The 72,089-nt window shown below is 36.0% G+C and overlaps 1 protein-coding gene across 1 annotated transcript; it reads left to right on the forward strand.

Annotated features, from left to right (window-relative positions):
- The first annotated feature begins 9,147 nt into the window (after positions 1-9,147).
- Positions 9,148-53,486, forward strand: LOC149570776 (RAN GTPase-activating protein 2-like). Its single transcript, XM_089812339.1, has 2 exons — positions 9,148-10,674; positions 52,922-53,486. The coding sequence occupies exon 1, from the start codon at positions 9,217-9,219 to the stop codon at positions 10,615-10,617; it is 1,401 nt and encodes a 466-aa protein (XP_089668465.1). The 5' UTR covers positions 9,148-9,216; the 3' UTR covers positions 10,618-10,674; positions 52,922-53,486.
- The last annotated feature ends 18,603 nt before the right edge of the window (positions 53,487-72,089 follow it).

A 72,089-nucleotide genomic window follows, 5' to 3' on the forward strand; every position in this document is an offset into this window, starting at 1 on the left:
TGGTTGAGATTTCTGAGCCACAGAAGGAGGGAAGATTTCATTACCTATCAAAGGATGATTTCTAGATTAGCATAGTTAATCTTTGCATCCTAATCCACAACTCCATGATAAATATATGGAAGTCAACTATTGAGAAAATAAAGGATAAGCTAGAAGATCTTAGAGTAGAGAAAGAAATATTAAAAGCACCAAACAAGGAGTCAATGGAATACATAATGTTTTCACTTAGAAGCACATCTTCAAGTCAATTCGACATGAATGTAGAGGAGAACAAGAACTTTCTTCTAAAGCTACAATGGGAAAGGCATTTTGGGAAGGTGGGAAGAGCATGGATAGATCAGATGATGGCTCAAGGCCCCCTATTAGTTGAAAACTTGGGAAGCCTAGTAGTGGATGCTCACAAGCTCAGAGAGGTAGCCTCAAATCATCAAACAACCATACAAAAGATAGCTGATGGACTAATAGAGCAATTGACCCTTCTACAAGAAGTAATCGACACGAAGAGAAATCTGTCCATTTCTCATGGGATCCTCAAGATGAGTACAAAGCCACTATTTCATGGGAGATAATCCTTAGAATTTGTCATATAAATTTCTGTGAGGTTTGCAAATGAGCTCAGGGATGTATATGACTTGGTGCAAAAGGTTATTGATAAGTTGTTTTAAAATTTAAATACATTGCACAGAGAGTCTTTTGTATCCACCAATGGCAAGCTTGTGGATATTGAGAGAATAAAATAAGATTTCTTGGCATTTTTTGATGAGGTTGGTGACTCTCTCAATTCCCAAATGTCCAAAATCCAGGAACTCTTAGCAGTAAATGCAATTATCAACAAAGAATCGAAGAAGTACAAATCAATGGTAAGCAAAATGTATGAATTAATAGACATGCATAATCGTTGGATGGTCTGAGCCAACAACATAATTATTCCAAATGTCAAAGAGCTGAACAAAGTAACCAACACTATGAAATCCTATAGAGCCAAATCAGTTACTCCTAAGAAGACATGATGTTCTGACACTTTTTCAAACATTTATCATTCTCCCCCCTTCTCTTTCTTTTTGTAGCCATTCTTGGCATCTTGTCAATCCCTATAATGAATAATGCTTCAAGCTTTTCCTCTTTTTAGTTTTTCTATCAAGACATGCTCTGCAAAGCAATCATCCAATGTAATTGGCCATTTTGAGAAGGCATGTAAATGTAATTGTTGTCACAAAAGTTTGCACCCTTGTCCAAAGTTTTTACATAAGGACAACCTTGTGAAACTTGGAAACAACCTCCAAGTTGTGGGACTTGAACTGTGAGGTTGAGTCTCTGGAGAAGGTTGGCTTCCTTTGCTATCAGGATGCACCTAACTACTCTTGGAGAGGAAAAGGGAGAAGGAATGCGTAAAAGAAAATCTACCTATTCTAACCTAAGGAGGTGATGCACCAAAAATAGAGTGTTCAAACCAATCTCTACCCATATATGCACTTTTGAACCATTGTGACACCAAAAGATATACACATCTAGACTTATTTTAATCAAACAGTTGCATGCAAATCAGAAAACCCAAATAAATGACACAAGGAAGAAGAGTATTCACTTATATATCATTCATAGGCTAAAAAAAAAGATACAGTCATGCAAGATTGTTAGTAGCCTTGTTTGGTTAGAAGGTTGAGATTACTATGATACACTATGACAATTAGAGTTGCATCAAGTTGTCTGAGAATCGAGTGTTTCATGATAGGTCTAAACATATAGAAACCAGATATCACTTCATCAGAGATTATGTACAACTGGGGGTTGTTCAGCTATAGTTCATACCTACGAAGGAGTAGGTATTAGACATTCTGACAAAGGTATTGGGGAAGGTGAAATTCATCTTCTTCAGAGATAAGTTGGGTGTCATGTAGAATAGCTTCCTCACTAAGAGGGAGTGTTAGTTTTAGGTAACTTTGATAGTTGTTTGTCCACATGTGATTAATTAGCAAATAATTATTTGTTAATTAATTAGCTCCTTCTAGAAGCCACTAGTAACCTATTGGTTAGGTTTCTTTAATTGAGAAGCAACTAGAAACTTCTTGGTTAGGAAGCAACTAGAAACTTCTTGGTTGAGTTGTCTTGATCAAGAAGCAACTAGAAACCTTTTGGTTTCGTAGTATAAAAGGGGGTCAAGGGAGGCATTTGGAGAAAAAAATAGTATAGAGAACAACAAGAGTTGTAGAATCATTTGCAGTGTTAGCAAATGAGTTGCAGTGTTAGAAAATGAGTTTGCAATGATAGCAAATAGTCTTGCAGTGTTAGCAATGAGTTTTCAGTGATAGAAAACAATCTTGTAGTGTTAGCAATGAGTTTACAGTGATAGCAAACAATCTTGCAATATTAGCAAGGGTACAATGATAGCGTTGGGGAAAAAAGTGGGAAATATCAGCAGCAAAAATTAGGAAGCTATTTAAATTCTGCCAGTGAGAGGCAATGAATTTTGTATCTCTTGATTTGCTGAAGTTAATACATTTTCCATATGCAGAACTGGTTTTCCCTTAGGGGTTTTTCTAGGGACAATTTGTCCAAACATATTGTGTTCTCTGTGTTCTGAATTTCTTTTCGTATTTTATTGGTGAAGTTGCAGTTGTGTTATTTTTTGATATTAGCTAGAATTTATTTTCAACACTTTAATAATCCTTTACAATAAGAGATTAATAGTCAATGACTGCAATAGTGCTAATTTTCACATAGAAATCTCTTGGGGTACCTTTGTTGGTCATACATAGATATATGAGACCTGAGCAAATTCCTCTAGAATAGAAAAATCCTCATAGGTTGCATCATAGGAAAATTTGTAGGTATGTATCTATCTCCTAGCAATTACTCGTTTATGTTCAATGTCAGAAAATGTCCACACCCTTAAGCTTTTGTGGATGCTCTTAGATATTCCAAAACAACTAAAATATGACTTCACGGTCCATTATCTAAATTTTAATTTTAATATTGTAAAACCATATGCTTAATTTTTGAGCCGATAGGCTATATGTGGGAATTCTTACACAAACATGATCATTCCATACGAATCTATAAACTCAGGGGACCTACACATGTCATCTTAGTCTTCACTGCATTCATCACACCTTAGTCTCCTCAATTTATCTGAATGTTGTTCTACCTCTATTTGTTACATTATAGAGCCACTTCCCTACCCTCCTCCTTCTCTTCCACGAAGGCTATAAGTAGTTGTGTTTATTTCTTACAACTCAACTTCTTCTTTTGCATTTTCTTTTACCCTTCATCTATCTACCTATCCTCTTTCATTCTTGAGCATTTATTGTTTAGTGTTAGTAACACCTTCAAGATGTCGATTTGAATAAATGTTCAAGACTCCAATTTATATTTGTCAAATGTATTCATTTGGGGTTTATAATGCCTTATCAACAATTTGATCTTGTTTTCATCTTGCAGTCATTTTGATCCACATATTTTCTATGCTTTGATGGAAATCATTACCTTATTCCAAAGTCAAGTGTTCTTTTCATTGCTTTGGATAACAACTTTAAGGAATTTTTTAGGAATGACAAATTTGTAGGAATGCGCCTATCTCCTCCTAGCAATTACCCATTTTTGTTCAATGTTAGAAGATGTCTAGGCCCCTAAACTTTTGTGGATGCTCTTAGATATTTCATCATTCTATCATTGTGCTGTCATTTTCTCATTTTGATTTTATTTCCCGAGCCAAAAATTTGTGTGTTGCTTCAGCAATATATGCGTTCTACAAGAGTTTAGCATACTCCATCAACGAAGGGTCCTAAAAGAGTTTAGGATTAGAATAGTAATTTGTGGGCAGATCATAGATATTTTCTTTGTAAATGCATATATATCAAGCTATTGCATTACAATGTATCAAGTTCTACAATCTGTGAAAATGCACACTACTTCTTTTTGTTTCTCAGCTTTTGCTAGGAGGGCAATAAGGTCCAAAGTGCAATATCATCTTCTTAGATTCTCAGAAGTTTTGAGTCTATTAAGAGAAAATGATTTACATTATTGTTTAGGTGGTCTTGTTTTATTTGCAAGATATCTGAGTATTCTATATTTAAACTTGATCAGCATTTGGGGATATTAACTTACATTCAAGTATCTATTGAATGCCATCTACCTTCTGGAGTGATTTTGATGTAACTCAATGAAGGAATATATCCTTTCAATTAGAGAGGCAACCTATGAAGAATATATGCAGTAGGTTAAGCAGAATGTGTCAAAATTTGGTTTGAAGGCTGAGAAATGTCCATCATTATTTTAATGAAATTAAATTCATTATTTCAATGTAATATTCTTGCTTCAAAATTTGTAGTTAATTGAACGATTAAAGAGAAATTTCTTGGAAGATTGATGGTAATATGTTTGAATCATGAAATGGGATATATGAAATTGCACAAGGATAAGTATTGAATTGATTTTAAATATTTGGTCTGGTTGATTCTACTTTTTGAGTTTGGGAGCCTTATGATTATCCATGCAAGGAAGTTGGAATTTTGGTACAATCGTATTTCAATGTGCTCTATGTAGAAAACAAACATAAAAATGTTAACTGAGGTTTGCAGTTCTAAAGGTTCTATGTTGATTTGACATGCTCATTAAATATTTTTAAATATTTTTTGTATATGAATAGCAATGAAGTGAATCATTGTCTTATTGGAATGGATTCAATTTGAAATTAATTAATGTGCCAAAATCTAGTGTTTCAAATATGTTTTGAATAACTGGCATTTAAATGAGATTGGAATTAACTAGTGAGAAGGTGAAGGGGATATCTTTTTAGCTTTTCAAACTATTTTTCTTTCAATTGGTTGCAACGTAATACCCTTGAAAAAATATTCTTGATCCTGGCCTTCTCCACTCTAACTTAAAAATATGTTATACATCATATTGACAATAACTGAATATATAGAGTTTACCAATGCTATAAAAAGGAATTCACAAAGTTGTCTAAATAAAGATGTCTAAAAATAGAATAGATTAAGATAACTAAAAATAAAGTGTAAATGACCATTAATCAAGGTTCTATGACAACTTGCTAAATATAAAAAGAACCTAGGATGCGATATTTTAATAACCCATATCTTTGGAGGCATATTTCATCGTACCAAAAAAAGACTGAAATGATGAGAATATAGTTGGAGATGTCAGTGTTGTCATTATGAGAATAAGAGTATGAGTGCAAATACATGTTAGTAACTATTACTTTTGATTTTTTGCCTGTGGCTTTGTTTTAGAAGTATTACCGGAGATAATATTTATTGTATTGATGTTGAAATATTTTGTTCAAAGAACTACTACTGGAAAATAAGGAAAAGGAAAAAATAGTGTCCTTGTGATTGACGATATAGGAACACCATATAAACAATTTGTTAAATGATGCGAGGTATCAGTCTTACTTTGAGTTAAACAATGCCCAAATAGATCCCTCTTTTGAGAGTAGGGCAATGATGAAAAGAAAATTACATTTTTGACAAGTTGCATGTCCTCATGCAGATTCTTAGAGCAGTGATGAAAAGAAAATAACTTCTTTGATAGGTTGCATGTCCTTGTTCAGATTCTATCACAAGAGACATGCATTGACCCCTCAAGACTGACATCTTAGCTAAAGTATTTATGGTTGCGAGTACCATGAGAAAAGTTTGTGGGCCTGTTTTCCACTTCCGACCGAAAATAAGCAAGTATGAATAAAACCTGTTTATCTTACAATAGTTTTTTGAAGATAAGAATTCAGTGAAATGTGAATGAAAAATGCAACATTGCTTGTGGTGTGTAAGAATTGTACATAGAAGGTATCACTATTATTTAAAATTTGTCATGTATATCTACATTTGTTTCATCGTGTGGTCACAATGGTATACTTCCAGTTAGAGATGGCCAATTTTGTGAATGGTATGCATAAATATTAGTACAAAGAAATGGACTGTATTTAACTACCCAAACATTGTTTCTATACTGTAATTACAAAAAGTTTGCAATTGTAATGATGGCGACACATTATATTTGTGATATCAGGTATCCAAGACAACATCAGTCACCCAAGTTGATTTTGATGCCATCAAAGTTTTGGATTGTGGCATTAATGTTGATATCAACTATTTTGGTGTTGAGAACCTCAGGATTAAAGCCTAGACAACAATTTAAACACACAAAAAAATAGCTTGATCTCAATTTAGCAACATTTTCTCTTAAATTTAGAGTTTTGTATTTTGCTAATGAAAATCAAGTTTGTGTCTATAGTAATGTATGAGTATGTATTTTTCTATGATGCAAAATATTTTTTAAAGAATAATAATTGATTTGCACTTGTTGATCTCCACTGTACAAGTGACTTGGTCAAGCATAATGTACTCACTAGATTCTCAACAAGAGGAACATAACAACACATCACTAGAGTACCAACAGAGAATAAATGTCACTGTGGTGTGTTCAACTTCAACTATTTGCCCTCACTCCCATTATTCACCTAAAGCAAATAAAATACTAATTATTATTTTCAAATTTATAATGTTAACGCCAATAATAGCTACTCTTCACTATTTTATGTTCCAATTTTTTGTTTATTGTATTTGAACAAATCTATTTAATGAATTAAAAATTGTTCTTATAACTTTGTATCTGTGGATATGTGTATTTTGGAGTGATTTCATCTTACCATTACCATATCCATATGAATCACAGTGTAACTAATAGGGTTGGCATACATTATTGTATGATAATTTTTATAGGATGATATGTCAAAGGAAATGACCTCTACATCTACCGCCCAAGGAGTGAGTACACATAATGTAAGTTATAGTTCATCCTTGTTTCAAAATTGTGCTTATAGCTCTATATTTAGGCCTCTGTGTATATAGCTCTATTTTTGAGATATTTTCTTATCCTACAAAAACACACTACTTGACCTCTTGTGAAGTAATTAGTCGGCTGAAATATTAACATGTGAATCCATAGAAACACATTAGTTACCATTGCCATTATTCTTAAAACAACTGAAATATGACTTCTTATGCACGATCCATAATTTGAATTTGATGTTGTGTATCGTAAAACTATATGCTTTATTTTTTATGCTCATCATATGGCAATTCCAACTCCAAGTCCGTAGCATTAGTTATATGCCCAACTAAATATAAACATCCCCACAGTTGGACACTCAAAGCTATTCATTCATTATCTTGCCATATCAACAAATCAATCACAAAAACCTTATGCCCACTATCATATACTTATCACTAGTGTCATGCAATCACAAGATTTCAAATCTAGATATATTACTTCTCTTTGGCACATAGCAATCCCAATTGTTTGTAGGCTAAAAGCCTAAAACCATAAACTAAGGATTTTGGCTTCCCAACCATCAAAATATGACTAGTAACACCCTCTTTGTTAGGGATGTTTCTGGGATGCTTCAGAAGTATGAATAAATGATTGGAGTTTGTTGTCTTTCGAATGTTAGGGGATGTCATTCTAACTCCAAGATGGATTTTTGCATGGAACACTGTTCTCAATAAATTTGTCCATATTAATGCTGCATTATACTTGGAAGGTATTTATTTTGATTGATATGATACTAGAAACAAAAATATTTTCTCCCTATACTAATCCAGACATAACCAATAAGATTTACACAACTAAATAAAGATTAATCTAGATTAAATATTGAGTATATCTGAGGGTATTGTTTTATGAAGTTAAGCTCTAAAAGCATAAATATATGAAAAACAAATGTTGCAAGAACTAGATTTATACAATCAATGCAACATGAAGGTGCCAACATCTGTGGGATTAGAAAAAAATCAACTCAATTCATAGTTTACCTTGGGTTGAGTTTGTTGATTTAGATCAGACGTGAGCTTGAGGACATGCCCTTCACATGTGAAAATTATCTGGCAATCAACAAAGCTCTACCTTATGGTTTGCCTCTACTTTCTCTGCCTCTTCTGATATCTGGTACTTGCCATATTAAAGAATGCCAAATACTTATGGATGATTGCCATTAATGTTGACTCTTGGAAAAATTGAAAATACCATCAAAGACTGTCAGCAAGGGCCCTATAACGATGTATGGAGATTTAGTACAGTTATAAAGGCAAAAGGCATAAGATTACAGGCCACCTGTCTATCTAAAGCAATAGCCACAACATTAGTATTGTTCACCAAATTGCATATGCCTAAACAAGTTTACAAAACTCCTTAAATCTATATGACCATTAGGGCATTTGAGCATAACAAACCCTCATGATGCTCTGCTTTGAAAATCAGTGCACTTAATACATATGCCCCACCACCATTTTATAAATAGTCCTCAAACTACTATTGTTGTTTTCCAACCTTACTCAACCCAAAACAAACAACTAACAGTTATAGTGGAAGGACACACCTTGTTGATTGATAACAATGCCTAGGAAAATACAATTATATATTATTATGTATTATTAGTTCATAAACTATAGCATTCAATGCACTTTTACTTTTTAATTTGTTTGTCTAATTAGAACACTTTATTATTCAATTACTTTTTGAGCTATAAAGTTCTCATATTTAATGTATTTAAAATAATTCAACATAATAAATTTATTGAAAATTTGAGTTGTTGTTTTGTGCTTACACTAGGGAGTGCAATTTTTTCCTTTATTTGTTTGTCCAATTAGAACAATTTATTATTCAATTACTTTTTGCAACTATAAAGTTTTATTATTATTATAATAGGTAATCGGCCAAAGTTTAGATTATTTATCATTCATTTTTATTATTATTGCTGAATTAATTATTATTATGTGTTGAGTAGATTTAAACCAAGACCTCCTCAATGAGAGGCTCCCAATTTACCAATGTGTTTTAGGCTCTTGCCTATTTTGCAACTATAAAGTTTTCATCTATATTAAATTTGAAATAATTTATAAAATGTATTTATTGGTTGTTGTTTTGTAGAGTTTTGATTATTTATATAAAAAATGTAACAAATTATTTTAGAGACTTTGTACATTTTATATTATCTTCTAGGCACTAGACTTGTTCGAATAAAAATATTCACTTGTGATCTTGCTCAATATAGAAAAAATAAAATAAAAGAAAAGAAAACTCTCGTTTTCCTCCGTCCCTTTAATTTCTTATATAAAGAGTTCCTGAGTCTGATTGTAGGGTTATTGAATTTTACGCTCCGGATCCCAGAAACAGAGCACTCTTGTTTTGACGAAGGGCATGGGCACTATGGAGAAGCTTACAAGCGGAGAAACTGTTTTTGAAATACCATCTGGATATGGGCATTACGAAATTCGTGACAAGAGCTGGGCCATACAGGCCTTCAGGCCATTGGAAGAAGAGCTCAGGAATTATTGTACCACAATACAGATTCCCCACCATCTTTTCCGAGTGGAGGCAGCTCTTGTTGCGAAAAGAGCTCTGATGGGTGTTCGGAAAACTTTAAGAGATGTGCGACTTTATCATTATCTCTCTGCAAAACCCTTGGATGAGGCCGTCGAGGTTATGTCAATATTTTCATCTGCTTTAGAAGGGTGCACGCTGAGATCCTTGAGTCTTGGAGTAGGGAAATTGGGAGAGAAGGGTTTTGAAGCTTTTGCACCACTCTTGAAATCTCAGAAAACGCTGGAACATTTGGAATTCGTTCAGAGCCACATTTCCGGAGAAGCTGCTAGAGCCATTTGTGAGCTGCTTCCATCTTTTGAAACGATTAAGAGTTTGCGTTTCTTGGGGAATAAGACAGGCGATGGTGCAGCACGGGCCATTTCAGAGCTTGTTAAGAAATGCATTGCTCTAGAGGATTTCGGTTTCACAGACACCCGCATAGGCATCGATGGTGCTATGGCTTTAGTGGAAGCTTTCGGGAGAGCCAGCAGGTTGAAAAGGCTCTGTTTAGAAGACAGCACGTTTGGGAAAGCAGGCGGGGTTGCTCTGAGCAAAGTCATCTCTGGGCATCTAGCTCTCACAGAAGTTTTTTTAGGCTATATGGATCTTCATGATAAAGGGGTGATTGCTATCGCCCGAAGCCTCAAGGATACAGCTCCATCTTTAAGCGTTTTCATCGTGTCAGGCAATCATATCACTTCAAAAGCAGCTCCAGCGCTAGCAGAATGCCTCGCTGTAAAGAATATGCTGACCGAGTTTTGTGCAAGGCACAATAAACTCAAGGATGTTGGGTCAATTGCAATATGCAAAGCCATTTCGGAAGGTCATGAGCAGCTCAAAGAACTTGATTTGATCTCAAATAAAATGACTAAGATTGGGGCTAAGGCTGCTGCGGAAGCTGTTGCAAACAAGCCTGATTTCATTCGGCTTTGTATTTTTGACAATTCCATTACTAAAAAAGGAATGGAGGCCGTCAAAGATGTGCTGAGAAAAGGTACCAAGGGCGAGCATGTACTTCACCCAAAGCAGGATTTAGACAACATGGATTTAATCGACGAGGATTCAGATATCATCATGGATGTGTTGTGTGAGGATGGAAAAAGGAGTCTCACGGACAGTGACACCGACTCAGAGAGTCTCGTTGACAGTGACACCCACGCAGAGAGTCTCGCTGACAGTGACATCAACTCAGATGAACTATCGGATGAAGGTCCTTATTACATGCACATACACTAGGACCATTTTGGACAATCTTAATCCCATGATGGGGTTGTTTAGTTTTAGAAACCGCAGGTAATTCCTCCATAGCTTTCCAGAGTTACACGTTCAACTTTAATCTGAATATGACTAGTTTTCTCTTATTTAGATTGTTTCACTCATGTTAGTAAAGATATATTTTATTTTGCTATCTTCTGTAATGATGATGGGTTTCTGAAAAAACAATCAAGAAGATTAATTTGGTTTCTGTGGTCTATCAAACTGTCAAGAGTTCTATGTGATTGTGACATATATGTTAATTTTAGAGGATTCGATGGTTTTTAAATTTAGTTTATGAGAGATCAGAAGTAACATTTTAAGGCATTTTAATGGTTATAGCTTTTAGAACTTCTTTGTCTTTAAAAGACAGTTTTTATGTAATAAAATGAGAGGCCCATTCACAAGCTTCTTCAGAATCAATTTTTATAAATTTAGTTTTGATGCAAACAGCAATCACCTCTCTGCCCAGCAACCTCAAATCTTAGAAATAAAATAAACAGAGTCTGTTCATTCTTAGATTGCAACAAGAAACAAAATTTAATTCATAACAATCTGCAGATAGACCATTTACATTCATAGCCTCTCAGGTCTTTCTTGCTACATAACATTTTATTATATTACTATACAAAATCTTCTCAAAATTCTCCCTCTATCTGAAAATGCAATTTTCCATGTCTTCACCTCCGTGCACAACGTCACACCAATTTTTTCACACTTATGTGTCCTCTTGCCTCGATTGGGGTGCTTCCCTTCTCCAAGCACAACCACACTGATATCTTCCCCTTCTATGTGCTGCCCCTTTTAAATATCTATGCAGCCCCATGCCTTCACTTGTCCCCTCATAAATGCTCCGTATTTCTCTCATGTGTGGCAACCTTTATTGTGATGTTCCCTTCGGAACTTTTACCTGGTTTACCCTAAAACTCCTATGTAGGGTTTGGACTGCACTTGGAAATTCAATTCACTTAAGTCTCTGTAATGGGCCACTTGTGCAATCTCTTAGGGTTTTGAGTTTTTGACTAGTTTCAATTGCAGAGACTCTTTCTAACTATATCTTAATAGGATTATCTTTCTAACTATATCCTAAGTTGCACGGGTACCTCCCCCCCCCTCCAGACCACGTACTGGTTCGAACCGGTTCGTGGTTCTGGTCCGGTTCGACCTGGGTTCGTTTTTGGAGGCCTGGTTCGATCTGGTTCGAACCCAAGAGAACCACATATAAAATTTCAGACCAGGGTTCGAACTCAGGAGAACCACATATAAATTTTCCACATTACAGCATATTTTAATTTAATTTATGTTGATACATCTTGGGTCTCGGTTGGTAGGCATTACAATGCCACTTTTTAGTGTTGAGTAATCCCTAGCTGTAAAACACTTTCTATTTGAATCAAAATGCTACTAAATTTGAGACACCCACAAGAGAAGATGCTCAACATGTGGCGACCACCATGACCAATTTCGAGGAATTTCAGAGCCTATTTGAGTAGCAATATGAATTTTTCAAACACTAAACAATAAACAACGTTTTATTGGGAAATGTTGCCCTGCAGAAGAAAGTTACGGTCACATGAATATGGTCAGGTAGGGCAGCTACTTACCACATTGTCTATCACTGTTTGGCTGATTATTTCTCCTCTAGGTATATTAAAAATTGTATTAAAGAATATTGAATCTGGGACGTTAGACTGTGTTATCCAAAGGCCTCCATGAATGGTCTTTTTCCAATTTACTGTTGTTGATCAGTGCTTGGGAGAATGTGCCCAAAGAGATTGAAGAATATTCAGCTGGTCAAAGGGATTTACCTTCTGCAAGCTAGATCTAATTAGTTTTTAATCACGTTCAATCGATTATGTTAATCATAATAAGAGTTTGGTAAATAAATTTATGAAAAGAAGAAATTTTTATTAAAACTTACTGTTGATCTGCATAAACTAATCAGATACAATTATGAATTTTTTAAATGAAAGGGAAGAGATCTAGTCGCTAGGGGTTCCAATGATCGCTGTGGTTTGCTACTATATTGTTTATGCTGTTTTAAAGTTTTTTGTTGTTCAAATGTGTTTATGCTACTATGCTACATTCTAATTCTAACTCATGCTTCGTATATATATATATATATATATATATATATATATATATATATATATATATATATATATATATATATATATATATATATATATATATATATAAAATAAAATTTTTTTTACATGTTTTTGTACTAACGAACCCAAACGAACCCAAACCCCTTTTCAAAATTTTGTCGAACCAGCGAACCGGTTCTCGAACCCGAACCCGGAACCAAACCGCGAACCGGCAACTTAGACTATATCTTAATAGGATTATACTCCATGCTTTAGTTTTAGTTTGTCATAAATGTCTGTCTGACACATGTTTTGCAAATGTATATGAGCAATATCTTTATTTTATGAATTTGCATTGAAAATGATAAATCATTGTAAATATCTGCTATCCTGATGCTAATCTGCAATGGTTATATTGTTGAACAATAATTTTTATGTGAATCTCCAGTTGATGATAGAGAACTCCCTATATGGTGGTGATGGTCCTTAATCAACAAGTATCATTTATATAAACATACATTCTAACTGCCTTCTGCAATACGATCCATGATATCATAGATATTAATGTGCATCCATTACTGAGACCTGCAAACAACTTAAGAGTCACTATCAAATGTATTTTAACTATGATGGCTATTATATCGATCTAAAAATTTATGTTAAATGCCAGACTTTGACTTAGTTGAGGACTGGATATGAACCTGATCTGTAAGCTGTAATGCTGCCTCTAATGTCTGTGATGATCCAATTTCTTGTCTCAAGGAAGGCTTGACAGCCAATCTGGAAATCTTATCACTTTCTGTGATTAGTACTTTATGACCATGCATTGGACGTATGGGAGGGTATACCTCAATTGGGTTGCTATTCCTACTATGATTTTTATGATAGTGAATTCTTATGGATCTGTTTCTGTTTTATATTGCTGAATGTATGCATTTGAGTCTTATGTGGCTGCTGCTCCATCTTGATCGATACAAATATGGGTATGAAGTAAAATAAGAAATGTTCGATGGTCATGATCGGAATGACATTGATCCCCTCAAATAGATTATGAATTGAATGGTTGCATCTTTCTTGGGAATGGATACATCATTGTCTGTTGCAAATAAAAGAGGAGTAATTGAGAGGGGAGGGGTGAATTAGTTACTACAAAAATAATTCCAAATCCCTTAGATGTCAATACGAACTTCTCATTTAGCAAAAACCTTGCTTTTCTTGGTTAGAACTAGATATGCACTGTAACTTGGTTAACAAAGCAAATATAATATATTAATATGTTTTAACCTTTAGTAACTTAGTTGCAGAAATATAAAGCATTCAGCAAATAACATGAACACATGAGAAACCAAGATTTTTGGGAAAACTGCCAATGCAACTAGTTACAACTTTTCACTCTTATGAGGTGAGCCCTATTAAGAACCAACCCTGTTAAAGGTTACAAAACACATGGTTAAGTGTGACCCTGACAAAGGATTTGAATCACCCTGTTAGGAGTGGCCTTGTTAGAGGTCTTTAGACACTTCAATCTAGAAATGCCAACTTGTTAGAGGATTTACAAAATGACTGTGAAGCCAACTCTATTAAGAGATTTCTTCACCGCTACAATTGTTAGAGAGTAGAAGCAATTGACTTTGCAGATTCAGATCACTGTTTTGGTTTATCCTCTTGATCCTCCTTGATCAGAATATTTTTGCAGCTCCTTGGATGTTCTGTCTTTAATCAGATATCCTTCTTATTTCGCATTTTTTTCATTCTTCTTATTCCACATCTTTGATCCACAGCTTGACCTTTCATATATATGAAACCCAATGTCAAGTCGGCTTGAATGCCCTTTCAAACAAATATTTAACATCCACTAGGTTGGCTTTTATTAATCATTAAATTAACAAGAGTAACCTACTGGCAGTCGTATAACAATGAAAATGAGTCACTCGGTTAACACTGAATTCCTTTGGTAACCGACTTGACTCGGTTAATACTAGCATCCTTCATTGACCGACCTAACTCGGTTTACACTGGTTGTCTTTGATGGCCAACTGAACTTGGTTCCTTCTGAATTCAGCTCGGCTGATACTGGAGTCTTTTATAGTGCTTGACTGAGCTCATTTAACACTAATTGTGCTCGGTTAGAGTGTGACATTTGTGTAACATCAATGACAATATACAATTGAATAATTGATTTCAACAATTTTTGTCTCCTAATCATACCTTCCATATGATAACTTGTTATCTATATAATTATTAATCGATGTTTGTATATTACTGATTATAATCACTGTGCTAACCATACATCGAAAAATTAATTGAATGGCTGGTTAGTTCGCTGATTACATTCATTTCTTTGGCAGCAGAAATAGATATCTGCTGGGTTGACTGGATACTTAGTCTTCCATTAATGAATTTTAGTGAATATAATTGTAGCCGAAATTGTATTGCTGAAGGAATTTAGTTCTGAAGTAATGTATTTATTTGCTATTTGACTATATCTCTTGTTTCAATAGAACAATGTGATGGAGCCCAAATTTGGGCAAATCAGAGCTTCCATTCAAGTGTTTTCTCCCATTATTTTCCTAAAATTTGCCTAAGGTTCTGCAACGTAGTGATACACTTATTCAGCTATATCACAATTTTATTCGGAACTTGAAACAAAGATATTGATCCTACTGGCCTTTATTTGTGAAGTAATGTTGAAGATATACTAGTCTATTGGATATGAGGCATTCAAAAAGATGAAGATTTATTGTCATTAAATCTAAATAAGAAGTGAATCATTACCATTAATATTAAAGTTAAGATATGAATTTTGAAGAACCAGTGAGACATAAGTTCAGCATGGAATAACATTGACATGGAATAAACAATACAATTTGAAGAAGTATGCAAGCAACAGAGAGGATCATAATCACAAGGCCTCATAAATAATCAGCATTGGGAATGTTAAGTAATTGCAGAATGAAACATGGAGATATAGATGGTTATCATGGCTCAGATTGAACTCCCAATCGTTCCTGTGCTTCATCAGCTTTGAAAGTAGTGGGAATTTATCTTTTTCGAAAACAAGCTCTGAGTTGCGGTAATACTGATTGGCCTTTGGAGTCCGCTTTCTCTTGTCTGCTATATCACCTGTAGCTGGATTATGTTCAGCAAGAGCTAAACCCAACTGTAGACACGGCCTCAGATTTTGTAGACAAATAACGCACATCACTCGGCATACACAGATACAAAGAGAGTTTGGAATAATAAAAATCATTGCAAAACTAGAATGGTTGGGAGCATACAGATCACAGTTGTCTGGAATTTTTGTCATCCATTATTATTGCCCATGTGAGTCCTTTGGAGGCTGGCGTTAAACTTTTGGATGGACTGATCAGAGTCTGAGCCTTCGAGTCTCTGTGATCAGTGCCCAGGTCCAAATGATACATCCGCCAAAGACAGTGTTCTAATGGAGGTGAAAGTATCTTGAATCTCTATATGTCCACTTTATATATGCCACTTGATATGTTTTTGGAAGAACCCGACAAATGACTATGAGAAGAAGGATTTCCCTTTTAATGGAGACAGATCATCAAAAAATGATGACCAGTTTGAAAATCGACTCCCAAAACAGCATCAATAATAGTGATTGTGAAGCGCCGTAAATATGCAGAAAATGGCATATTTTTTGGGATATCTAATAACGTTTTGTGTTCCTTGGAGGTTTGGAGAAGCCCATACAAAGGAAACCCAAGATTGATTGATGAAGTCAAGCAGTGAAACACTGAACGCTGACCTATCTTGCCATCAAACCAATTATGAAGGAACAAATCGAATTCTATCCACTCCATCTTCATCAGCAAGACATTGTATTTGTGGGGAGAGATTCAGTTCATTGTTCTTTCCCGATGAAAAATATACAAAGGCTCAATAATGAAAAAGTTCCACTTTCTAAATTATTTCTAAAAACTATGATCTCCCCTTAGAATTCACAGCAATCCTAAGCCGTCGGAAATTAGAGTCCCTGATTATATCAAACAATTATGTACAAGATAATTAGTTTTTTGTTTTGAAGAGTTATGATGGCTGGAAAGCCACCGTATAACATTTTATTCATTTATAAATATGAGATGTAAAACTAAGAGGGGACAACTCATATATACTTTCCAAAATTTTGCATACTTCATATGCACTTTCGATATAGTATTCTTTCAACTGGCGAAGATGGAATGTTGAACTAAGCTCATGGGTGTTGGATTATTGAATAGTTTTTTTAATGTGTTTCTAGAATCAAACTTCATTGGATGGATCATCTGTAATGAGTGTCTCCAGTGCAATCTTACTTCCGGCATGATCAGTAAGAAATATTTATTTTATTATATTTGCATGAAACTTTAGAGTTGAAATATTATGTTTCGTCCTTCATAATTATTTTTAAAATTCTATAAATAATTTATATGATAGATAAGTGGACAGGATCAATTATAACATTTTAATATTAGAATAGAGTAAAAACTGATTACATCAGGTTCATCATGAACTGCTCAGCATAAGCTATCAAAATATCATACTTTTAAGACTACCATATCACTACTAAACATGACTTACAGGGTAGTCAGCCCATTTGTTTCACTTTAATACACATCAAAACAGTATGAGAATTAAACTGAATATTCAAAAAGATTTACATATTGCTGACATATTTCTGCTGATCAAAAGCTGTACATATTGCTGATTATCAAACTTAAACATGCTATTGGTTTTTATTTGGGCTCCATCCATCATTAGAATCCAGAGCTTGTAGAAAAGCCGCATCAAACAATTCATCATTCCATCCTGCAATCTGGGTGTTAGTGGAAATGTGCAGATTCTCTTTCATTCTTTCAATTTGTTTTATGTCATTCAAGTTCATCATGTCCTTGAATTGATCAAGGTATTTGAAGGCGTTGACCTCGTCTTTATGAATAAGTAACATACCATCCCTGACCAGTGTCATAAAGTGAACCATAGAGATTTCCAAAGAGAGTGAAACCTAAGACATAATGGAAAAATGTGTGAGTTTACGAGTAAACTCAGTAAGTACTCTATCCTTCTGCTGAAAAACCTCTTCATTTCTCGCTTTCCAAAGGGACCATAAAATTTCACATGTAAGAATAGACCAAAAAGAATTAAGCTTAGAGTCAAAAGATTCAACATATCTAGCTAAAATTTCACTCGAAGATAGACCTAGCTTTGAGCTTCATAGGATAGGATTGCCCAAAAAGATTGACCATATCATAACAACAAAATCACATTGAAAGAAAACATGTTCAAAAGAGTCAACCGCATCAAAAACTTTACAACAGCCAAAGGTAAGACCTAAAGGCTCCAAATTAGATCCTAAAGCAAGTTTTTTTGAGCAACAAAAGCCATTTATAAACAAACTGTTTTGGGTTCCACTTTTTTTTTTTTTTAGATTGCAGGAATCGGTGCAACATGGCCCCCCTATAAACTGCAGTGCGCCTGGTAAACTTTTTAACGTGACCGGTAGCGCTGGCACAACACGACCACCGGTACCACGAGGACGGGGGAGACTAGAACCCGTGACCAATCCCCTGCAACAGGGAAGATTTAGCCAACCGAGCTAGGGCCCCCGCCCTAAGTTTTGGGTTCCACTTTTGATGACTGCCACAAGTATTGAAAAAAGAAAGACCATTCATAAAAGGGAGAACACAAGCCCCACCCTTGGATCACTCTTTGAAATTTTTTAGGATCAAACACAAGCATAGTGTATAACTGCTTTACTGTTACTTCTTTAAGCACTATTCCATCTTTCCACAACAGGTGTGTGAAAAAACTGTCCGAGTCAATGGCCTTGGAGAAGTTACATGTACCAAGTCCCTTGCAAATTAATGTATATGTTTTTTTCTGAGTTTGTGGGATACCATATCTAGCTCTAAGTCCATCTGTAATGTCTTCGATTTTGGCCAGTTTGTGTGGTTGATAAAGTTAGCGCATTATGGCGACCCTCGTGAGCTGACAGGGCGTTTTGGGGTCTTAGTTATGGATTTACTATTTTTAGTAGTTGCTATTTTTGGTAGTGCAGTGGGTGGCAGTGCAGTTGGTCGTCACCTGCGACTAATCAGGTTATAATTGCATGAGCTCTGATTTATTTATTATTCATTGAGTTGCATTATTATAATAATGACTTTAAGAGATATTTTCAAAAAAGCAAGTTGGAAAGTTTCTAGTGTTGAGTTCTTTTTGGAAACTTCCACATTTTTTAAAGTGGAGTTTTATGGAAACTTTTGCCAATGAAAGCTTATAAATGAGAGCTCATTTCATTGGGAAAGACACGCTTGATTATATATTTGTTTATTGCGCCTTTGTGGCTTTCTCTTGAGTTCTGAAGTTTGTGCCCTTGCTGTTGTATAAGGGTTTCCGAGTTCTGAAGATTGTTTGAAGTCACTGCCGATGTATAGTGATTTCAATATATTCAGGCTATTCATTTATTCTCCCTTACTGTAATAGTTTGTGGCTGGGAGTTATTGTGTGGCAGAGAAGTATTATTTGCTGAATTGTAGAGAAAATTAAAGGAGTTCTTCATACTGAGTGATAGCAATTGTGAATTCAAAGTGCTTGAGGGACTGTTGTTTTGCTTTCATTGGAGGTGTTGAATATTCAAACTGCATTTCCAATCAATACCAGGCTAGGTGGATATACCTGTGACACCTGAGATCTCAATCTCTGAAAAATGCAAGGGAATAGGCAGCGTTTGACATTTCTAAGGATCACAGATTAAATGTTGGTTGCTGTAGCATCAAATTGGGGCATTTGGATAGCAGATCAATCAATTTGAGATAGGATGGCTGTGTGCAAGCTAGTGTCTAGATTGGACTGAGGTTTCAAGATTGGCTGCGTGGGAGGTCAGACCAAGTCGTGAGAGGTAGTTGGACTCTTATAAATGATATAATTGTTTGGGAAAAGTTCAATTACATTATGTTTTTTCGGAGTAGGACTCTTGACATTGTACACAAGTTTTACTTGCCAAGCATTTAACAAAATGCCCAACACCCGGGTAGTGTGAAGAATGGGGTTTAATTTTTGCTATAACCAAGTAAGGGCTTTTACAGTGGTATTAGAGCAGTTTCCTCCCATCCCGTGGGATAGAGAAATATTTTTTATTTCAAATCTATTGTTGTTTGCAGAGTGACCAACATTTTAGCTTTTTCCAGCGATGGATAGATATTGGAGGCCTAGTAGTTCCGAGAGCTAGTGGAGTAGTGAGGAAGATAGCAGGAAATTAAATACCTTGAGGGAGAGTATGGAGAAACTTAAGCTTCATTAGCAGAGGTTGGCAGATAGTGTGTCAAATCTAGAGACAACTGAGAGCGTTGCGAGGTACATGGTTTTCGCCTTTAGAAGGTCAGTAAGAAGGAGGCTTGAGTTATCTCCAAAAAGTGTCCATGATGCAGATGTACCTGTGTAGTATGACACCTGCTAGTCCTATCCACACTATTGATGATGAACTTATTTCACAGGGACATGTGTTAGCGGCAGTGGAGGATAGTGGCACTGAGCTTCAACAAGTTGAGGTTCCCAGAGCTATTGCTGTAGTTAGTGTAGAGACAGTTGATGCTGTTGTTACTACTAATACTTCACACTCTCTGGAGGAGGGGATTATTATTGGAGATTTGTATGTGAGCTGTCATAGTGTTGCTCCGGTGCACGAGGCAATTGCTTCCTCATGTGGGCTGATGCATGTATGGAGTCACCCAGCTATGATGTTGGTGATTTGGATGTTACAACGGAGTCAGTAGATGTGGGTTCATGCTCTAGCATTATTGATTCACAACCTGGCGTAGAGTCATGTGTGCAGTCAGGTGACGACAGTTGAGGCTCTGTCAAGTGGTGGGGATGTAGATAGTATAGACACCTTTGATGATTTTTTTGATGATGCTATGAGATGTACTGGGTATGACACCCCTTGTCAGATATTGGATGATGACTCTGAGGAATTTTTGGATGGGTCTGAGGATCTTACTATTGAGGTGGAAGTTGAGACATGCGAGGAGATTGATACTGCGAGGGCTTCCATTTCTTCGGATGAGGAGTTTGTTGAGGTACATAGTAGTTGTATCTCAAATATAGAGTTGTGCGAGGACGATAGCACACGTATGAGCGATCTTGTGGTGGGCAGTTCAGATTTAGTTTCCTATCATAGTGCAGTTAGTGAAACAAAGAGCTTGCATAAGAGTTAGGGGTTATAGAGGTATCATATGATTTGTCAGCTGAAGGTGAGTGATAGTGACATTTCTTCAGCTCTTGAGCATTATGATGCTACTTACCTTTGGTTGGGGTGCTCCTGTGTCAGATGAGCACGATGATTGTAGTCTTTCCCTAGTAGAGGTTCATGCACTTCGAGAGGTTGTCAGGATCTTGAAGCATAGTTACTCTCAGTTAGTTGCTAACCAAGATTACCTTTTGGAGTAGGGTAGCACCTATCATGAGACATTGTTAGAGAAAGAGGAGGAGGTGGTGGAGCTCACCGAAGCTCGCGAGGTGACTGTGGACTCTCTTCAGTGTACTCAGTGGGCTCTTTAAGAGTCACAGTCACGATTGGATGAGGTGACCGTGGAGTTGGAGCATGTTTGAACCACACCAGTCCTAGATCCAGTTTAGTTGCATATTGTGGTTGGTGGTGAGTTTACTTCCATGGTTGGGGATGATGGACGTGATGATGTGGCCGATGCATCTGTCCAGGATATTTGGTGCAATAGGTACAAATGAGGTTAGAGTATTGTTGGAGTTGGGCCCTCATGTTGATTTGCTTTCTTCTGCTAGAAGCAAATCTATTTCTTCATCTCATACAACTGATAGTATTGGACAGTTGACAGTGCCACATTTTCAGAAGGATCAACTATGGGTTGCAGGGGAGCAGGTGGATGCTTCCACATATAATTTCTATTGCACAGAGTCCTTAATGGAGTATCTATTGGAGAGTTTGGATGTGAGGGAGAATTCATACAGTGTCTGAGAATACTCTCATCCGAGGCTCTCATGCTATTCAGAGGTTGGTGGCAAAGATTGTAGAGACTTTGTCTACTATGCTTCCCCACAGGGATTTTGAGGTTGGATTTGCTGAGAGGGTTGCCCACGATCCTACCCGACCAATAGTTCGAAGTAGCCATCTTTTGATTCCTAGTTTGATGATGATGATCTCTTGACAGAGATTGAGAGTTTTTATCAGCATTACATTGTGAGGAGTGCTTATCATTTTTCTTTTGACATACAGGTAGAGGATTTGGTTTTATGTCAGTGTGGGTTGGCTCCAGTTTGATACCATCCATTATGGGATGGGTTAGCACCTTCTTTTGCAGATGGGATTGACAGCTGCTTGCAGTATCTATACACTCCAAACATTTTGGCAGAGGTTGGAGTTGGTGATTCAGGTACTTGTGGCTGTTACAATCTCCACAGTGCAGTTGGGTGTGATTATCAGTTTGATGGGAACTTGGGTGTGGATAGGGTTGTTATTTTAGTTGTGTTGAGTTCCGATAGGTTGTTGCCTTCATTAGCCCCTTAGTTCAGTTTTCAGATGATTCTGATGTTGATGTTCGTTATTTGGGTGTTAGTGCTACAGGAGTTGCTTGTACACAATAGGGATAGTACGCAGTTCTACCTTTGGGATCTAGGTGGATTGTGTGTTTATTTTGCTTTTGGATTGCTTGGGGACAAGCAATCTTAGGGAGGGAGGTCTGCAATGTTCCCATTTTTGTCCAGTTTGTGTGGTTGATAGAGTTAGCTCATCATGGCGACCCTCGTGAGCTGACAGGGCGTTTTGGGGGTCTTAGCTATGGATTTACTATTTTTAGTAAGTCTATTTTTAGTAGTTGCTATTTTTGGCATTGCAATGGGTGGCTTGGCAGGTGGTGGTCACTTGCTGTTAATCAGGTTATAATTGCATGAGCTCTGATTTTTTTATTATTCATTGAGTTGCATTATTATTATAATAATGACTTTAACAGATATTTCCAAAAAAGCAAGTTGGAAAGTTTCTAGTGTTGAGTTCTTTTTGGAAACTTCCATGTTTTCTTAAGTGGAGTTTTATGGAAACTTTTGCCAACGAAAGCTTATAAATGAGAGCTCGTTTCATTGGGAAAGACACGCTTGATTATATATTTGATTATTGTGCCTTCGTGGCTTTCTCCTGTATTCTGAAGTTTGTGCTCGTGCTGTTGTATAAGAGTTTTTGAGTTCTTAATATTGTTTGAGGTCATTGCTGATGTATAGCGATTTCAATATATTCAGGCAATTCATTTATTCTCCCTTACTGTAATAGTCTATGGCTGGGAATTATTGTGTGGCAAAGAAGTATTACTGGCGGAGTTGTAGAGAAAATTAAAGGAGTTCTTCCTTTATACTGAGTGACGACAATTGTGAATTCGAATTGCTTGAGGGACTATTGTTTTGCTTTCATTGGAGGCATATTCAAACTGCATTTCCAATCAATAACAGGCTGGGTGGATATACTTGTGACACCTACAATCTCAATCTCTGAAAAACACAAGGACATTGGAGGTAACATTTGACATTTCTAAGGGTCACAGCTTAAATACTGGTTTCTGTAGCATCGAATTGGGGTATTTGGATAGCAGATTGATAAGTCTGAGATAGGATGGTTGTGTGCAAGCTACTGTGACATTAGACTGGATTGAGGTTTCAAGATTGGCTGTGTGGGAGATCAGACCAAGTTGTGAGAGGTATTTGGACTCATATATAATGAACGACAGCCACTGGGAGTTGTGTAAAGCTGAATTCATTACAGCAGAAGGGAATTATGTATTCCTATGGTTTGCAAATGGTGGAGGCAGCTGCAAATGGTTATTAGAGGGAGGGCTGCATCATTATCTTCATTACAGGTTCCAATTACTGTTTAGAGTTGTATTTAGATTATTGGCAAGGTTGTTCATCATCTCAAAATTAATAAATTGACAAAACTAGTAATTTGTTCCATTAGTGAGTAAAATTCTGGAAATTTAGTGAGCTGTAATATTTGATGAATTTCCTTTGGAGTGAGTTGCTTGTTATTTCAAAACTATATGTTTGTCGCAAATCTCAAAGTTTGGATTATTTTGAAATCTTATAAATGATATAATTGTTTGGGAATAGTTCAATTACATTATGTTCTTTCGAAGTTGTACTCTTGACATTGTATACAAGTTTTACTTGCCAAACGCATAACAAAATGCCCAACACCCAGGTAGTGTGAAGAATGGGTTTGATTTTTGCTATAACCAGGTGAGGATTTTTACATTATCTTGAGTACCCAACCGATTATCAATCACTAAGTTACTAATTAATGAAAGTCCTAACACATTCCAGTGTTTTGTTGAGCAACTTTGTGTAAGTGCCAGAGGTTTTCCATTTATATACACCCCCCACCATATTGATCTATCTGTGACAACATAAGATGGGGAAGAGCCAACATCACCTCTAATTGGTAAGAGAATCCTTGAATGGGTCCAAGCGTTGCAGAGGGTTGTAAAAACATTAGAACCAAATACCCTGATCTTGAAATCACCAAAAAACAAATCACAAGATGGAATGTTCATCCAACTTTTACCTTTGGAAATGATAGAGCATTGAATGTTATTTCTGATAAGAACTTTCCAAGGTTCATTTACCATAAATGGCCTTAAGAATCCACTTAGAGGCAAGAGGAATAACATGATTTTTTAGATTCTTCAAACCCAAACCACCAAATTGCTTGGGTTTACAACACCACTGCCAATTCACACAGTGTCTCTTTTTATTTCCTATTGCATCAGACCACAGGATATCTCTCAATTTTTTTTCAATTTTGTCCTGTTGATTAGTCATTATCCAAGTAGAAGCAAAGTAAAGATGATGTGATGCCAAAACTCCCTACACAACTTGTACTCTTCCCGCTAAAGAAAGATAGTGAGTCTGTCATTTAACATGTTTCTCTTGATTTTTATCAAAGAACCACTCCTACATGGCTTTAGTAGAAGGATTAACAACAAAAGGGATACCGAGGTATCTGACAATCTCATTAGGGCCTTTCCATTGCCAAGATATCGACTAAACCCAATTGGGAGGAGAGTCAGACCAACCTAAAACTAAAGATTTATTAGCATCTATTTTGGCACCTGAGGCTAAACAAAAGAACTCAAGTCTATCCAAGGTGTTACGAAAATTCAGTTCCTCAAGTTCCAAGAACAAAGAAGTATCATCGGCAAATTCAAAACTAAGTAGAGTATCATTGTTAGGAAGGAGGAGACCTTTCATCGGAGGACCAAGGAAGGGATCTCTAAGCAAATAGAATAAAGCATCAACAACAATCACAAAAAGGGCAGGGGCAATGGGACAACCTTGCCTAATTGATCTCCCTAGAGGAATAGGGTTGGAAAGAATGCCATTCACATCTATGACAGTTGAAGAGTCCTTGAACAGACAACTCAGGAAATCCAAAAGCTTGTAGCATCCCAATAACAAAAGGCCATTTAATTCTATCACAGGCTTTTTCAAAATCAAGCAATACCTTAGCCACATTCTGCTTGCTCTTCTTAGCCTAATGCATTGCTTCCAAATTAGTTATTAAGTTTTCCAGTATATACCTACCTTTAATGAAACTTGTAGTGTAACTGAGATAAATCTATTGAGCAAATTCTCAATTCTTTTAGCCAACAATATATCAATAATCTTATAGGAGATGTTCAATAATGTTATTGGCCTCCAATTTTTAACTTCAGCTCTATCACCAACCTTTGGGATCAATTTGATCATGCCTTTATTAATGTTGTTGCCTAGGGATCCTCTATTGAAAGAGTCTTCATAGAGTGCTAACAAATCACTAGAAATCCAATCTATGTTAGTTTTATAGAATGCAATAGGAAGACCATCACATCTTGGTGATTTATCATTGGCTAAAGAAGTAATAGCCCATTTAATTCATCCAAAGTAATAGTTTTGCTTAATCTGTTGCTATTTTCTTCTGACACTTTTTTGGGAATCAGTTGCAAACATTCATCAAGTGCCTCATAATTACCATCCACCATCTCAGATGAAAGAAGCTAAGAATAATATTCAAAGAAGGCTGACTAGATTAATTTTGGATTTGATGGTTTTCCAACATTAAAATTAATGTGTTCAATGAACTCCCGTTTGTTCTTTTCCTTAATAATATTGAAGAAATATTTATACCCCCTATCACCTTCCAGATTCCAATTCAATTTGGATCTAGCTCTCTGCCCTTGAATCTTATAATTTTGGATCTTCCTCAAAAAGTGTTTAGTCTTAATCGAATCAGCTTCTAATTCTAGATCTTGAATTCTGATTTGGAGGTCTTTCTCAACCTGGTTAAGATTAGTTTGTGCCCTAGTTTCTTCAGCATTTAAATCCATACTTTTTTTTACCAATAATCTGAAAAATCTTTTTCCAAACATCAACTAATCCTTCCCACATTTCTCTTGGTAAAACATCACCACTAACTAGTTTAGCAATATCAGTGACCTGCCTGAGGGTACTAACAGTATTCTGATCTTTAAGGAGAGAAAGATTAAGTTTAAATGGCTTGTTAACCTTAATCCTAGAAATCGGAATTTCATCTTGCAATCCAATCTTTGCAGAGATAGGAGAATGGTCAGAAAGAGAAGCTAGAGTATCTGTGATAGGTGAGTACCTAGGATTGGAGAAACAACAAAGAAGAGCAGAATTTGCATAAACTCTATCCAATCTACAGTAAAACCTTTGAGAACCCTTTTGATTATTGCTCCAAGTATACCATATATCCTAAAATTCTGTTTTTCTATCTTCTAGAGTATCTAGAACATTAAATTTCCTCTTAAATTTATTCCAGAAGAATAATTCATTACCTTTCCAATTGAAAGAGTTACCTCTAGTTTTATCCTCCCTATGTTACACCATATTAAAGTCACCAATAAAAATCCACTTGGTGTTAGGCAAGTTATTTGAAGCCCATTCCCACAATTCAACTCGGTCTCTATAGTCATTAGGTGCATAGAAGGTACACAATCTAAAGCTCTAACCATCTTACAAAATACAATCCACAAAGCCCTATGACAAGGAGAAACACCTCTATTCACTATATATTCCACCCAATTAGGCCCCGCAAGAATAGCAACTGCCCCCCTTCCTCTTTCATGGTTGGAGTAGAATGCAATAGCATGATCCCAAAGCATTTTTAAAATAGTGTGGGCCTAAAAACCAACAACTTCAATTTTCTTGTAAACAAATAAAATCTTTTTGTATAAGTTTATTGCTGCATCTTCTGACAATGTATTTCCTATTATTCATCTCCAACCCTCCAACATTCCAGCCATGGACATTGATCATGTCCATGATTTTTAGGGCTGTTCTTACCATTGTTATACAATCTGTTAAAACAATTAGTGATATCTCCCTGTTTAATTTTAGAACCATTAGAATTGGTTAGTATCTGATTATCATTGCTCTTTCTTTTCTTGTTCCTTTTGTTGGTGACTTCAACAAAAAGGGGACTCGGTTCTATTTATATCTGGAGAGATTTCCATCCCCGGAGAATTCGACCCATTCAACTGCATATTCTTATCAGTCAAGGTGTGATTAGCATTCTTAACCAGCTCTGCCCTCTCAACTAGAGAATTAAGAGCAAGTTGCTGAGCATTAAGTTTGATGGGGGTTTTAACCAAAGGCACAACATCACTATCTTTTGGATAAATAATGGATTTTAACCGAGAAGGACCACTTGGGATGATCTTAGAACTAGGAATGGGATCATTTGTAGGAGTTGACTCTGTATCATAAAGGGGATTGACAATAGTATCAGATTCCTTTTCTAGGACAACATCAAAAAGTTTGTTTTTATCAATTTCTATAGGCTTATCTATCCTCGGAGGGCGATCATGGGAAGGCTCTGAATAGAGATTTACCCACATCCCAAAATATCTTGCTTCGTATTCTTTCTTGCATACTATAAGTCTTGACAAATACAACAAAAAGCCCTCTTTGAACCATTCTATAGAAAGTAACATGAATACCAAGTTTACCCATTCATCAAAAACTTGCGAGAGGGCAAAAATCCTTTATCTAAGCATGCAAAGAAAACTGAAATATGTTTTAACTGAGATTGTTCTATTTTAATAGCTCTTACCATATCCTCATTTGGCGAGAGAGAAAGGGTTTTTAGTTTATGGGGCGGGATCTTACCTTCCTCCTTTTCTCCACCGACACCAGATGCAGAGTTGCCTCTATCCCGAAGTCTATCTCCATTGGCTGTGGCTCGGTCGCTTTGAATTCCATCCAAAGTGCTCCTATCAATCTTGCTAGAAAAGAAAGTAGAGGAGGGGCAAGAGGTTGAAGACTCCTCCATCACTGCCTTATACGACAATTTCTTAGGCACTTCCTTTTGCTTATCTTGGTCATGGGTGCTGTTTAAAACCTCATCAACTTTCATCATATCCTTAGACGTCTCTCCTCCACCTTCAACCATGATTGCCTTCCTTAAGTTTCTCACGAGTGATCTAGGGTGGATAGTTAATGGCAGGGAAGGGAAAGATTACCAAAAAATTATTAGAGAAGCCCAAACGACAGACAAACAACACTCACGAAAGAAAAAGGAGACTCAGAGATGCACACCAACAAAAATAAAGTACCAAAAGCAGTAAAAACAATGAAAGCCAAGGTACAAAAGGTTCATAAATCACAAGATGGAATGTTCATCCAACTTTTAGCTTTGGAAATAATAGAGCATTGAATGTTATTTCTGATAAGAACTTTCCAAGGTTCATTACCATAAATGGCCTTAAGAATCCACTTAGAGGCAAGAGCAATAGCATGATTTTTTAGATCCTTCAAACCCAAACCACCAAATTGCTTGGGTTTACAACACCACTGCCAATTCACGCAGTGTCTCTTTTTATTTCCCATTGCATCAGACCACAGGATATCTCTCAATTTTTTTCCAATTTTGTCCTATTGATTAGTCATTATCCAAGTAGAAGCAAAGTAAAGATGATGTGATGCCAAAACTCTCTGCACAACTTGTACTCTTCCCGCTAAAGAAAGTGAGTCTGTCATTTAACATGTTTCTCTTGATTTTTATCAAAGAACCTCTCCTACATGGCTTTAGTAGAAGGATTAACAACAAAAGGGATACCGAGGTATCTGACAATCTCATTAGGGCCTTTCCATTGCCAAGACATCGACTAAACCCAATTGAGAGTAGAGTTAGACCAACCTAAAACTAAGGATTTATGAGCATCTATTTTGGCACCTGAGGCTAAACAAGAGAATTTAAGTCTATCCAAGGTGTTACAAAAATTCAGTTCCTCAAGTTCCAAGAACAGAGAAGTATCATCGGCAAACTGAAAACTAAGTAGAGTATCATTGTTAGGGAGGAGGAGACCTTTCATAGGAGGACCAAGGGAGGGATCTCTGAGCAAATAGAATAAAGCATTAACAACAATCACTAAAAGGGCAGGCGCAATGGGACAACCTTGCCTAATTGATCTCCCGAGAGGAATAGGATTGGAAAGATTGCCATTCACATCTATGACAGTTGAAGAGTCCTTGAACAACACCTTTATCCATTTACAAAACAACTCAGGAAATCCAAAAGCTTGTAGCATCCCAATAACAAAAGGCCATTTAATTCTATCATAGGCTTTTTCAAAATCAAGCAATACCTTAGCCACATTCTGCTTGCTCTTCTTAGCCTAATGCATTGCTTCCCAATTAGTTATTAAGTTTTCCAATATATAAGCTTATGCCCCAAAGCTGAATTAGAAGAAAAGAAGTGGGGTGAAAGCGAATGGAAGATAGAAGTTTGGAAGAGGTGGAAAGAAATGGCAAGAAGAAAGAGAATTTTCCTTAAGAAATAGAATGCCCCAAAATCAAACAACAGTTTAAGATAGAAAATTTCGATTAAGATAACGAAAGAAGATAAGGAAATGGAGATCAAACATGACCACACTTGATTAAAAGTCCACAAGAAAGATGAAGGAAAACCCTCTCAAACTCATAATGCAACCTAAAAATGCAAATTAACATGATATCTAAGAATGCAAGTTATGTGAAAATGCAAAAGTGTACTTGCAATAGAGCAATTGTAACATAGGATTTTGTGTTCATCATTCATTAGAGAATGTTAAAGAACTTATTTTCATCATTGGGCCATTATTAACAGACATTAGAAAATCACACAATCATCATTAGTCCCGAGTGCAACTATGAAGATATGAATGTTTTATATATCTGATTGGAAAGTGGAAAGATTCTAACATAAGCATAAAAAATATAAAGGTCAAGATAACTTCGATGTTGGCTTTCCCAATTTAATGTAGCAAAACCACGCTCGCATCAAGGCACAGATGCTAGGATGACTATAAGAACAACTGTGCCAAAAACAGTCAAGGATGATGCCTCAAATCTCCTAAGTGTTTCAAGGGGACGACAAGAGACACTCTAGAGTTTGAAGACCACACCCACAAGCAGAAAGAAAATAAAAACATGCCCCATGCCTCAAGTCCTCCAGCTATGCATACCTAAGAGTCTTATTAGACAAGGACACTCAATGAAAATCAATAACAGTTAGCACACAAAGAAAAGATCATGACATAGCTCAAGCAGTAAGTATTTGTGTATGAAAATTTAAGTGTGTTGATTGGTATTGAGTTTCGAGGATAAGGATCGAATGCTTGCAAGTAGGTAAGATCACATGACAAAACTGGGTAAGGCCAAACCAATAAGTGTTGATAAACACTCGATGTCAGGGGTTGTATTGAAAAATATAGTTGATGTGGGTTGAAAAAGACACCGCTCGTAAGGTGTCCTCAAGACTAACACATCCAAGAGACCAAAGCTAACACAATTATGCTCCCTAGACAAAGACCAAGACTGATTCCAAACCAAGGCAACAAGGACAAGGCATGATGGAGAAAGGCTAAGTGTTGAGGACACGCGCTAAGAAATAGGGGTGCAAAGGCCTCAAGTAGCGCTCGTTTCTAGGTTTTCACCACTTGGATTTTATTATTATTTTCTTCTTTTTTTAAGGAATTTTTGCAATTTAAAAAAAAAAAATTATTTAGTTTTTTTTGGAATATATAATTTTTTTTGGAGACACATTAAAGCGCCCTATTGCTAGGTTTTCACTAAGATGATCATTTTTTAAGGACATTTTCTGATTTTTAGAGTTTTGGACAATATATCATTTTTTTTTCAGGATCAATAAGTATGTACAAAAGATGCCCCGAGATAGAACGTGCATCATGGATAGAACATCTTTAGGTGCAAGACGTTGATAGGATCAGGGAGTTGCTCTCCCTTTGCTTTAGACAGTAAATATACCTAACCCAAAAGTTGTTGTAATGATGTAAGGTCCAAGCCAATTAGGTTCAAATTTGCCCTTTTGATCTCTATGTTGAATTTATTTCCTTTTTTTCATCACAAATAAAGATTTTAAGTGAGAATTTTATTTATTTAATTAAAAGAGAGATTTTCTTTTAATTAAAAGGGGATTATTTTATTTAATTAAAAGAGATTTTTCTTTTAATTAAATGTGATTATTTTATTTAATTAAAAGAGAAGTTTTCTTTTAATTAAATAAGACTGAGGATAAAATGATCAAACCTTAGGAAATATTGAAATAATTGAATTAATTAAGATTAGATCAAGGAAAATGATTTGATAAAATACTGCAAGGCATTGATTCAGGCAATTGATAAATTGATAAATGGGGGCCCATAGTCTAGGTGACCATTTTAGGGTGCATACAAGGATGATACCCACAAGATGATTCACTAAACAATAGGATCCGGTTAAGGATATTGACCCTATTAGGAGTCTATGAAGTACATGTAGTGTCTCGAGTCCTTGTTAGAAGCCTCAACCTTATTAGGAGTTGCTTCAACCTTGTTAGGATTTGGTAGAACAAATACAATGTATGCAAGAAGAGCCCACTCCCCTAACATGCAATAATATAATTTAGTTCTTCACAAGAGTAGGTATACATACAATACTTGTTTATTGTTGTAACTTGCACTTCCTCTGATCATACATCAAAGCTCGCATCACATAAGGCTCACATATCTTTCAAGCTCTTTATACAATAGTTCACATACATACAACTTGCACATGGATCTCATATCACTTACACTTAACTGCGCAATATAAGATTTTTACTTATACCTCGCACATTCATAAATTAGTGCTTAGTCGGTCTTCATGTCTTCACACGTGTTGGCTCCTGACTTAACAATTTTTTAATAACACAATGTTGAGAACAAATATACCTAGGGGCAGCTAATTCCCATGTTCAATGTACCTATTCAAACACCGGGGCTAACTATAAGGCTATATACTCCTTCAGGCTCTGCAAGACCTAGGCGGGTGAACCTATAGATTCTTTTTATACGGTACCGATTTTCCAAAGCATACATTTGAATCTATACAAAATAGATAAAAACCCTGAATCTTCTATGTTTATGCAAACATTCATGGACATGAAATAGCTAATAACAGGGCTCATGAACTTGATAAACTAAGTGAAGGTAACTCTTTTCAGCTCCTAAACATAAAGGGAAAAGATAATTGATTAATGATGTTGATTATCAGCAAGACCAAAGTATGAACAACAAAAACATGCAATCTCCAAGCTGATGAGTCCCCTAGCCATTGGGCATAAACTAAATCAGAACATACACATGGATACCCAAAATATACTCATATACTTAGATATTTGATCTGTCCATTCACATTGCAAATAGACATCTATCTTCAAAATGAAATTCGTACTTATCAGATCCTCTTATGATCCCTGCAATTCTGTCAATGCATATCAAACAATTTACTCAAGTCCTTGACCCAACATCAAAATATACATTGACATACAACTTCAAAACCACGCTGCAACTAGACAATATGCACCTTGTACATATATCACAAAAAACTACAAACCCACAAAGACGAGACAAGGTTCAGATTGAAACTTTCGATAAAGCTTTGTATTCATTTCCTTGAAACTAATACATCAAATGTATGCAAAAGACACAGATGATACACAATAGATGATTGCATCATCTAAAATGCTCGAAACGAACTACACTGTTGTTCATAACAAAGAAGAATAATGAGAACGGTGGAATCACAATCATGGAAGAAATTTCAACCAAACTAGAACTATCCTTGTGGTACCACAGTAGTGAAAAATGTCCAAGAACTGGAACCTTTACAATGAGAAAAGAAGAGAAATATATAAAGAGGAAGAAACTCCCAAATTTGATCTAACACTGCCAAGTGTCCATATGAAACTCTTCCTTCTCCTGCTGTAGAACTTCTCTCTTCAATCGACAATCAAATCTGATCACAATTGTTATAGAATGTTTGAAATATTTTCTTAAAATAATGAGAAAACCCCTCTTTGATGGAATATCAGATATTCATCAAAATGTGCAGAAGCTTTCAATTTAACTCTGTTTGTCTTCTACTACCCTCAATCATGAAAATCCTCAATTGCCTCTTGCCGGGAAAGCCCTGATCTCTATATCTGCCCCCAAAACATTTATTCCATTCTTGGTGGTCGTTCAGTGCATCTGATCTCATCTAAATCTGATTTTATTCCATCTAAAAACATCAAATCCTCGTTATTGCTGAGAATGCCCTAGAATTATAAAACTGCTTATAACTTCTGCTACTGAAGACTTGTGCAAATTCTAACTACAGAAATGGAAAATTCAGCTTCTCCCGGTTCTGGTGGTATATTATACTCCATATTTCTGATTGAAATGGTGCCCCTAGTATGCATCTGAAAAATCTGACCCAAGGCATGAACAAGACATTTAAATTGAAAAATTGAAATGATCTATATAGTTTGAACTATATATTATGTCAACTTTATTTAAATCTTCAACTTTCATGTGAGCATACAGAGTGGAGAAACATTTGATTTTGCTTTTATTTTATTTTCTATCCTTATCTCTCTAATCCTTAGGCACCACTTGTCGTCCTCCCACTAGTCAAATGCCACCCGAGCGGGACTTACCTCTTCAAGTGTAAGATCTTTAGTTTCTAATTTCAATCTCTTGATCTTTCGATTTTTGTAAGATAGTAAGCCTCATTTTCTTTTCTTCTGACCATACAATCCTTGTATCATCTCAACTTTATCTTCTCAAGCTCCCTACCACCTGAAAATCTCGTCACATCTTAGCTCTAAATGTTTTTCTTTATGAACTCATGTCGACCTCCTCGTAACATCTCAACTTCCATTTCTTTCTCCTTTAGACCAGATGACCATCATATTGTCTTATGCTTCAAATCCTTTGCCTTGCGATCTTACGATATATCATAGGATCTAGTGTCTTTCTCTCTTCTCCTCCATCATGCGCCACGTGGCACCTTCCCTTGTGCTTGATTGGTCAAAATTTTGCCGACTTTGTTGTTCAACAAGCCACGGTGGGCCCCTCCATGCATGAGCAGTTCTTGCCTTTACGCGTGTCTCTTAAGACATTATGATGTTGAGTGTCGAGGCATTTAACTATCTCACTAAGCCATCTCATCCCCAATGTGGGATTAAAACTGTGGGTAAGTTGAGGCTATAGATTGGCCCTCTACTCTATCTACGACCGAGCCCTAAATAGCTGCTTTGTGGAAGAGCAGGCGCCGTTATGAACTTGAATCGCACAATGCCTATCTATATGTGTTGTGCCACATGGTTCCTTTCCAAGACGTGCCATTTGGAGGAGATAGAGATGAAGGATAAAGAAGTCTGCTCAGAAATCTAGGTGTAAAATTGGACCAAACAGTACAATGCCCATGATTGACTGAAGTTGAGCACAATTGCCAAGTAAGGATACCCGCAATTTACCTTGAACTCTCCTTCACAGTTTACCCCAGATGTTTCAAGAACCACTACTAAGAGTGTAGAAAAAGTCTTTATTATCACATACTGAACAATACCAAATTTAACAACTTGGAAAAACCATTGTCCAAGCTTCCATGGCTTAAAAAATTTAGTGGGAAAGGATGCTTCACAAGTCCTTTTCCAGAGGAAGGTTCTAACAGACCTGTTTTGGCATTTGACCAACCTTGCCTTTTCATGAAATCAACAGTTCTTTCCTCTCCAACCAAGAAAGCTATAAGACATCTCCCAGAACAGTACATAACAAAAGCCTCATAACACTCTCGTAGGATTTTACAATCAACAAAAATCATAGGTTTCACGATTGACACAAGCTCTATGCATATAACGAAGTCTTGAACACTTGCCTTGGATTGCAGACCTTGTGCTAAAGCACCATTGGAAATGCCCAAGGAATAGAGAACTACAATTGCAACACCCTGCCACCATGTCAAAAATACAATGGACTTGAATATAAGAAACTTTGCCCAGGGCTTAATTGGCTCCAGCTCATCCTTTGTAACTGACGACAACCTTTCATCAAACATCTGACCAGAGGTGCTAGCCATGTCATATAACACTTCACTTTTCATCCATTTGGAAGAAAATGATGATATATGTGTACTACGACATCATAGTAATCAACACAATTATGACCCCCTTTTGAAATAGTCAATTTCCCAATGTTTTACCAATTTGGTGAAGTCAGTCGGGCCCCAAAGTGGGTCCGGCAATTTTTTTTTCAAATTGAAACACCCGGTCCTTCGAAACCATTGACTTGACTCCCTGAACAAACTAGGTTCAATCTGGATAAAAAACAACTGCTAATTAATCATTTGGAACTCGTTTACCTTGTTTTTGCAAACTATGATTTACTGACAAGAAGGCCTATAGGTTGGCTTTATAAATTGACCAAAGCACCTGACTGAGTCCTGAAATTAGACACACTATTTCTTTGTTCCACATTCTTATACCCAGTCAGATTTCATCTCATGACGACACTTGGGTCAAAAGATATTGACCGTCAAAGTTGCCTTCATGAAATTGCCTGCAAACAAACATGTCAAAAAATAACACAGTGCGTTTGGTTTTGGCTTCGAAAATAGGTCAAACAGACACTTGAAGGCTTGAAAATTGGGGCATCTGTTCACTGTCATAAGGAGAGTATGAATCTGTGATTTGGGCTCATGATGAATAATAGGGCGCATTTGGCAAGTGGTCGAAGTTAGATACTTGGATATATGTTTAATGTCATCTCTGCGTATAATATTTGTTCTAATCACTTCCTTGAATTTGAACAATATCTACAATTTTCTAAATATCTCATTAATGAAGAATCAAAATACTTATAGTTATTTACTGATCCATGGTGAATTACTCTCTTGACTAATCAAGTGTGCCATAGTTGCTGTATCTTACATCGATGGTTTTTGCTTACAATAAGATTTTTGTGCTGATAATGTTGATTTTATAACCGTCGCAGTTAACCATCCATAATTGATCTTTAGTGATTATCTTTGTGCTTCTATTTTATCACGTTTGGAGATATCAAACCTTTAGTTGTACTGTAATATATCTTATTATCATTTAAAAAATAAATTTATATTTAAATTTATTATTATTATATACCTTTTCATATTCTTATTTATTTATTATAATCTAGTTGGTGATTTGGGTGCGAGTGACAGAATCAAGTGTGGGGATGCGTATTCTGTGTTGTATTTTTTGGATGTGGTTTATATGCATACATGTATGTATGCAAAAAAATTGCAAGAAATGCATACAAAATTAAATCATTTTATAGTATAATGCTTCACCATTGATCAAGATATTCTATAGTTCACATATATTTAAATTGAAATAACTAATAACTTAATAAGCCATATCATATATGTATATGTTCACGATTCCAATGCACATCAGAAAATCATTACAATTACAAAATTAAAAGTTAGTTCACGATTCAATGTTCATCAATCAAGATTCAAGATTTAGTAATCCAAATCCAAATAAAAAATGTTATTTAGCACATGTTTAATGTGCTTTAAGTTTTATTTTTATCCAAAAAAGCATTGCTTTTTACATTAGGCCAATGGAGGTGTTTGAAAGCTCACAGATGCCTTGTGGACTCCCACAGGAAGCACATCCTAGACATTTAGATGCCTAGGATGTGCTTCCTATGAGTATCTGTCAGTGCATCCGCATCATCGTGCATCCACCTTTGAATCTAGGCCAGGATGTTGCGAACTGACAACTATGATTATAATAATAACTATAATATAATTTTTGCTTCTGGATTTGATTTTGTCAGTTTTTTTAGCATCAAAAACTGATTATCTGTACTAGTTTGATGCTAAAAAAACTGACACAATCAAATCCAGAAGCAAAAATTATATTCTAATGGATTGTGGAAATCTAATAAGATTGATTGATACCCTTCATGGGAGGGAACTATGCTACAAATAACTATAATGTTTGTTTGTTTATTTATTTTAATTGAATCTGGTTTCGAAATGAGAACATGATAATCCCCCTTTCCCAAATTATGTGCCTTCAAGCAATGATTGAATAATCATGGAGATCTATTTTATAATTCACGACATGCTGTACTAGTTTGATATTATCTCAACTTGCAAATTTGAAATCCATTAGCACAGATTTATAACTTGCAAGGTTTGCGATGTTAAACTGAATTGACTAATGTTCTCACAATAGGTTGTTCTCATTTTAAAATTCATATTTCTTGATCAAGTCTAAGTTAATATTCTAATTTGCTAAGAATATGGAGCCAAACATTTAACATACACAATGTGAACACAAAGCATGCACTTGCATATATGAAGATAGGAATCATACATATAGTATGCACATGAATGCATAGAGACACAAAGCACACAAAATATATACCCAATGCAAGCTTATTTAGATTCCTTCTTAAGCCCTACAATTTACAATTTGCACATAAGCCCAGATTAGGGAAATGATTTGCAAGATTTACGTCGTTATGCTTTTAACCATGAACCTTGCAACCACAAAATGAACACACTACATATCTATCTATCTATATATATATCTATATGTGTGTATATATTTGTGGATACACATACATATCTATCTATTTGTATATATATTCAAAAAATACAATTTCCTATGTTATTCTCATTCTTACGTAATTTAGAGATTCCGTCATGATAAGTTAGTGGAAGACAATCCCATACATAGCCCAAGAGCGGAGTTTCGGCTCCCCTATCTTCAATGTGAGGTGGCTACTTAACAAGATGCTTGGCTTTCTTCCTTATCTATCCCCTGTCGGAAAATGTGACTAGCTCATCATTGAACTAAGGGTAGGGAGATTATAATGGTGCTCTAAATTTGTCCAATCTAAACCCAAGAGCGAGTTATTGATCCTCTTTGCTTTGGTGGTAGGATTAGCAAAGTGGTCTACTTTAATGACAATCTTAACACTCTTACCTACATCTCTCAGGGTAAGACTGCTATGGATATTTTAGCAAAGTTCTTAGTTTGTCCAACCTAAGCTTAAAAATATAACTTTTGCCTTGGTCTTTATTCGAAGGCCATTGACATCCATCAAGTTGGTCAACTTAGATGACAACCTTAACCTTCTTATCTACATCTCTTATGGTTAGAATGGTTGTCCAACTTTAGCCCAAGAGTGGGACCTTGACCCTGTTGGAATTGATAGTAGAGCGTTGGCATCCATCCAGGTGGTTTGCTTATATGTCAACCTTAACCCTCTTACCTAGATCTCTTATGTCAAGAATGGTGTGGGAGAATGTAGTGGAGTTCTTAGTTTGTCCAACCTAAGCCTAAGAGACAGAGTTTGACCCTCTTGGCCTTGAAAGTAGAACTTTGGCATCCATCAAGGTGGTCTACTTAGATTGCAACTTTAACTCTCTTACCTGCATCTTTCATAGTAAGAATGGTGTGGGAGAATGTAGTGGAGTTCTTAGTTTGTCCAACCTAAGCCTAAGAGACAGAGTTTGACCCTCTTGGCCTTGAAAGTAGAACTTTGGCATCCATCAAGGTGGTCTACTTAGATTGCAACTTTAACTCTCTTACCTGCATCTTTCATAGTAAGAATGTTATTGGAAATGTAGTAGGTTTCTTAGGTTGTCCAATCTAAGACCAAGAGTGGGACTTTGACCTTCTTGGCCTTGATAAGAGATCTTTGGCATCCATCAAGATGGTCTACTTAGATGACAACATTAACCCTTTTACCTATATCTTCTGCTACAACAATTTCGTATTTCTTTTTATTCTTGTACTGCATTTGGAAATGCAATTTACTTAGTCTCTATGTTGTTCCCTTAGACAATCTCTTAGGGTTTTGAGTAATTTCAATTGCAAGAGACTTCTTTTTAACTATAGCTTATAAGATTATACTCCTTGCTTTAGTTTTTCACAAATGAGTGTTGCTTATACATTTGCTTATTTGTCTAAGCAACACCCATTTCTATTAGTGTTGCTCTAACATTCTTTGTTGTCGATTATCCTACGAGCACTTCATAAAGACGCTCAATATCACTTCTATTAGTGTTGCTCTGACATTCTTTGATGTCTACAACAAGCTTTTGCAATAGGATACATGGAAGCAATAGTTTGGGAGTCATTTAAGCTCCTCATCATTTGAATATGTGGCCTTCTTAGGGAAAGCCTTTGATAGTATGCAAGTTCACCTTAGTCTACCCAACAAAAAGGGTCAGATGAACCTTCCACATCATCAAAGAAGAAGAGTGTTTAGTGCGATTATTGTCACAAGTTTGGTCACATAAAGAAAGATTGCAAGAAAAGGTCAATAGATCTGCACCCTTTACAACAATGGTCTTAGCGAAAGGCCTTGATGACTCTATATTCAAATGACAAGGTTGTCTCCTATGCCTTGAAATCAATTCATATAATGGGAGGGTTTTAACATTTTTTTCCTCAAAAATTATTTGATGGGTTTTCATTTTTTTTTCCTGTAAAAATTTCAGACGGGGGCACAAGTTTCTGGGATAGGGAGAAAAAGGGGCCTCAATTTGGGGATGGCGGCGGGGGGTATATAGTATATAGTATATACTATACATATGATGAAATGCTAATTATGAAAATTGTATAACAATATAAGACAAAGATGTAAAATACTAATTTACTAAAATAATAAAATTAAAATACTTGAGTGTTGAATATTGAACATTAAAGTAGAACTTTGAACAATAAATATCAAAATTCTAAATGCTCAAATGAGCAAATGAAAGAGTTCTAACTTCTATTATATAAATATTAAATAATAAAAGTCATAGATGTCAAAAGTATGAGTATCTCATCATCGAGATGATTATATTGAGAAACATGATAAGATATTCAATACGCCCAATAGAATATTAAAACATGTTTTGTTTATTTTTTTTCAATTGGATAGCGCACACTCAGTTGACCTCTAGAAGATTCAAGCGACTTGTTTTTGTCCCCCCATCCTTGAGGAGATGTCAATCAGATGGTGGCGCCATTGGGGACGTAGGAACATTGTCCCCCCAGTCCCAGGTTGGTCCTTGTCTCGGGTGCGTCGGGTAAAAAGGTAGGGATGCGTTCTCGTGTTATTATGATTTTTATTGTTTTTTTGAAAATATGATGCTTTGTAATCGTCAAAGCATAGTATCTTGTAGTTTATTCTGGGGCATCTTGCTCATTTGTAACATTTGGAGGGTTACAAAAATTGGTTTCATATTTCAAGGAAGGATACTTCAATTGTCCAACATTAGATTGTTATCTTGTGGCGATTTTTGGTTATCTGTTTGCTGGTATTGGGAGGGTAAGTGGAAATTAGTGGCTTTAATCTCTTGTTGCACATCATTTCAAATAAGGGGACCACGTTTTCCATTTTTTTCTTGCCACATTTGGTCGTTGATCTACTATGGATAGAGGGAGGATCTCACTAGCATTTGTAACTACCGGACATTGTCTTTTGCAGGGTAGTTGATAGTATGACACCATTAAGGGAGGGTATTAGATTATTTTTAATATCATAGGTTCTTGTTATATTTAGCCCATTCTTTTAGAACCTTAGTTAATGGTCATTTAGGCTTAATTTTGATGATTTGTTATTATATGATGATTTGTTACTATATATTCTTAATCATGTTTTATATATTATTGATTATGATTGTTGTGCCAACCACACATTGAAGATCTAATCGATTGGGTTGTCAATTCATTGATTATGTTCAAATGTTTGGCAGCAGTAACTGATATCGACTATGTCAATTAGATACATAGTCTTTCTCACCATGAATTTGAGTGATTAGTTGTAGTCGAAGTTGTATCACCGATGATTTAATGCCGAAGGCTGTAATATTTATTTGTTGTTCCATAATGACCATCGTGTCAATATAACAACAGTTCAATTTTGAACCGCCAATGTGTTAAAGATTCTAGCTTCGATAGAGATCTTTATCTTAGTTTTAATGAATTAGAAATATGACCATTATGGTCATCTTTAGTTGAAGATGATACTTATAACAGTAATGAAGATAATATTACATGTAGAGACGTGTCATGCGAAGAGGCATGTGCTTGGAAATATGAAGAGACTTGCTTTTTGGAAATTGAAGAGACTTTTGGTTGAGTCTCTCAATTCTATATATTTGTGTGATTACTTTGTGTGAAAATGGATTGTCTCAAGGGAAAAGCATTGTACTTGAACATTTTTATTATCAATAAAAGAAATATTTTGCTGTTGTTGTTGGGTTTTCCCCTTCAAGTGGAAGGGTCTTCCCTGGATAATCTTGTGCCATTTTTACCTATTTAGTTATTCCATTAATTGTTCTTTATTTTTATTTTCTGGGCAAAATATTAACAGGGTATCAGAGCCAGGTCAATAACAACAATAAAGGAGAGCGTCTAAGATCTAATGTGATTGTTCTTGTTTATGATAGTTGTGAGAAAATTTCGTGTATGTGTTTCCTACCGTCTGTGATTTCTCTTGTCTTGATAGGTTGTTATAACTATTGTCCGAAGTGCTCTTCTTTATCTCAACCATCACTGCCTAATGAATTGATAGTGAATGTGTTATTTAAGGCCATCTTTGTGTCCTATATGCTAGAGATGGTATGATAAAGTGACTCTTGTATGATTAATTGGCATTGTGTTTAAATGAATTTGCACTGTTTGTAGCTTGTTGACTGTCCTATTATTGAAAAGGCTTAGTGGGCATTATTCATCTTCATTAGTTTATATTGTATCAAGGATATTCGACTTGAGAGAGTGCTCTACAGTGATTATTATTTGACGCAAATAATGATCTGATATATAAAATATTATGTAGAAAACAATTTTGTACCTTGAGGTATAGGCTAGGGGCATTATAAGAAATGAGGAAGTATTATATCTCTAATACGATGTGAGATAGGGGTTCAAATAAGTAAGAAAGTAATGTGACAAGGATTACAAGAAATGAGATGGGGCATCATAAGAAATGAGGAAGTATTATATCTCTAATATGATGTGAGATAGGGGTTCAAATAAGTGAGAAAGTAATAATACAAGGATGACTGTCCTATTATTGAAAAGGCTTAGTGGGCATTATTCATCTTCATTAGTTTATATTGTATCAAGGATATTCGACTTGAGAGAGTGCTCTACAGTGATTATTATTTGACGCAAATAATGATCTGATATATAAAATATTATGTAGAAAACAATTTTGTACCTTGAGGTATAGGCTAGGGGCATTATAAGAAATGAGGAAGTATTATATCTCTAATACGATGTGAGATAGGGGTTCAAATAAGTAAGAAAGTAATGTGACAAGGATTACAAGAAATGAGATGGGGCATCATAAGAAATGAGGAAGTATTATATCTCTAATATGATGTGAGATAGGGGTTCAAATAAGTGAGAAAGTAATAATACAAGGATGTGAGGAAAGGGCCATACTTATTTTTGCACCAGTAGAGGGAGACGAACATTCGATCTTTTTAAGAGACCATTGAGAGGTCACTTGCACATGATGCTTTGCTTAGAGTTCATACCAAGATTGCGAAAGTTGAGAAAGATGCCAATGATGTAATTACTCACACGATTGTTTCGAATGTCCAAGTGGTCTGTGTCATGGGAAAGGGCAGAAAGATTATCCAACAAATGAAGGATGAGATCAAGGCTCATAGTAGGATTTTAAATAGAGTCCAAAATTCAGAATATGTTGATGCTAGAGATGAGATTATAATGATTCAAGGAAACAAGTATTGTGAAGAAATCATGATGGCTTGTTTCAATAAGATGAAGTAAAAGCTCACAGGGATTTTTACAGTGTTACACGGGCGTGGGGTTGTTGGGGGACGTCGGGACAAGTTTCGGGTGTAGGGAAAAAAAGGGCCTCAATTTGGGGACAGCGGGGGTGTGGAGGGGGAGGAGAGAAGGGGGGGGTTGCATAGTGTATATATGTATATATAGACTGAAAATGCTAATTATGAAATGATACTTCAATATAACATACCAAATATAGTTGAATATAGAAAATTGAAATGCGATTCACAAATCATAAGTTCAAACTTAAAACTTGAAACTTCATAACCTTTACCAATGACCTTTGAACTTAGTCAAATGCTAAAACTCTTAGACATAATGATAATAACGATAATGATAAATGAAAAATATAAACCACACATAGTACCATGTAAGTCAACCATTCACTATCAATTTATTAAATGACAAAGATGAAAGATTCAAAATTCATTGTTCAAATATGAATATCAAAAATGAAATAGACCTCATGGGACGCACACCAAATTAGGGTTCCCTTGCTAAAAGAAATAGTTAAAAACAATTGCAATTTTTTTTGTTTGACTCTTTAGTCAACATGTTGGCCACACCTTGCGCGCACCCCTCTGAGCGCGTCCTCGTGTCCCACCCGGGTGCTCCAATCGGTGCGGCCACGCTTTTTGCGTTGTGGGAGTACTTGGGTGCATGACTTACTCGCACCGGGGACATATGCACACACGGTGTGTTGGGTTTTTGAGCACTCGAGTAACACTATATTTTTATGGGTAAGGAACATCTTTGATATGGATGCGGGAAATCGAACATGCAGGGCACTTCCTCTCTTTTATGCGTTTGCATGACCTAAAGAAAGAACTCAAATTGTTGTCAATTATGAAAAGAGCTTCAGATTTTCTATGGGCGGTAGACTTTTTACAATATCTACATATAAATGTGTTCAAGTGATAGAAATAGTAATGTTGAAGGTCCTCTTAAGGGGCTTGTCGAGACTCATATTCATGATGTCATTTGTAACTGACATCGTTTTGTCTTCATGGAAATTCTTCTTTGTACAAGTGATTATTCTCTTCATGTAATCTGGAGTCTGTGTATTGAATTTGGTTATGTCTTATTGATATGTTATCATGAAGAAAAAAAGAACTTCTTAGTGCGTTCATGTTTCTTTGTGCAGGATTTTTTCTCTACCTCATCAGTATTTTTTGCTATTGTGGACATTAGAAATAAACTTTTTCTAGAAAATTGTGGATTTTGGTCTGAAACAAAATCTAGTCACATATATTAACACTGATAAATTGTCTTGGTAAGAAAAGGGAGGTGGATCTTGCATTTATTTTACGAGCATATGCAAGATGTAGGCCATAGTGTGGATGTTTATATTGCACAAGCTTTGCTTACTAGATTGATCAAGACAGGTCCTCAACTTTGTATTTAAAATATAACACGGTAGTCTCCTTTTGTAGAGCTCATTGCAAAGAGATAAGTATTTTATAATTTTATATTTCGTTGTTATATCTTTTTGAATAGTGTATGCTTTGATTTGAATGTTTCTCTTTATGATAAGTTGATTCTAATCTCTCTTAATTTTTGGATGCATCAAGATGCAATGAAATGAACATAATGGCGTTGGTTGTATTCATGATACATGTCTTCATTAAGAGAGGAAGATGATGTATAGGAAATGATATTTAGAGGGAGATTTTTCAGCTTTAAAAAGAGGATTGCATCTAATTCGTTGCATGCTTATGTGGCAGTATAACCGCTATAGTTCCCTGATTGGTCAAATTGTAATCACCTATCCTATTGTGGTGTTCAAAAGCTTTCTTTGCTGAGAGGGAGTCCCTATTTAGAGAAAATCTTTGTCATTCCTATTCATGCTATTAGTGAGATCTCCTTTGTTAAAGAGAAGTTTGAGGTGAAATCCCTTGTTCCACCCTTTGCGAGTAGGCATGATGGACCACCCTTTGCAAGTAGGCATGGTTGAAATGCATCTTTCTCTTGGAGAAGTTTGAGTTGAAAGTTTATTGTTTGAGTTGAAAGTTTACTGTTCCACATTCTATGAGTAGGCATGGTGGAAATGCATTCTTCTCTAGGGGAAGTCTAAGTTGAAAGCCCTTGTTCTACCCTATGTGAGTAGGTATGGTGGACTCCCCTCTATGAGTAGGCATGGTGGAAGTCATGTATATGACTCCGTGACTTTAATTTTATGTGATTACGAAGTAATTATGTTGAACTATGTTATGTTGGGATAACATGTGTTTATGAAAATCTATGTGATATTGACATCTTTGGTTGCAACTATGTGTGCCTTACATTCTAAAGATTCACTCTTGCTAAGACAGAGACTTAAAGATTGTAGCTGTGATGAAGATCTTTATCTCTGTTTTTATGAATTTGAAATATGACTGTTATGGGCATCTTTAGCTGAAGAAAATACTTATAACAATATTCGAGATAATATTATACATAGAGACATTTGTCATGCGAAGAGGTATGCATTTGGAAATATGAGGAGACTTGTTCTGTGGATATCGAAGAGGCCTTCGGTTGTGATGTGAAGAGTCTCTCAATTCTATATATTTGTGTGATTACTTTGTGTGAAAACAAAACACCTCAAACGAGAAGCATTGTACTAGAATTTTTTATCATCAATAAAAGAAATATTTTGTTGGTGTGGCTAGGTTTGTCCCTTCAAGTAGAAGGGTATTCCCAGGATAATCTCTTGTGTATAGTTACACCGACCTAGGGGACAAGTTTCTAGGATGGGGGGACAAGCCTCAATTATGGGACAACGGGTGAGGGGGGTGGGTGGCGGCGGGGGACAGGGTTTATATTGTATCTACTATACATATGATACGTAAAATGCTAAATTTGAAAAGATGTGTAACAATATAAGACATAATTATGAAGTATAAGTTCATCAAGACTGCTATTGCTAGTTTAGTTTTAGTATTTACATTGCATTGAATATCGAACAATGAACAAGAAAGAGATCTAAGTTCTAACTTCTAGCTTCTATCAAATAACTTAAATGAAAATAATCAAAGATTGAAGATTCAAATGGCATCAAAGTATGAGTATCATTATCTCATCAATAATTCAGTGGTGTCCTCGGGTTACTATGTTCTTTTGTCATTTATACCTATTTTGTTATTCCTTTTATTGCTGTTTATCTTTATTTTATGGGAAAAACATTAACATAATGGAGTTTGATAAGTACTCAACATATTTCTATCCGCCAATACACACAAATTAAATAGTGCTCAAGATTCAATGTCAATATGTTTATAATTTTAATGTTATTAATATTTTCACGTATGATATTTGTTTTAACCACTCTGTGGAATATGATTTCTATCTTCAATTTCCTCGATATTTTATTAATGAAGAATCAATTTACTTATTTATTGATCCATGGTGAACTGCTTCTTTGACTTGTCAAGTTCGTCATATTTGTTTGCTTATGTTGATGGTTTTCTCTTAGGAGAAGGTCTAGTTGTCTTTATCTAATATATTGATATCTTTTAATGAATCTTAATGCTGATGATTTGGATATTATATCCCTTGCTATTAACCATTCATAATTGATCTTTAGCGATTATCTCAGTGCTTCTATTTTATCATATTCAAAGATATCAAACCTTTCCTTAATTATATTTTATTATGGCTTATTATCATTTCTTGATTTTTATATGTTAATTTGATTAATTTTAAATCGTACTTTAATATTCTTATTTATTGCTATTATTATTATTTTTTTGTTGACCACAACTATTTTTGTAATAATATTAAAGTAAAACTAGAGATTTAGAAGTTCTATATCTTGCATATACGACGATTACAGCCCATACCATTCGAGTGATACGCAAGTTCTGACCCAAAAAATTCATGGGCTTTAATAGTAAAACTCCCCACCCATTAACCAGAATAGTGAACAATAGCCTGCCCAATACATCTATATCCCATTAACAATCGTTTGGGGATTTAACATACTTACAAATGCAATACAATTTGACGTCATTACTATACTTGCTTGTGTTTGACACCAAAAAGTATACCCAAAAACTATACTTTCAACCAAAGGGCGAAACAGTCTCTACCCCAATATCTATTTCAAAGCTTTTATGGTGACGTCTTTTCCATGTTGTGCCCTCTTTGATATTTGGCGCCTTGGTGCTGTCTTTTTCAACCCTACAACTTCATTCTAGTTTGCTTTGAATTCTTGCCATTAGAGACCTGACTATTTATTTATGATCATTATTTTTATTTAGTACAATAATTTTTTTTTCTCCATAAATTTTTCTAATTTATTAAAAATAAACATTACATAAAGTAAAAGAGCTTATCTAGACCAGGTTCAAATTTACAACGATTGAGTCATAGCTATGAACAGTCCATCCAAAATATTAAACACTAAACTTACATCACAAATTCATTCCGTGAGTTTTGCCTCTACCTCTACAAGGAGTTCTACAATGTAACACAATGTTCACAAGGTTAGGCATTCAGCAATGCCCTAACAACCCAAAAACTAGAGCACAAGAAGAACAATCATTACAAAAACATAACATTTGCAACTCTGTTGAAGAAGAATGTAATGTCCCTTTTTTTTTGGGACATTATAATTTTGTGTGGCCAGCTCACTTCACCTAGGTTTCAGAGGCAAAAAGGTTCTTTACGGGGTTCAGTTCGAGATTTGGCCTAGACATTTCCAGTTCCAGACCCATTAGAGCAGTTTTGGCAGGTTGTCTAGATGCTTACTATTTTTAGTAAGTAGTCAGAGCTCAGTATTTTTGGTACCTGAGTGCTGGGTTGGAAGTGTCTCGCCAAGAGCTTTCCAACGAGCTATTGCACATGCTTATCAGAGTTCATTTGGTCAGTTATTTTAATGCCTGATGACTATATGGTTTATTGACTAAGTAACTATCAAAGTTCATTCAACTTGTCACTTTATTTAAAAAGGTACTATGTTCACTTAAGTGACTGAAGGACAAAAAATGTGCTTTATCCCACATTGCTTGAATGAGCGTGCATCACATTGGGAAAAGTAATAAAGGTACAACAAGCTTCACACGTGAGGATATATGAAGATTATAATCTTTAAAATAAATATTAATTTGGAAGCTGGAAACAGTTGCTGGTTATCTCTTCAAGGACGCAAACCCTTGAAGAAGCTTTGGAGGTTGGACGCAAACCTAGCCTTCTTACAGGTTTATCTACATTTGCCAATTTGATTTTTTTTTTACTGTTTGTAAGATTGGATCATTTGGAAATTTGCATGTTATTGTATTGCTGTTGTATAATATAGTAACGTATTTAATGGTTATTTGAGTTAACTGCTGGTTTTAATATGTACTTCTGATTATTGGAAGAAATAGATACATTTCTTTTCTAGAGTTTTTCGTATGCTTATCTACTGGTGATGAACGATTAATGTTCTGGAATTTAGATTAAATATTGGTTTACTGTTCGGATTTGAATCTGCAGTTAAATATCAAGGGTTTGGGAAAAAATATCCAGAAGGGTATATTACAAAGAAATATTGGAATTAAATGTTTAGACCTGCATTTTACGCCATGCTCATTCCTTCTTGAATGTCTTTCTAATCACCATTGTGCAGAATTAGCCAAATTTGGGCTACAAAGCTGCCCTAGCAAGACCTTTGCAAAAATCAATACTCAATTAAGCTTCAAACAAAATTAGCGATAAAACTTCTGCCAGGAAGTGCAGTCTTAAAAAAAAAAATAGACCATTCTCACACCCCATTTGCAAACCAAAGCTCCAGAAACTCGAAAATTTGTACAAAGACTTTAGAGAACATTAAAATAACAGGTAGCAACACAACCAGACCAAACAAAAGGACACCAAAGGGAAAATCCATCTTTAAGGATACGACTCCATCTTTAAGGTTTTTTAATGTTGGAGGAAACTTTATGACTTCAAAAGCAGCTCCAACTTTAACAGAATGATTTGCTATAAAGAATTTGTTGACCGAGTTTTATGCAAGAGACAATAGAGTTATAAACTCAAGGATGATGGAACCCATTGTAATATACGAAGCCATTTCAGAAGGTCATGAGAAGCTTAAAGAACTTTATTTGATACAGATGTTATGATTGGAATTGGGGCCAAGGTTGCTATAGAAGCTATTGCAAATAAGCTCAATTTCAATCGGATTTCTATTAATATAATTTTGCTACTTAAAAAGGAATTGAGACTGTCAAAGATGACGCTGAGAAAAGGTACCATGGGTGAGGCTGTACTATTTAGAAAGCTGTATCAATTTAGAGATGATAGCATACGATTACAGAGAGCTGTTTCAATATAACTATAGTGACACTGAGTTAGAGGAGAAACTATCCCACAAAGGTCTTTAGTACATGCACATATATTAGGACCATTTTGGATACTCTTAATCCCCCGAAAGGTGTTATACAGTTTTAGGATGAACAGGTAATTCCTTCTTAGCTTCCCAGAGTTACAAGCTCCACCTTAATTTGAATATTACTAGTTTTAGTATTTACTCATCTGGTTTGTTTAACTCACGTTAGTAAAGATCTGTTTCATTCTGACATCTCCTGTAAGGATGCTGGGTTTTGTGAGAAAACAATAAAGAAGATTAAGTTTAGTTACTTTGGTCTAATAAAACCTCCCTAGGACCAGCACTTTGAGTACTGAAGTACCCCTGCTGCCACCCGAGCAACGCTACACATCTTGTGTGCTTGGGGACTTGCTGATGTCCCGGGACGTTCTTGGACTCCTATGTGTCCCCCTACAGTAAGATGTATTTTGACATGATTTTGTACTTGTTTTGACATGGATCATAGTTAAGAATCAAATCTTGGCTTCTTGCTGATACAGTTTCCCAAACATCAGTTCACAGTAATAGAATGCGGACTTGGTAACACTTTGGAAGGCTGCAACTATGATTCCAGTATTGAGCAATAAAACCTGGTCCATTTGCAACTCACCTTTTCTGTGTAATTGCAGCCAAGAAAGCCACTATAACAAATGGCTCAAGAAGTCATTTAAGGTTTCATGTTGGATACATCAAAACATCTGTAAGCAAAGATAGAACAAAGCAATAAAAAGTATATAAATCCAAATCTTAAACCTTAATTCTAACTCACTCAAATCTCCGTTTGAGCATTGAATGTGGATGTGCTTTGGGTTGCAATGAAATGTGGGTGCTAGCAGCATTGACAACATAATATTAGCATTCTTTGGATGATTAAATTAGCAAAAACATATCATATTGGAAATGGGTGTCTGAAAATGATGGATGAGGGCAAATTTATAGATTATCAAGAGAATGATGTCACATCCCAGCAGTCAATGTCCAAGTTGTCTGAATATATTGCATTAGGATATGAGTTGCAATTATGAAGAAAGGAGGGCAGGTATACAGGAGGCAACATGTCTTAGGCGATCCAATATTGAAGATATGTAGCAAATAAAATTAAGGTGTGGCCGCTTAAATATCGGATGACCCATCAAAATAGAGAGTTTAAGCTTTGTGTTGAGGAAGAAAGAGGAGCAATGAAGGCATGATTGGGGGGGCTATACTTTTCTAAGATTCCTTTTTGGCTATGGCTGGAAGGAGGATGGTATGGTGTGAAATTTGGCTCTACACCAACTTTCTTTTATTTTCTTGAGAGACTCCAAGGCCTGTTCACGAATTCCATTATCTACAAACCTTGGAATCATTGCATTCCATGAGAAAATATTGCTTTGAGGTTGGGAAGACACTGACAAAGAAAGTTGTTTGCAGCTGCAAAGTGCATTTGCCCGCTGATTTTCAAAAACTCTTTCCAACAAATTTGTTTTGTGCATATCCCACACTCTTGATAGCTCCATGCGATCATATTTCTCTCTGCCATTATATACGCAGTTTACATGCTTGGTCTATGCTTCTACATTGTGTGTGTATCAATTAGAGCTGTTGCAACAATGACATCCCCAAAACTCTCATTTTTGGGAGGTGTAATGTCAAACATCTAGAGCTCTCAATGTGGCACGGGCTGAGAGGATGCTGGCCAAGAATTTAGCATTACAGCTGCCAATCACATTTTCTCGAAAGATTTTTGGAAGTTTTTATAGAAACCCCTTCGTGTGTATCTTACTAGCAATTATAACAAGGGCAGTCGGAGAGCAGTCGATATAATGCAGAATGGCAGTAGAAACGTGGAAGGAAATGTTGCTAGCAGCTCAAAGATGAGGAAATTTGTCAGGGAGCACCCTACATAGACAAATGATCAAAATTGTTTGAAGGAGGTCAGTTGTGTGGAGTAGGCTACCACTCTTTGCTTCTATGGCATTCCCATCGATTTGTTATTTGCATCGACATTGTTCTTGTTTTGAGTAGCGAATGTTTTGTGCTTTAGCATAAAGTACATAAGTGTTTGTTTCTAAAAAATAATATTATTGAGGTTAGGAAGTACACAAGGTCTTGTTTATATTTCTCATAAATATGTATGTGCTTGTGTCACATATTTTTAGGAAACATGTGCATGATTTTGTGTAAGCGCTTAAGTGTGTTTGTCTACATCTATCAAGATATATGCACTACTACTCATTTATGATTGTTTCACATTATGGCTGTAGATTTAATAAGTAATACATGGGAATCCATAGAAGGATAATTTGGAAGCCACATTTCTATATCGATGGTTAGACTTACGGCTTTGAATGACCTGATGACAGCCTATTTCAAATGTTTAAAATCAATATCAATATATGTTTATGAAATAATTGCTCGTAGTCGATTAAATCCATGTACACTGGTAAACATCAAGAATTTTTAATACGATCTTTAAGGATGTGGTAATTTCCTTCTCACCGAGGTGCACTATGGATATGGGATGGATAGCCATTGTATATGATCTGATCATTATTATATTTGTGATGCTTGTGTGAGCGAGTGACTATTATCTTTGTGATTCAATTATAAGTTGACTACTGTTGTCTTTGTGGTGTATGGGTGAGCTACTCACTATGTATTTGATGTATGGAAAAGCTAGTCAGCTTGTGTACCTGTAATGTGTATGAGCTAGTCCTTTGTATTTGTACATGCTTGAGATAATCACTATGTGCATTATTTGTGATATGACCACCATGTGTATGCATGTAAGTTAGCAAACTAATAATTGATAATAATGGGTATGGAAACACCACTTCATGAAGATCGATATCTTTTATTGTCTTGGGATGAAGTTTATAAAATCCCTTAGTTGAAAGTCAAGATTAAAGGGAGATCACATATCTCATCTAGAAGATATAGTAAGCTCCCTTTAAGTGTGAATTTTTGATCTCCCACAAGAGTATACATAGGAAGGATCATCAGGATGAACTCTTCACGCTTAGGGTCTATTTCTAGTTATGTCAGTAATTATGAAAGCTAGACACTACTAAATACAAGCATTAAAGAGCACATGATTATATTGAGAAGGGAAGGCTGGGGGGGGGGGGGAAGGGGCGAGGATGAATCAATATAATAACAACTTTGCCAATTTAAAACTTCTATGCAAACAATAACTTGAAATAAACAATTATGTGCATGAACACAATCATACAATGTTTACGTGAAACCCAAAGTGGGAGAAAACCACAATAAATAATTGCTTTATATATAAAATAGGAATTGTGGGCTACGACCTAGTAGAGGCTCCAACCCCAATGTTTATGAGCACCTACTCACCGGAAGCTCGAACTCCCGCCATTATTTTCTTGAGCACCAACACACTGCACACAAGCTAATTCTCCACCTTATCAAGTTTGCTTACTCAACTAATGATGAACAATTAAATCACGTCTATATTCTCTTAATATTTTTGCATAAATCTTTTTTGCATCTGCTACACTCTTCTATATCTTTGTCTTATATATTGTATATAGAGATGTGACTTTTCATATATGAATGGGATGTATCTTTTGTTAAATATTACATATTTTTATTTTAACTAAAATCATATTTCGTAATCAAAATTTATAATTATTGCCCTTGAATCGTAGAGTTTATTAAAAAAACTGATGTGTCATATTTCTCTTTTTGCAGTGTCTTGTTCTTTCAATTGTTTTAGAGAGAAGACCTTAATGCTGCCGTAAACCTTAGTTGCCGGATTTGTCCCCTGCTGCCCGGATTTGGGTTTGGGTCCGTACGGGTTTGGATTCGTCCCTGGGTTCGGTTCGGGTCCAGGCAGGGTCCTTAGTTTTGATTGTGGACTCATCCGGGTCCTTGCTGAAGCGAACCCAGATGAACCCACAGCGAATCCAAGGCTAAAACAACATTAAAGAGTGTTTTTTTAATTGTTTTCTTATGCAACTCTCAAAGGAACTTAATAAAAAACATTTCACTCATCTAATCCCTTATGTCAAGGAGGAGGACGATGATATAGCAGCATATGGGACTAGTGGAACCAGTTTGGGTTCCAATGATGAAGATCTAGATATAGTTGCAGTTGGGGATGAAGCCATTGATCCCTCATTTTGTGATGATCCATTTGACCCTTGAAGGGCATTTGATACTATGATTATTGATAAACTACTAAAAACTTGTCATCTATCATCATGTTTCAATCTTTATTATTTGATGAACTAGTCTTTCTTTTGCAATTTAGTAATTCAATGTCTTATTTGATGAACTAGTCTATGTTTTGCAATTTAGTAATTCAATGTATAATTTTCTTTACAATCATGAAGATAGATTAATGAGCGAGTATTTAATGCTTTTAGATTCAGGTAAAAACAGGTTTTGAAGGGACCCGAAACCCTTTGGCATTTGGCATTGATCAATGATCAAGCAACAATTGTTCATATTGTGAAATGACTTTGTTTTGCAACTATGCATGTTTCTCGTGTGTGTGTTTATATATATATATATATATATACTCACGAACCCACCTGCGAACCCAAATGGGGAAATAAAAAATTGCTCGAATCCACGAACCGAACCCCGAACTCGAACCCGAATCGGCAACTTAGCCGTAAACCCATTGTTTTCTTGTCCTTCACATATATCAAACACACAATGGTGATAGGCTTCTTTGATTTGTTTTTTTAATCGCTATTTCTATTTTAATGCTGCTGAGAGTTTCCCCCACATTCTTTTTCATATTATAGCATGGATAAACTTTGTCTGAAATTTTTAGTCTCCATTATCAGGGTCTTATGTATCACATCTTAAATATCTGTCATTTCAACATTTTAATATTTATGGCCATCATTTTAAACCCGAATCTTTATTTTTATTGGGGCTTTAAAAATTAATCATCGTTGAGGCACTTATTGTCATTATCGTTTTCAGTTCTGCGGTGTTCGTCATGACTCATCCCTGAACGGTAGTTTATTCGTTTGTTCATGTGTGGGGTCCGATGGTTTCTCTTTGAAGGCTGACATGTTATGTTGGCATTCTCGATAATCTCCACATGCTGACATTTTTTATCTGGATAGATAAAACAAATTCTCGTATTCCATAATCTCTTTTGAGTAGGAGTCAAATGTTTATTAAATAAGTCAATACCAATGTTCTAAGTCTTTCAATCATTTCACGTTGGAAGACATCATCATTGCCATTATACACATTGTTGCTCTTCCACCATGAACTGGCTCAACTCCCAAATTCTATTTTTGTATTAGCTACCTTTTAGAATCTCTGTCGTCTTTTGTCACTGCTGCCTCATTTGTTGACCAGTGCTGATATATTTATGCTATTACTGTATGGGACAACTGGTAGTAATACTCTTATTCTGTATCATGTTATCATTACTATGTATGTCTTTGATCTGATGTATATTCTGTACTTGATCGTATTACTGTACTGCTGTAGATATTTTGTACTTAAACTTCACCAAATCATGTTATACGCTGCTAACTCTGATATATTTGTTGCTGAAGACATATCTCCATTTGTTGTCACTGCTGCCTCATTTGTTGACCACCGCTGATATATTTATGGCATTGTTTTATGTGACAACAGGTAGTAATACTCTTCTTCTGTATCATGTTATCGTTGCATATGTATGTCTTTGATCAGATGTATATTCTGTACTTGATCATATTACTGTACCGCTGTAGATATTCTGTACTTAAACTTCACCAAACCATGTTATATGCTGCTAACTCTGATATATGTTTTCACAATTAATTGCATATTTTATAATTCCATATCCACATATTATCATCCTTTAGTCATAGCTTTACCACACCTTTTGTGTCTTCCATGTCTCTGTTTAAAAGACTAAGCAATTGTATCTGGTCTTTTGCAATTTGTTTCTTCATATAAGTTGATTCTTTTCTTCTAATTAGAAAACCATTGCTATTCATTGCAATGATAATACTGAATCTTTATTAGTTGTCTTTCGAAATAACATACTCATTCATAGTCTTATGAGTATACATGATATGACATTGAATTTTACAGCTCCATTAATCCATCAGTTCATGTTCTAATTTAGTCATAAAATTTTACCTGTGACCTTCATCCTGGTTTGTTCCCTTGACATTAATGATGGCTATGCTTACAATCTTGTTCCTGCTTGTGGAGCTCTTGGACATCAAATGACAATTCTTCCATCAATCTCCCCCTTTGTCATTGATGGCAATTTCAAATCTTCTAATTCTCGTCCTTTCAATCTCACTCCCCCATTGACACCAAGTTCTAAATCTCGTCCTTTCAATCTCTCTCCAAAATTTTCTAGTTCGTCCCTTATGATTATCCTTTCTTCAATTCCATAATGATTCATTTTGTTCTTTGTCTTTGCGACACTTCTTTCTCAATAAAAGAAGAAGTTCTTTTTGTTTGATCTTTGTATTACTGCTCTTGTACCCGTCATATGATTTCATGTTCCCAAATCTGTTGTACCGCGCCAAGTGTCCGTACTAATTTTTCTTTGTTCATTCATGAAAGCTTTCATTTTGTATTCTGCATTATCTTGCTCTATGGGCAAAGTAATTGCATGAATAACAATGTCCATAGAAGTTATGTCGAAGCATATACGTATCTCTCGTCTAGAAGAAAAATACCTTTTTGTTCTGTCATTCTTATTCATTGAAGACGTGGCTGACTTTTGATCCTCTTTCTGTTCATTTCTGATAGGATTTATCAATACTTAAAAGTATCTTTCAAGTTCTTCCTCTTTCTTAGATGAATCTGCCACACTAGTCCCTTCTTTGATGAAGCCTTTGAATGCGTTATGATGATGCTTAGAATCTCTTTCATAACCTACTCCTATCCTGCTGGGAGCTTGCCTTTGGCTACCAATGGTATGAGTCAAAATTTTTGAACTCGTTTCAAACTCAAGACTAGTATTCAGTTTGACAGTGGTTTTCTCTAAATCAATTGTCAACATGGTGGATTCTTTGTCTAATCTTGCATAATCCGCTTCTTTTGCATTTAGATTCATCATCATCTCATTCTAGACCCATTTAGCTTCTTCTAGTTGTTCTTTCAATGTTTCAATTACTTTGCTTGATTCCTTTTGGGATTCATATAATTCTTGAATTCGTACTTTTAGTTTCACATTCTTCTTCTTAAGGTTTCTATTTTGTTTATAAGCATAATAATTTTCCATGATATCAACATCCTTTTCCTCATTGTAGGCCTCTTCATCTCAGATCATCACTTTCCATTGCATTGTGTTTTCCTAGTGTCGCTTTATTAGAAGATACATTCACCTACATATTATCACACGTGTTTGATTTTATATTGTCGATACAATCATCACCGCATAGAGAGTTAGTTCCTCTTTCAAAGAAATTCATTGTTGATCATATCAACTCTGCATTGTTATTAGTATTCTTCTTTTTATTTCCGTTTCTCTTATTTTCTTTCATTTTTCCCATGTTTGATTACAAGTTCTACCTTCAAGCGGTGAGGCTTTATAAAAGGAACTGATTCTAATACCAATTGAAAAACACACAATTATATTGAGGGGGGCGATGAATAATGATGACTTCAAATACTTAAATAAACAATTATGCTCATGAACACAATAACACAATGGTTACATGGAAATCCAATGTGGGAGAAAACCACAACAAATTATTGCTTTATATACAAACTTGTTCTTTTACAAAGATTTGTAAGCTATGACTTGTTAGAGGCTCCGACCCCTATGTTTGTGAGCACCTACTCATTGGAAACTCCAACTCCCATACTTTGTAGACTCTGACCTATTGGAAGCACCTACTCCCATTGTACAGAAACTGATTCTGCACCTTATCAATGTTGCTCAACTGATGGTGGACAATTAAATTACGACTCTATTCTCTTCTTTATATTTTTGCATAAATCTTCTTTGCGTGTGCATATACTCTTCCATATCTATATTGCCATAAATATCTCCTTTTCAAGATGTGCATAAATCCTTTTCTATCTCATGCTTTATATATATATATTTCGTCCTTTTCACTCCACTCACACATGTTTCATTCTCATATGGGTACTTTGAATATATCCTTTTTATTCTTTTAAGAACTTTTCAACCTTTTCAATTCACGTTTCTTTTCTTGTATTCTCCATGTGCAACATTCACTCTTTACTAACTCTCTTTTCTTTTTTCTATTATTCACTAGCACAATTTTACAAAAACATTTATCTTTGTTTAGTATCTTGTATATAGAAAAATGTGATTTTTTTGTAGATGAATGCATGTATCTTTTCTTAAATTGTAAAAGTACTGGTAAACTTAATAAAGATTGCAGTTATCGTATTGAATACTGATTTTGTCACCCTTCTCTGCAAGTTTTGTCAAGCACAGTAATAAATTTGATATTTAGATTTAAGGAGTTTATTTTGGATTAAAGGCATTTTTGTCTCTGATATTTAATGCAGATATAAAACGATTGTATTTTTCTTATCATCTATCTCTTACAATCATGTCCCATATATACAAGCCTTGAAAAAGAGTGGTCATGACTATTGATTAGGGAGGAGACATGATGTTTACTCTAACTTGTCATTAGTGTCGATCATTAATAAGAAGTTTGGCAAACTAATGAAGATCGATCAATTATAAAAGTTAATGAATGATCCAAATCAAGAGTTAAAAGATGGGTTTCATACCTTGGGAAATGCTTTCCGTCCTAACGTTTTTGAAGAATCAATGATGTTAAATCTAATATGTTCATTAGATTTAACATTCTCTAATCCGAACTGACGCTACCAATTTTAACACTCCCTCTTATCTAGGGAAGCCAACCAGGCATGAAAGAATTTAGATGTCACCTAGCACGTGATATCAAGAAGTATTACAATTTATCAAGTCATCATGATACTTGTATATCTTGGTTATGGTATATGCACTAATATTATGCCACATGATGTTTACCATAACATGTCATGGCATGTCCGCCAACAATATTTCACAATGTCCACCATGATTTTCTCATTAACAAAAAATTGATCTGTAATGGATATCAAGTAAGCATGATATCAATCAATTTGTCTTAGAGACTTAACGATCAAGTCAGCATGATAGTAGATTTTGTAAAGTTATCACCTTAAAATGTTAAATACAAGTGTACATTATCAGGAGGACCTTTTAGTAATATACACAAGTGAGGTCCGTAAAGTCATAAAGTCACACATACGACAAAAGAGTTTACACATTTAAGATTAGGTCTCAATTAATTTACATTTCAATCATACCAAGTTTCTTTCTGAGGTGCTCCACCTTAACTTTGGGAGAGGCTTGGTGAGGATATCTATTGTTTGATCATTTGTACACATACTATCCAATCAAATTGCTCTCCTTTCAACCATATCCCTCAAGTCGTGATAAGGGATTTCTATATGTGTGGATTGATTGTAGAAAATAGGATTAACTAAGAGCTTAATGCAACTTTGATTATTACAATAATAGATAGCTTCTATTAATAGTTAATGGATAGAAACATTCTAATATTTACAATAGATTACAATAGATAACCATTAACTAATAATATAAGCTATTTCTTATTGTAATATTGATTGTCAGAATGAATAGTAGTAGGTTTGAAGGACTTTACAAATAGTCCCATGATCAATTTTCAAATGCATGTTGCTTTTCTAGCTCCCAAGGCAACTGCAATATATTCGGCTTCAATAGATCTTTGTGCTACAAAAGATTGCTTCTTGCTTATCGAAGAGATCATGGCTAATGCCAAACTAAAACATCTAGATGTGTTCTTACGATCAATCACACTTTCGACCCAATTTGAATCTGAGTATCCATGTAATTCTAGGTCAACATTCTTATATTTTAGTCCATATCCAATAGTACCCTGTAGGTACCTCAAAATGTGTATAGCAACAACAAGATGTATTTCACGTGGTTCACACATAACTCTATACATTCACTGCATAACAAATGTCAGGTCATGTGTTAACCAAGTACATTAGAGATCCAATGATTTGTCTATATAGAGTAGGATTTACAAATTTGGATTCAGTTGTTGCTTCCTTCAACTTATGTATGCTTGTTTCCATGGGTGTGGACATAGGCTTGCAATTCAACATTCCAAACCTTTTCAGAATGCCAATAGTATATTTTCCTTGATTTAACAGGACACCATAAGGTTTTTGCTAGACTTCCAATCCCAAAAAAATAGTGTAGTAGACATATATCTTTCATATCAAATTCTAAGGCCAAATCCTTCTAGCATTGAGCAATTGATGCAGGAGCATCCTGGGTTGCTTTGTTATCCTGCTTATCTTTGTTCATTCTGCATGTTGGAGCCGAGTACTAGTGGCTTCCAATCTTCTGTTGCTCCCATGATGTTCAGTGGATGCTGAGTACTGTAGCTCTAGTGGATACCGAGTTACTGTAGCTCTAATGGATGCTGAGTTACTATAGCAATCTAGTGTTGACCGAGTGTTCCTTCATGTGCTGAATGACTGTTGGTGCCAAGTGTTACTAGTGGTGCCGAGTGTTCTTGTTGGTGCCGAGTGCCAATATATGTCTTGGTTCTTCTTTGATCGAGTTGTATGTGTCTGGTTCTAGTTTGGGCCGACCTTGTGCATATTTAATATTGTTATTGGTAGTTAATATTTGATGTGATTCGACTTATGGCTGTGCATGCATTTAATGTGAGGTTTAATTTTGTGATAGGCCGACCTGTGGCCGCACAAGTATTTAAGGAGGTCTAGGATTGAGTTGTAGGCAGAACTTAGAGGATGTGGAAAGTTGGAAGCATGTGTCTGGAAATCCAAATTTGAAGCTGGATTGAGGATTTGAATGTATTTTGTATTTTGTATATGGCCGTAACCCAGAAGGCGTTACAATTGGGCATGTATGTTGATTATTTGATGAATCAATAAAAGTGTTTGCTCTTCTCCCTCCTTTGGTTGATGTTCTCTGTGTTGTGTTTCCGTTGAGTTAACTCTTGCATGGTGGTTTGGATAGCTGGGTGTGCCTTTGGCTCTAGTTCTTCATCCCTCCCTATGTCAGCAATTAGGTGACTTCTCTTGTGATCAACAGGCTATCAATGTATAGAATTAATATGAACATGTCAGCTTTAATAACTTTAAAGTGGAGATTTGGATCGACTTCATTTTTTTAGAAACCTATATTCCTATAAGGTATTTGTCAATTCTCTCGTTTCAGGCTCTAGGAGTTTGTTTAAGCCCATACAAGACTTTCTTCAATTTCCACACATGGGATGCTGCATTGCAAGTCACAAATCTGTCGGCTTGTTCTAGATAGACTTACTCTTCAATAGTCCCATTTAGGCCTATCAAGTTTTATCCTCGTAAAGGCCTCCTCTAATGTCTTATTATCAAGATGTGAGTGAGGATATCTATTTTGTATGTGGACACTTGTTCTTTATGCTTCTGCCCAAACAAAGTGTCAAGATTTTGGCCATACATCATTGATTTTGCTGCTTGCACAATGATCTTGTTTTTCCTCTCAGCTACCCTATTTTGTTGAGGATTATAGTGTACAATGAACTCCCTCTTAATCCCCACGTTAATATAGAATTCTTGAAAGATTTTGGAAGTGAATTCTTTCTTATTATTAGTTCTCAGGGTTTTAACTTTCTTTCTAGAGAAGTTTTTTGTTAGGGCCTTGAATTCTTTGAACTTCTTAAGGATCTCTTCCAACTCTTTGCATTTGAGGAAGTAGATACAGGTCTTTCTAGAGAAGTCATACACATAAATTATATAGTATAGAGATCCTCTCATTGATGTAGTTGACATGGGTCCACATAAATCTGAATGGACTAGTTCCAATACATTTTCAGTTTTTCTAAGACTATTTTGGAAAGATACTTCAATGTTCTTCCTTAATGCACAACCCTTACATGTTCCATTATGGATTGCATTTAGTTTGGGAAATCTTGTTACTATTTTTTCCATTAATGTTAGAGCTCAAAAATGTATATGACCTAATATTCTATGCCAGATTTCATTGGAGTCATGAGTTTCACAGATGAGCGCTTGTTTTGACTCAGTGCAGAGCTTGTATAAGTATCAACGTCTTACACCTATTGTTTTAGCCTTAGTAGCATTCTCTAGCCATGCCAAGACTTTTCCATTCATGAAAGTGACTCTATGTCCACTATGTTCTAGGGTAGATTTAGATACTAGGTTTCTTTTAATTATTGGTACAAACAATACATCTTGTAGTTGGATAGTGATGCCATAATCTAATTTGATGTTACAATTTTCCACCCCTTCTACAAGATGTGAAAAGTCATCGTTGATGGTTACCTCTTCCTCAATTTCTTCAACCATATTATCTACATGTTCTTAGATAAAGGTGATCTATCTAGAAGACCCAATATCGATCATTCAAGTATTGGCTTTGTTTGAGGGTCGGGAAGTTGAGATTACATCATCTTACACATACCTTGGGGTTAAGTTTTCTGGATCTCGTTTCAGCTTGAGATCAGCTATTCAGCCTCGGAGCAGTAAAGGGTTGGGTTCCCTTGACATGCTCGAGAGACAGTGCTTCAGACACCACTTTCAGGATACATCGTCTAAGCTATCCCTCCTGGATTCATTAGTAAGACCCACAGTGCTCTATGGTTCGGTGGTTTGGGGTCTTTCTCTTTTAGACTCGGATTGGGCCAAGATCGAGAGTACCCAGATTATGCTCCTCCGTCGGATTATCAGATGTCACGGTTCTACCCCCCACAACATTATTTTGGCCGAGTTCGGTGCTCACCTATTCAGACTTGCAACCATTTTTGACTTGATCTGGTTTCTCCACCGTCTTCGTGGCTTTGCTAACTCGAAGGAAGGCCAACACAGATACCCTCATTTAGCATACTGCTCTTTAGTTGCTACTGCTAACTTCGATCCTACCACTAGAGCCTGCGGTTGGTATGCTTAGGCTACTATCCTACTGAGTTCAGTGGGGATCGACATTGATCATCTTCCTCCCTACTAGTTCTCATTGGATGCCCCTGCTCATCTACTCTGTTCTCGGCAGGAGTTGAACTGGCATGTCAGACTTGACATTTACAAGAAGTATATCACACAGACCTGGGTGGATCCTCCAAGGGGACTACGTCCAAGGATGGCTTTCTACGCTAAGCACTTCTTAGTTATCTGAGATGGGATTATTGTACGCCCTGAGTACTTACATAGATACTGGACTCACGCCCTGCGTATCTCCCTTGGCTCCTTTAGGGTGGGCTCGCACAAACTTCGGATTCAGGTCGATCACCATATTGCTAGAGAGGATCGGGTGTGTACACTTTGTACCTTAGCAGAGGCAGAATCTGAGATTCATTTTCTTTTCAGATGCTCCATATACTACGAGATTAGAGGGAGATTTTACTGTTTGTTTAGAGATTGCAGATCCCTCTCGGATTTTTTCAAGTACACAGATCAGCGTTGCATTGCACTCTATCTCTGCGAGTCCTTACAGCTTCGTGACAATACTTTACAGCTTTCATTTCCCAGGAGTCAGACCCAGGCACAGCTTATTGCGACCTTCTTCTCGCCCTTAACTCCAGCTTGGGGTGTGAAGCGACTGTACAGTTTCCCTAGCACAGGCGGTTCCAAATCGGTGAGACCCCGCAGGGGACCTTTTTGCCAGCGACACTCCTCTCGTAGCACTCAACTTCATCACAGAGCTTCTGGTAGCCGCACAGATCAGTCACTGTTGGACTTTTTCCCTATGAAGACGGATACCTAATCTTTTCCGTGATGTTTCTTGCTTTCTTCTTCTTTTGTTGTGCTTGTTCTTTCTTTTTTGGATACCGTTTGGTGTTCCGTTTGTCTGCTTTTTTCTTGTTGTAAGCTTCCAGTCCCATAGAGCCACGTTGTGGTCTTTTGTTGGACATTAATAAATTTATCTTATCTTATCTATGTTTGATTTCCTGACTTTACCATAAGATTCTTATTTCTCAAGTTTGTCAAGGCATTTGGCAGCACAATGTCCATATTCATCACATCTAAAACATTGGACTTGTGAAGCATCTCTTGTTTCCTTTCTTTTTATGTTTGGCATTCAAAACATCAAGGCCTTCATTTGTGGATTTTTGTTTGATTCCTTTTGGTAATTGCCTTGCTTCTTGTAAGCAGTTAGATCGTAGGCAACCTAACTTTGGGAGTTTTTACCTCTCACTTATGTCTTACTTGAATGATTCCCATGAGTTTAATAACCCACTTAGAGCTATAAGGGATAAGTATTTGCTCTTTATCTCATGCCCTATGTTTGATAGTTAATCCCTCAATTCTATTATTCTCATGAAGTAGGAAGCCACATATTCTCGTTTATTGATACTTATGTGATTCAACTATTTTGAGTGCAAGTGATCTGCCTATATTATTTATCTCGAAGGTTCTCTCTAGAGATTACAACATAAGGTATGCAGTTGTTTGTTTCTCCAGAATAGGTACTATGTGGCCTCTTACAAAATCCACTATCAATTTCATAGCTTTCTTGTTGTTTTCAATCCGTTGGGACTTTTCAGGCTCATTCGTAGGTTTTGACCTTTTAACTTTCACATATGAATCTACTTTGTGTTCATCGAATATCACCACGATTCTTAATTTCCATGCTATGAAGTTGTTGGCTCCCTCAAGGCGATGTTCAAACCTGATTTGATTTGTCATTTTGAATGGAAGAAGTCTTTGCAAAACTTCTATCAACGTAGGTGTTCAGATTTGAGGTTATTTCTTCATTAGTGATAATGGTAGAAGATTGTGCAATAGATTCAAATGAATTGACTTCACCAATAGATTCCTCATTTGTAAAGATTAGTGGTGAATGAAAAGGAAGGTCTTCTCCAAAGACGAAGTCATCATTTGAGGCCTCCAAACACCAAGTTGGAGTGACAACTATGTGAATTTTATCATGTAACACTACATCTTCAATTGTATGTTTTGTACTTTCTTGAGAAACATCTGATGTCTCTTTCACAATCTCAATAAAATCAAGATGATTAAATACTTTCTCTAGAGTTTTAAAATTTTCATAGTGACATCTTGATACATTAACATGTTCTTGTTGTTGTATAGAATCCATTTCTTGACCATCTTATTTAGTAGACATAGAACCCTTGTCTTCTTTTATGCTTGCAGATTTTGATGGGTCCTCTCTAACATTTTGATGAAGAGATATTTTGTTAGCAAGAAAATAATTCTTGCATGGGTCTTCTTTCTCAAGTTCTTGCAGTGTTTGAAGTAAAGAATGATGTACCTTTCCAGGATCAAGCCGTGCATTACTATAGAAGATTTTCAAGAACTTAACTTGATTGTGATCAATGGAAGTATGATTCTAATGAGCAATAGGTGCAGGTGTTGTGCTACTTTTTGGACCATCATTTTTGAACCACGATTCACATGAATCATACTTTGGAATACAGTCTTCTTTATGTTCGCAGCTGAAACTTTTCTTTGATAAAGACTTTGGTTTATGAGAGAAAAGTTGGCTATCTTTAGCATCTTCTTCATCGATCTTTTGTAGAGTTTGAAGCAAAGATGGATGGATCTTTTCTGGATCAATTCACAAGCCATTGTAAAAGCTCTTCAAGAAGTCAACCTATATAGGTTCATCATGAACTTGCTTCTTCTGGCATGAAAATAGTCATCATCACTATCACTATCACTATCACTATCACTATCACCATCACTATCACTGTCACTTTCAACCTTTCTTTTGTACCAAACTATGATTTTGAATTCATATTTTCAAATAGAGTCGCCAATATTAAATCCTTTAACGACAGTCACTGACCTTCATTCTAGGGAGGTACCTTTATTAACCAACTTCTTTATTATTGTTTACTTGACCTTGAATGCAACCAATATTTTGCCCGTTTCTTGTTGGAATAACAACCACTCAATCACCACAATGTTTGACTGATCGGAGCACTTTGCAAGATTTCTCTGAATTCTTTTTCTTCGTCTAGAACTCGATTCACCTGATGATATTGCTAATTGATTTGCCTACACCTCCAAGCTAGAGTGTTCAAATCTGAAATAATGTCTTCTTTTGTGTCCTAGAAACCAAGATTCGACTCGAGAACTGGAAGCACATTCTCATGTGTCAACACCATCTTGCTTCATCACAGGCGACTAATTAATATTTCTTGCTCAGGTCCCCAATAGAGTCATAAAAAATTTGTTGGTAAACAGATTTGTCACTTGGAAAATGATATAATTTAGCCAAACAAAGTGTATGTGGCAAACTATTCCCAATAGTTGGATAGGCCCTTGATATGCGACCTTCCTCTGCATTTACAGGGGCATCTCCCTCGTCGGATATAAATTTTGAGTTTTAAAAAGGTTAGGGATAAAAACAAGTATCAAAATTTGCATCACTTTGTTCTTGCTTGAAGAATATACAAAATCTTAACAAGAACTCATACTGATAAATATTTAAACTCCACGAACATCGATGAACTATGCATATAGGTATTGAGTGAAGCAAATCAAACTTTCTATATAATAGATATAGTTTTAGGATACCAAGAAAAAGTTTTGAATCACATATAATGAATTATTAATTGACTATTTACATTTACCAATAGAGAGCATAAAATTCTATATTCTCATACAATGAACATAACTGATAAGAGTATGACAAACCAAAGGTATTGAAAATACTTTCAAATTAAATTGGTTCTTAATACATGAAGCAATACTACTTCAGTAATAGAGTTGCCCTCTCAATTCTTCAAGTTTCGAAAGTCTCTTACAAAGCCAAAATGATCCCTTATATAGACATTGAGGTAAAGATCTACTCCTTCGTGGTTAATTACTACTCCTAATTATGTGATTATGTTGAGGTTAATCAACTTTGAAAAAATTAACCTAAAATTGATCAAATCTTTAACCTTTGACTAAAAACAACAATATCACATTTAACGAATTCAAATCCAAGCACAACAACGAGAATTATAATGTTATCCTCAACATCTTTGAAAAAAGAACTTGACCGGTATCCCAAATTTGTCAAATTAAAGCTTTCTCTTTGACATCTCCACTCAATTTGATTAGGACATCATCTTATTGGAAAGAATTCCCATCCTCCGGTGTTTGTCGTTAATTGATAAAGCTGTGCAAATGAACATTGCACTCTCGGTTGCTTCCTTGACCTTCAAACTTGCATAGATTTTAATCATTCTAGTTGACATCAAGAGAGGAGTCATTTGAGAAACAATAAGTTTTGTATCCACCCTTCATTCATCCATGTGAAAGGAGAGAGTAAAAAATGAAGAAACATTATTAGAATGAAGAAATGAAAGATGTGCACAATCATCTGTATATGAGCAATGTTAGTATGCTAATAGAAAGAAAATTTAAATAAAGCTTCTACAAACTAAAAAAAATTCATAAACTTCAAGATAGACTAAGATGAACTCTCAATTAAGAATATGAGCCATTAAATGACTCTCTCAATAAGAAGCTCTCTTGTTGAGTGGCTTTGTCTAAATAAATAAGATGTATGCTCAAGCTTATGTTTAAAAAAGGGCTTCAAATGGAGTTGGAATTTGAGTGTGAGTGTATGGTTTTGATGTAAAATGGCTTCTTAAAATGGCATTATGACTTTACTTCATGGATTGTGTTGTTTTGCAAAGGGGAAGGATCCAATTTATAGGCAAGAGGCTTGAGAGTTTGAGGGGTAAGATGCAAGGATGGGGAAAAACTCATGGAGGGCTCAGATTGCATGAGAGGAGAGCACATTGATTGTGCTTCCTTACAGCTAATTAGAGAGTGACACATGTCACAGGGTGAGAGGATGGAGGAAAGGGGAAGGATGAGTCAACAAAGGAGGCTCAAGGGATAAAATCTTCATAAAGACCCTCATAATGGCTTGTAAGAGCAATGAAAGGGCTTTGGGAGAGTCATTTATGGCCTAGTGGGCTTCATAAAGTTTTATGGTTGGGATATTTTGAGGGAGATGAGAGGAATTTCGACTTGGGCTTGATTAGGAAGGTTTTAAGCTTGCTTAGGATTGTGCAAACGATTAGAGGATGGATTAGGATGGTTTAGGATTAGCTTAGGGATAGGCAAGTGGATGACATTTAATGAGGGTGGGTGAAGGAGGAGATATTTGTTAACTTTGGCTTGGGTTAGTAAGTCTTAACCCATGTTTAGAGAATGTGACAAGGTTAGGATGGGATTAGGATTAGGTTTAAAGACATCTTCTAGAAGAGTCTAGACTTTGGATGATGATAAAGACTTTCTAGAATAGTCTAGAACTTCCTAGGATGAGGATGAAGACTTTCTAGAAGAGTCTAAAACTTCTTAGGATGAGGATAAATTAGATTTTTAGGAAATAAATAAAGTTTTATTTATTTCAAGGGTTTGGGTTGAGGAGATATTTATTAATTTTTTTTTTAATAAACATGAGGATTAATATTTAATCTTAATTAAATATTTTGAGTTGGGATTAGGGGTAAGAAATGATGGGATTAGCCTTTAATCAAAACTAAAGAAGGATTAGAAGATTTTGGAAGAGGTTAGTAGTCTTAAAGAAATTGGCTAAGTTATGGGCAAAAAATAATTTTTTTATTTATTTTGAGTTTTTTGGTAAATTTATTAATTAAATAATTAATAAATAAGGAAATAATGTTTAAATAAGATTTAAACATTTTTGGGAGGGATTCCTTAATTAAATATTTTTAATTAAGATAAAGAGATTTAATGACATAAAAATAAATAAATAAATAAAATAATTAATTAATTAATAAATGATGATGTCATCAAGAATTTTTTAGAAAATAAAAATACTTTATTTTCTAAAAGTTTTTAGGTGTCTACATTTTGCCCCTCTTTGATGTGATGCCGCAAGTGGCATGGCATCAAAGATAAGAAATAAGGTGCCCAAGGCTAGAGCAGAAGAGGAGATAATGGACTGCAAGATGCCCCCTCAAGAAGGCGGCGGGGAGAGAAAGCGAGGCTCGACGACTTTTTGAAAAGTACAAGAATTCGAGATGAGCAAGAAGACTCAGATTGGCTTAAGAGAAGAGGTTTAGTTAGCTCAAACTCTCACTACGGGAGAATGATAAAGGGAGAATCAGAGGCACAAGAGGAAGCAAGCTTAAGATCTCAGGGATTGCAGAGGATGAAGGAGCAGAGCGCTATAAAAGGAATCCAGGATGGGGAGATGGATGAGGGGATTAAAAAGCTAATGCAACAGGATTTCAAAGAGTCAGATTAGCGGAAGATGGGTTTCAGAGATCCCTAGGACTAGGATTGTGGATCTCGAAAGATGAGGCTTGGTGGATTGATTTGGATTGGTGGATCCCTAAGACTAGGATTGTGGATCCCTAAAGCTAAAGGTGATGAGTGATTCAAAGAGATACTGATGCATAAGCTGGGGTAGGAGAGATAGATGCTAGATATGGATGGGGGATAATGGAGATGAAGGAAAACCATTGAAGCTTTTTGAGCAGGGGGATACTTCAAAGAGAAGTACCACCATGTAGTTGAGCACTAGATTTGCTATAGGACTGTTGGTTAATTGCCAAGGTTACCAAGAACATCAAGGCCTTTTCACTAATTGTCCAGAGGATTGACGGACTGACTCAAAACAAACACGCAAGGATTGCCCCAGCATCACACATGAATCTTGAAAGAATCAGAGTGGAACCGACACTGGGTAACCCACAAGCAGAAAAGAAAAACAAAAAAAAGACTTGATCAAGACCTTACGCTCAGATTGCCCCATTTGTAGTATACCATGATATGGAAGATTGTGGCAACTTTGAGGAGGGAACAAAAAGATTGTTTGGAAAAGATACTGCAAGACCCAAAAGGGAAGATTCCAAATCAAAAGAAAGTTAAAATCCAAAAGAGAAACATTTGCCAATGAGATGGGTAGGACGAGGTACTAATGGATCAAGATCAGACATGAGGAAAGCTATATCCTACAAGGATCTATCAGAGAGCACCTAAGCTGGTGGATCTGGATGAGTGATGCGTCTGGCAAGCTGAACTAAGAAGGATAACACTTTGGTGACAAGAGATCTAGCTAAAGGATGCATTGGGATAGCTAACCAAGGGTTGTGCGATGTGTGCAAGATGTTGAGCAAGGACGATCTGACACGAAAAATGGATAGATACAATGGTACTAAGCTAAAGAGGATGTACAAGCTGACGGACCAAGATATGTTACAAATGTACAAGGTTGTTCATGTTTGGGTTTTGTGAGATGGAAATGTTTGTGAAGGGTGGGATGTCTGCAATAGTTGATAGGTGGATAGGTAGATGGTTTGTGAAAAGCTTAAGTGAAAATGGGATTCTTTGTGTGCATGTGATAGGATACAAGCTAGGATACAAGATTTGACATATAATACAAGCTAGAATATGGTACAAGCTTTGGACAAGATTTGGATATACAAGCTATGATACAAGGGATGATACAAGATTTACAAGCTGGAGTACAAGATTTACAAGCTGAGGTACAAGATTTACAAGCTGTACAAGAGGTATTTACAAGCTCCATTAGATTTTGGATATTTGGTTAGAACACCAAGGGAACAAGAAGGTGTTTTATGAGATGGTGGGTGAATGGATGAGGGATAGGATAGTGATAGATAATGGATTAGTCTTAGTACACAAGGCACTTGAATTACCAGGTTTTCACCAAGGTACTTATCCAAGGCGCTTGAATTGCCAAGTTTTCACCATTGGACGCTTATTTCTCTTTACTTTTTTTTTTTTTTGTATTTTTCAAAAGCTGGGTATACCAGGGATCTTTAAGCATAGAACTTTTTGAGATGAATGATGTTAGTAGGATCATTCAAGAGTTCTCCTTCTGGTGTAGATAGCTGATAGGCTCCGGAGCCAAAGGATGTAGTGACAAGATAAGGACCAAGCCATGTAGGTTCAAACTTGCCTTTCTTTTCTCGATCTGCTTGGACTTTCATGTTTTCTTTGAGGACCATGTCACCTGGCCGAAAGTGTCGTGGAAGCACCTTCTTGTTGAAATTCCTTTTGAGACGAGTTTGATAGACGGTGAGATGATCATAGGCTTGTTGTCGCTTCTCATCTAAGAGATCTAGTTGGGTGAGCCGAGCTACTCTATATTCTTCATCTGATATTTGCCCTTGCAAAGATATGCGCAAGGAGGGAAGTTCAACCTCTGTAGGTAGTACTACTTCGGCACAATAGACTAGGGAGTATGGAGTTGTGCCTGTGGATGTACGGAAGGAAGTTCGATAGGCCCATAGGGCTAGATTTATTTGTAGGTGCCAATCGCGGCCGGAATCATTGACAACTTTCTTTAGGATTTTAAGGAGGGTTTTGTTAGTTGCCTCCGCTTGGCCATTACCTTGTGGGAAATATGGGCTAGAAAAGCGATGAAGGATGCGGAGGGAAGTGCATAATTCTTCCATGTTGAGATTTTCAAAGTTACCTTCGTGGTCAGTGAAGATGGTGGATGGGATGCCGAAGCGGCAAACAATGTGGTACAAGATAAACTTAGAGACCTGAACTCCTGTAGCTGAGACTAGGGGGACTGCTTCCACCCATTTAGTGAAATAGTCTGTAGCTGTTATTATCCATTTATGTCCATTAGATGAGAGGGGTGTGATAGTTCCAACTAGATCAAGGCCCCAACAAGCGAAAGGCCAAGGTGGTGCAATAGGCTGTAGATCTTGTGCTGGAGCGTGCACAAGATTTGCATGCTGCTGACATGGTAGATACTTTTTGACAAAGTCACAGGAGTCTTCTTCAATCGTAGGCCAATAGTAGCCTGCTCTAAGGATTTTTCGTGCTAGGACAATACCACTCGTGTGGGCACCACAAAGTCCGGAGTGTACTTCTTTTAACACCATCACGACCTCGTTTTGGTCTAAACATTGAGAGAGAGTATCGTGATAACCCCGACGATATAGGGTATTGGCTATGATAACATAGCAGGATGATTTTCGAATGAGGTTTTGGCATTGGGTACGTGTGAGGTGAGGGGATATGATACCATCGTTAAGGTAAGCGTGAATCTCATGGTACCAAAGCGATTGGGGACATACCAAGATACAAACACGGTTTGAATCCTCATTTGTATAGGCGGGTGTGAGGAGCTGCTCGACTAAAAACTCATACTGTGTAGCTGCTTGGGGAATTTCCAAGAGCGAGCCTATAGTAGCCATAGCATCTACTGCTTTGTTCTGTATTCGAGGCACTTGTGTAAACTGAAGCTTTGTAAAATGTTGGGTTAGCTGATCAACTAGCTCTTTGTAGGGTAATAGCTTTTCATCTTTGGTTTGATATTCGTTTAGGGCTTGCTTGATGATGAGCTGAGAATCGCCAAAGATTTGTAACTCAGTGATGTTCCATTCTGCAGCTATCTTTAATCCCGCTACGAGGGCCTCATATTCAGCTATATTGTTGGTGCTAGGGAATTGTAGCTTGAAGGCTTTTGGAATCTAATCTCCTTGAGGTGTGACCAACAATATTCCTGCCTCTGATCCATGAGATGTGTATGAGCCATCAAAATAAAGTTTCCATGGGGGCTATTCTTTAATTAGACAGATATGCTCATCTGAAAATTCTGTGATCAAAGGATATGCATCTATTAGTGGTGCATCAGCCAGGTGATCTGCTATAGCTTGCCCTTTGATTGCCTTTCTGTCCACATACTGGATGTCAAATTCGCTAAGGAGCATAACCCATTTGGCCAAACGACTTGTAAGTGTTGTTCTGGAGAGCATATACTTGAGAGGGTCGATCTTGGAGACTAGTTGGATGGTATGACTTAGCATGTAGTGGCGAAGCTTTTGAGTTGAGAAAACAACTGCCAAACAAGCTTTTTCCATAGGAGTGTAATTGAGTTCAT

The sequence above is a fragment of the Cupressus sempervirens genome, chromosome 2, assembly GCF_028749045.1.
Source record: "Cupressus sempervirens isolate cs-2001-9-10 chromosome 2, ASM2874904v1, whole genome shotgun sequence".
In the NCBI taxonomy this organism is placed as follows: domain Eukaryota; kingdom Viridiplantae; phylum Streptophyta; class Pinopsida; order Cupressales; family Cupressaceae; genus Cupressus; species Cupressus sempervirens.

Coding starts and splice junctions, on each gene's coding strand:
- LOC149570776 (XM_089812339.1), top strand. CDS start 9,217: ATGGGCACTATGGAGAAGCTTACAAGCGGAGAAACTGTTTTTGAAATA.